The sequence below is a fragment of the Myotis nattereri genome, assembly GCF_964212035.1.
Source record: "Myotis nattereri genome assembly, chromosome: 12".
Lineage (NCBI taxonomy): Eukaryota > Metazoa > Chordata > Mammalia > Chiroptera > Vespertilionidae > Myotis > Myotis nattereri.
In genome coordinates this window covers 28,334,189-28,406,277 of record NC_138087.1, presented here as the reverse complement: position 1 = coordinate 28,406,277, position 72,089 = coordinate 28,334,189, and the positions used below count along the sequence as shown (strand labels likewise).

Below are 72,089 nucleotides of genomic sequence, written 5' to 3'. Positions count from 1 at the left end.
TACAGGCTATGGGCAAACTGCAGTAGTGGGGCAGTGCTGTGTTCTTGTAAATTAATTACCGCAGGATTCCTCATTTCAGGGAAGGGTGTAGGTTTTATGTGCTATCATTTTTTCTTCTCTCACAGACATCGCCAAAGAATCAAAATGGAAAATGGAAAGATGTGAGTATTTTGATCTCAGGTCACACTGAAGAGTCTTTTAACGTGATTTCATAGATTATTGATACCATTCATATAATAGTTTTCCAAAGTATAAAATCAAAATTGTACAACTTGAGTGAGCTGTAAAAAGAATAAGTTGATAGTGATAAACTTAAATTTACAATATTATTGCCTGTACAGTTTAATGTTCATACGCAATCAACTAACAATCTACTGGAACACTCTTCCAGCCCTAAATAGAGAGAATTATATTCTTTGACTCAAATTCTGGTAGCATGTCTTCTCTCCTGAGTGGAGGCAAATAGGATATCCAATTTACATACTTTACTGCCCAGGTCAGTTCTTGACACTCTAGGACAGGGGTGGGCAAACTTTTTGACTCGAGGGCCACAATGGGTTCTTAAACTGGACCGGAGGGCCGGAACAAAAGCATGGATGGAGTGTTTGTGTGAACTAATATAAATTCAAAGTAAACATCATTACATAAAAGGGTACAGTCTTTTTTTTTTTTTTAGTTTTATTCATTTCAAACGGGCCGGATCCGGCCGGTGGGCCGTAGTTTGCCCACGGCTGGTCTAGGAAATAAAAACAAACAAACAAACAAATATCTGACACATGTGCCATCCAAGAAGTTGGTGAGACAGAACTCAGAGATATGAAAGAATTAGAATGCTCTAGAGAAAATATAGAACTAATGATATCAAATATCTTGCCCTCATCTAGGCAGTATTGTTAGTCACATTTTCCCCCCAAACCAACTAAACCCTCATTTACTCTGGGAAGCCATCCCTGAATTTTCTAGCTCATATCTAGCCACATTTTTGTCTTATTTCATATCTTTGGATTTTAAAATGTGTTAACAAATAAGTCGCTTTCCCATCTAGATAGTAAGTCTCTTGGTCAGGAACCATATATGATTTTTCTTACATCTTCAAATCCAGTTGCTTTGTTTTGCACAAAGGATGTGCCACTGAATTTTTACCTAATTATCATAAAAATAATGACAAATTATTACTGAAATATGAATTCACATAATGGAACAACCATAGAGGTAAATATTTATATGAGGTTATTATGTTGCAGGCACAATGGTAACTGTGACTCTGAGTTCCTTAAGCACAAGCATTGGTCTTTTTCATGCTTATTCCTTGTTTTTGTCCTAGCATGATGCCTGGCACAGTAGAAATGACAATGTTTGACTTAGGAAGGGAAGTTGGAAGGACAACATTGAAAGGAGGGAGGAATGAATCTGGGTATTAAAGAATGAACTCAAATATGAAAAAAAGTCAGGAATTCTAGACAAGAAGGACATTATCAGCAAAGGCAGATGGCTAAAGCTGGCAGTGTGGGAGCCTCTGTGTGTGTGACACTACGTGGAAGCTATTCTAACTGCAATGAGAAATTTTCTTTATGATGACTTGGCACATCTGTAGAATAGGTAAGATATTTTTCATGCTGTGGAGATCAGAATAATTTAGAACTCGGGCCAGAAGTAATGGAGCCGTTATAGGATCTTAAGAGGATGAAAAGCATTTTTTTTTTTTTTTTTTTTTTTTAGGAAAACTACTTGGAAACAGCATTATGCAAGGTGGAGGAGAAAGAAAACAGTAAAGAAGGGAAATCAGTTTTGATCCAATTGTGATCATGTAATCATGAGGTGATGAGCCTGATCACCAGATAAAAAATCTTTTTTTTTTTAAAGTCAGTGGGGTTTAATGATTAATTGACTGTAAGAGTAAAAGGGACAGAGACACAGTAAATATCCCCAAACTCCTAAATGTGTGACAGAGGTTGAGCTCATAAGTTGTGGTGCTATAAATTAAAATAAGAAAGTACAGAAAGTAGTTTGTTTAAGGAAAATGACAATTTAATTTTGTACATGATGATTTTACATAGCATGAGGTAGTAGAAAGAACATATTATTATTTTAAAATATTTTTTTATTGATTTCAGAGTGGAAGGGAGAGGGAGAAAGAGATAGAAACATCAATGATGAGAGAGAATCATCCATCGGCTGCCTCTTGCATGCCCCCACTGCGGATTGAGCCCACAACCTGGGCATGTGCCCTGACCAGGAATCTAACCAGTGACCTCTTGGTTCTGGGTTGATGCTCAGCCACTGAGCCACACCCAGCTAGGCTGCAAGAACATATTTTTAATGACAGAATAAGCGTAGCCTCTAGTTCTGTGCAGAGCATGACAAAGGTACTTGGAGGTTCAATATTTATTTTTATTAAATCAATTGACATATCTGGGTATTTATGTTTCCTAAAATATTAAAAGGGCACATAAATTCCTGCTATAATTATCACACTATGTGCATAAAATAAGATGGTGATTGTTAGAACTGTTATTGTCAAATCACAATTGTCAAATCTTTTTGTAAGTTATAAATCAGAGACCAGGGGCAAAGGTATACATTTTTGCCTGATGCATAAAAAAGTAGTTTTTTCCCTCTTTTTAGGCTCTTACAGAAGGTTGCTCTCCAATATTCACTTTCAAAGGAATAAAAAATAATAAAACTATAGAGAACACTGAATTGATTTTCTTGGGGGGAAAAAACAGAAACCCTAGGATAGGCTGAGCTTTCTTCTGTCAACCTATTACCTCTATTTTCCTAACTACAAAATAAGAACAAGACATCCCCTAACCATGTAACGTACCTGTTCTACAAGCTTCAGCAAACATGAGAATAGGGATGCTTAACAGGTAGAAGAGAGAGAAAGTGATGCTGGCCTACAAGGACATATGGCTTTCTAAATTATAGCAGATCTACAAGGAGCTAGAACCAAGAACCAAGGAGAAGGAAGGAGCCTGATCACAGGGAATTTTTATTAAAAGGGGAGGAAGCACTCAATAATGATTAAGTGCATGGACTCTGGAATTAGAGAGAAAAGTGTTCATCTTGAGATAAAACACAGCTCCTAGCTGTGAATTTAGCTAAGCCCACAAATTGTAGCATGGGAACCATAAGAGAATCTACCTTCTCTAATTGTAGAAAGTAAGTACTCAATAAATGCTAGCTAACATTATTTAAAAGGAAACACTGTGAAATCTACTTTAATCAGCATGAGAACAGCACTAATTTCTAGCCTCTAAATATAAGAACAGAAAAAGAAAACACAGGAGGGGGGGCAAGGTAAGGAAGGGGAGGAAAGGTAAGAAAGGAGATGAGACAAGATAGCAGCAAGGATAGGTAAAGAAGGAGAAATGTGATAAAAATGAGAAAATGTGGGAGAAAAGTGACAGGAAACATTGAAAAGAACAGTGGTAAAAGAGAAATAGGAGGAGAACCAAGCTGGCGGCATAGGCTAACGCCGGAGTTTGCTGCCTTGAACACCTACTTCAAAAGTGAAACTAAAAGACGGAACGGACATCACCCAGAACCACAGGAATGCTGGCTGAGTGGAAGTCCTACAACTAGGAGGAAAGAGAAACGCATACGGACACTCAGAGGAGGCACAGTGCTGAAGTCAAATTCTGAGGTGCGGAGTGCACGGAGCGGGCTGGGGGCGGAGGGCGCGGTTGGTGTTTTCAATCGGGAGGGAGTCACAGACTCTGAGCTCCAGATCCGGGGGAGTCTTTAGGGACACAGACTCAGACGGGAGAAGCGGGACTGTCTGGCTTCGGTCAGAGCGAGTGCAGCTTTCTCTCCAAGGTTTGCAGCCATTGCTGGGACTCAGAGAGGCAGAGCCCCTGGGGACAGGACTGAGAGCCGCCATAACTGCTCCCTCCGGTCCACCCTGTTGATCCTGTGCGACCCGCCCCGCCCAAGCCCTGCACAGAGGCATTTGCCGGATAGCCTCAGGCAAAGGCTAGATTAGCACCTCCCTAGAGGACAGAAGTTCTCTCACTGCTGACACAGCTGATTCTCATAGCCACTTGGCCTGGAGGTCAAACCCTCCCTGGTATTAGCTACAACAATCAAGGTTTAACTATAAGACTGCACACAAAGACCACTAGGGGGTGCACCAAGGAAGCATAACAAAATGTGGAGACAAAGAAACAGGACAAAATTGTCAATGGAAGACATAGAGTTCAGAACCACACTTTTAAGGTCTCTCAAGAACTGTTTAGAAGCCCCCGATAAACTTAATGAGATCTACAAGAAAACTAATGAGACCCTCGATGTTATATTGGGGAACCAACTAGAAATTAAGCATACACGGACTGAAATAACGAATATTATACAGACTCCCGACAGCAGACCAGAGGAGCGCAAGAATCAAGTCAATGATTTGAAATGCGAGGAAGCAAAAAACACCCAACCGGAAAAGCAAAATGAAAAAAGAATCCAAAAATGCGAGGATAGTGTAAGGAGCCTCTGGGACAGCTTCAAGCGTACCAACATCAGAATTATAGGGGTGCCAGAAGATGAGAGAGAGCAAGATATTGAAAACCTATTTGAAGAAATAATGACAGAAAACTTCCCTCACCTGGTGAAAGAAATGGACTTACAGGTCCAAGAAGCACAGAGAACCCCAAACAAAAGGAATCCAAAGAGGACCACACCAAGATACATCATAATTAAAATGCCAAGAGCAAAAGATAAAGAGAGAATCTTAAAAACAGCAAGAGAAAGAAACTCAGTTACCTACAAGGGAGTACCCATACGACTGTCAGCTGATTTCTCAACAGAAACTTTGCAGGCCAGAAGGGAGTGGCAAGAAATATTCAAAGTGATGAATACCAAGAACTTACAACCAAGATTACTTTATCCAGCAAAGCTATCATTCAGAATTGAAGGTCAGATAAAGAGCTTCACAGATAAGGAAAAGCTAAAGGAGTTCATCACCACCAAACCAGGATTATATGAAATGCTGAAAGGTATCCTTTAAGAAGAGGAAGAGGAAGAAAAAGGTAAAGATACAAATTATGAACAACAAATATGCATCTATCAACAAGTGAATCTAAGAATCAAGTGAATAAATAATCTGATGAACAGAATGAACTGTTGATTATAATAGAATCAGGGACATAGAAAGGGAATGGACTGACTATTCTTGCGGGGGAAAGGGGTGTGGGAGATGCGGGAAGAGACTGGACAAAAATCGTGCACCTATGGATGAGGACAGTGGGTGGGGAGTGAGGGCGGAGGGTGGGGTGGGAACTGGGAGGAGGGGAGTTATGGGGGGGAAAAAAGAGGAACAAATATAATAATCTGAACAATAAAGATTTAATTAAAAAAAAAAGAGGTGTTCGGGAGGCAGCTGATCGATGTTTCTCTCTCATCAATGTTTCTAACTCTCTATCCCTCTCCCTTCCTCTCTGTAAAAAATCAATAAAATATATTTAAAAAAATAATAATAAAAAATAAAGAGGGAAAAAAAGAGAAATAGGAAAGGATTCTTAAAATTAATACTTATAATTTGAAATTTTCACATATAATTTCTTTTTTATTTAAATAGAAGCAGGACCAAATAAAATACAGTTCTGAATGAAACTGGAAACAAATGTTAATGGAAAGCTTACTTGGGGAGCGGAGGCTAGGGGCAGAAAGGGCCTGGGTGTTGGCCATATGAGAATTGATTAATAGGGTGAAATATGACTTCATCTCATTCTTTCCTATGCCTTCTTTTTTTATATTCCTATAGCTATATAAAAATGCTTGTTTAAATAATGTGCATTGCAAGCCTTCTTAGTCAAATATGGTTTGCCCTTTATACACTATTTTAAATAAAGTACACTTATATAATTAGGAATGGTATATAATACAAAGTAAAGATATTATATTACACCAGGAAACTTAAGTTCTATAAAACAGAGGCCACATTCCAGCAAACTAAAAAATCTTTCTTTATAATCCCTATTCAGACACAATTTAGAATGAGGTAATGCCAGGTTATATGTCAACTAAACCATTCTTTCAATGAATCTCTGACCCAAATGCCTAAAGAATCTGTCTGAAGTTAATGGCATGTTGCAGAAATGAATACACTCTGTGGTCTATTTTTACAGATTACTACAGTTCTCACACAGGAACCAAAAATAATTTAAGTTACATTATGCTTAGAAAATAAATATTAATGAATGATGATGGTTCATTGAGTTAGGACTTAATGCAATTTTCTTGTGAGCTGAGAATATCTTCATACACATTGAGATTTACACATTTAGTGACCAGAGACTTTTGCAAATTTTTAATATGTAAGACATGAACATTCAGAGTTGGCCAAAGGGAAACTGTGTGGTACCTGTGTTATATTTGATGACTCATCACCTCTCAACCCTCTCTACATCCCACACACCCAGAGGTACTGACCCAGGGACTCATAGTTTTGGCTTCATCCTTTTCTATAATATTATCTTGTATCTCAATCCCTCCTTTGCAATTATTTGCTACCCAACATGGCATAACACAAACCAGACTAAAGAGTTCCTGAACATTCATGGATTGAATTTCTGTCTAATATATTTAAAATTGAAAGGTATTGTTCTTTTTATTTTTAAATAAAGTTCAGTGGTAGTGCTGTGAGGAAGATAATTTTTCTAGATCATGTATTAAATATATAGAGAACTCATTATTTTATGTCACATGTAGCCTACTTTTGACTATTTTACTCCATGTTGCATCAGGCAATAATCCTGGCCAATTTCTAGAGTTATCTTCTGCTCCCTACTTGAAGGAGTTATTCCAAAGTCAGACCCAGAGTAGGGAGCCTACTTCATTATGGGAGAAGTAGAACACATATTTGCCATGAGGTAGCCAGAGATCAATGATATTATTGGCACTCTATAGCATTAGGGTTTTAATAGTTATATTAACAAAGCTACTTGAAAATTAAGATATTAAGTTATTAAATGACATTTGCACTTATTAAAACACCCAGGATTCCCCTTAAAAATATTCCACTTAATTTCTTTCTTTAGGGTTAAAAAAACCCCAACTGTTATAAAAGGCATTCATAAACATTTAATAATAAAATGGGAAGCACTAAAAAAGATTTCAAAGCAATGTTCTGAGAACCTTCCCATAATTTTACCACAAAGTGAAAACTTCTTCATTACAGTGGGGCCTTGACTTACGAGTGTCCCGACTAACGAGTTTTTTTGAGATACCAGCTGTCTCTCGGCCGATTTTTTGCATTGAGTTGATAGAATAATTTGATTTAATGAGCTCCTTAACAAGCTCAGTCTCGGAACGAATTAAACTCATAAGTCAAGGCCCCACTGTATTTGATAACTATGCATATATATTTGAAATGAATTTAGGTGACTATTTTATACCTCCATGTATATGTGTTGAATATGTGGGCATGTGTGTGTGTGTGTCTGTGTGTGTGTGTGTGTGTGTATATATATATATATATATATATATATATATATTTGAACATGTTGTGGACACCAGCACTTTTATTTTTTTTTTTAGTTTTTTAAAGATTAAACAACATACTGGCAATATTTCTCATTTTACTGGTAAGTAAGGTACTGTTAGTATTTCTATCATTGGTTGCAGAGTTGTCCAAACTAGGGCTATACACTATACATAATTTATTCACCTAATTGCTTATGACCATTTATATAGCTGCTTTTGCTTGCTTGGTTGTTTTTCTTTGTGATTTGTATTGAACAGATTTATAAATAAATCTCTCCACATATTGCTGATCATCTTTTTAGAGATAAATTTCTAGAAAAGAAATTGCTGAGTCTAATGGCATGCCTGATTTTAAAATGTGATCATTGGTCCTCTAAAAATGTTACCAGTTTACATGCACACCAATAATATATTTAATTCACCCAGGATATAATCACAACTCAGATGTTTTTAAATGTTAGAAAGTAAATAAATAAACAAGTAAATACTTTGCTTTCTGTTTTTTTTCTTGCTAAGGAACTGTAACAACCTACTTACAAGTAATTAAAATGTGTCTTTTTAGAATCCCACTATTCACCCTAAATCATCTCTAGCAAAAACAAACAAACAAAACAGAACTGAGAGAGAAAATGAGGATGAGAGGTGTTTCTGTTGCAAATTTTTACACAGCTGTCAAATGAGATTGGTTGCTATTGTAGCAAGAGTGGCCATACCTGTCTGTGTGAAACTGTGGGGTTTTCACCTGTCAGGAGAGCTCTCCCATTCTCTCCCACACTTGCTCTCCCTCCCCTCTCCCTTTTCTTTCCTCGTTTCCTCCCTCCCTCTCCCTGTCTCCTTCTGAGGCCATATCTTGTGCTATGGCACCTCCAATATTTATGATCACATCTCTCTAATTGACCCCTAAGAATCAGCATTGACTCACACACTCAATTGAAATCTGAAGTGGTTCTGGTAGAACATAATGAAGTTTAAATGACTTCAGCAATGTTCTTAAAACAAACGTCAAAGTGTTTGAACTACCAAAGTATAGCCTAGGATTATAAGCCAAAGGTTACTATGGAATTGAGGGTCAGCTACCACAAAATCAGCTACAACACATGGGTAAGCAATTACACCCTCACTGCCTTTTATTTTCTGAAATGGCAGGGTGCCTTGGGCTCCCCCCACCCCTGTGACTTTGCCATGCCCTTGGCATTTGCCACATCAGACTGGCAAGGGAAGTTTCCCTGGTCAAAAGGTCATGAAACCTTCTGCTGAGCCAAGATTATTGCACAAGCTCTCATACAGCACCCTTTCATGACTGCTTTGCTCCTCCAACTCTTTCATTTCCTTTAGGGCCATCCCCTTATAAACCAAAGAGTTAACCCCCACACCTATTCAGATCTGGGGTCCACTAAGTGCCACATTCAGTCTCAAGTCCTGGCCCTGTGCTAGAGGAGGAAAGGATGATTCATATGAAATCAGAGGTGGAACATGGGAACAGCTTCATAGACTATCCTAATATCCCTTAATGATTCATTATATATAAACCTTCCATGAATGCACTTATTTTTAAAATCCATTTTAATTTTTATCTCTACCTCACGTAGGATATGAATTCTCCCAAAACATCAGAAGCAGTAACTTGCTATTGGCTTCTTAAAAATATAAGTTTGGCCCAGCTGGTGTGGCTCAGTGGTTGAGCATCCACCCATGAACCGAGGTCACCAGTTTGATTCCTGGTCAGGGCACATGCCCAGGTTTCAGACTCGGGGGCATGCAGGAGGTAACCTATCTATGCTTCTATCTCTCTATCTCTCTCCCTTCCTCTCTCTCTCAGAAATATATTTTTTAAATGTTCAGCAGTAGACACCCTTAAATATTCTGAAGGAGGGCTAACACCCATCTGTAAGTAATGGAAACAACGTGAGTTGGGGAGTAAAATATAACTTGAGGCAAATCCCAGCTTCCCCACTTGATGCCAGTGAACACTGGGCCAGTATTTTCATCTTCTGGGGCTTCACATTACTCTTATGAGAGAAAGTTAATATCACTTGTTTCTCTGGGTTGGTATGAGGATTAAATGATACAAAATCTGTGATTTGTGCTGCTCTGATTTAAAAGTGTTTTTCTACTTCAAAAAATGTTCTTGCTGATGCATCAAATGAATATAATAACCAGTAACTATCTGCCTTAATATTTTAAAGACATAATTACAGTATTTATCTTTTATATAAGGTACATAGACTCAAAAATAACTCATTATGGTCACAAAAGTATTCATATTGACTCATACCTCTTTCTGGAAGAAAAATGACATTCATATTCTCTCTCTCTTCTCTCTCTCTCCTTCCCTTCTCCATGCATCCAGCAAGGCTAGTTAATAGCTTAAGAAGGCTAACTTTCAACTGTAGAGTGATACTCTTAACTCAGAAGACTACAATCTGAATTTCTAATTATGGGGACTTGCTGAGTTTTAACTCCCAAATAATGCTAACTCACTCATGTGTGTCTTTACATAGAATCTCTGTGATGTTTATAAAGTTTAAAAAATGCATATAAACTTGTAGTCCTTATTCTCAAGACTACCGAAAAGCACGTCTGCCTTGCCTTCCACAGCTATAACACTCCGGATAATGAGAAGCTAGAAGCCTCAACTATGGAGAAGAACTGAGCTCTTCATAAGACACTGCCAGAAATGGGCACTGAACACGAAGCCATGACCTCCATGGGAATTCTATGGCATGTGCCACATCTCCAGGTCAAACCCTTTTGTGGGAAATCATAGGTCTCTCTGAACTTCTCAGACACCATCCTCTCTGTGCGTGGTCACCCTGCTTTTCTCTGCCCTCACTGGGGCTCTAGTCCAACATGCTTAGCCTCCATGCTGTATAAACTCAAGCACTTCAAATAAAATCTGTGAAGTCTTTTTTATATCAAATCCAAAAGGATGTCTCTAAGCTAGGACATGGAAATAGGAGATTTCTTTAGGCCTTTGATGTTTGTTTTCATATTTACACTATCTATTGTTAGACCCCACCTCATATTTGATTTCAGAAATCATCAAAGGTGTTTGGTAAAATATATCAAAGGTGGATTCTATAAATCATGTCCATAACTATGCCACTGGATTACAGGATAAGAATGCTTCTGTGATCAAAGTTTTCTAGCTTATAAAAGAGCATACTTTAATAAAAAGCTGACAGTTGTTCTCTCTAACCATAGGTGATTATGACTATAGGGGTAAACTAGCCTGTCATTTTTAATACCTTTTTTCCCCGATTAGGAAAAAGCCTGTTATCTATTTCTTTCCTGTGGCTTTAAGCATTCAAGGCTGCATCCGTAGTTTGAAATCAGCCACAGTGGAATAGGTATGCCATGAAAATTGTCAAAAGCGACAAATCAGTTCTTTAAATATTTTCAGAGAGATAGTTATAAGCATTTATCAGCATGCCATTGAAATACAACCTATAGTCTATTTTATAAGCCAAACTGGGATGGCTACGAAGGAACACACCCAGGTTAGCTTCACTGAAGAGGTCTCTTTCCTGGGCCTCACTTTGCACATTTCAGAAGGAATTCAGAGCTCAGCAAAACAAGTAAAAGCAAATAAAGGACTCTTTACACATAACGAAGGCAGAGAGATTTGACAGGGATTGCGAAGAGGGGATAAGGCTGACTTAGATGCTGGTGACCTACTTTTAGTATTGTCTACTAAATCTCACAGGGAAGTGTTTAGCTCTGATTATAAATATTAATTAGATTCCAATCAGAGTACTATTTAAAGGATCTGTGCTCCTTAGGGAGAGGCATTTCAGATGATAGATAGATAGGCAGATAGATAGATAGATAGATAGATAGATAGATAGATAGATAGACAGATAGATGCAGTGATATCTATATGGCATACACGTGCATAAGTAGCTCAGGTATGTAATAAACTAGATGATTCTATGCTGTAAGAGACCCAGCTATAAAACAGGTGAATGAAATCACCCTATAGATAGACAGGATAAAATCTTTGCAGCTTTACTATGAATGGAAAGGATCAACATTCTTTAAGGGTTTTTTTGTTGTTGTTTTTGTTTGTTTTAATATATTTTTTTTATTGATTTCAGAGAAGAAGGGAGAGGAAGAGAGAGATAGAAACATCAATGATGAGAGAGAATCTTTGATGGGCTGTCTCTTGCATACCCCTACTGGGGATCGAGTCCGCAGCCTGGGCATGTGCCCTTGACCGGAATCAAACCCGAAACCCTTCAGTCTGCAGGCTGATGCTCTGTCCACTGAGCCAAACCAGCTAGGGCCAACATTCTTTACTTTTGTATGACATCTTTCTTGTTAAGCACATCATCAGCTAAACAAAAATATTTATAGAAACAGCATCCCTACACATTTAAAATAAAATTCCAAAGAAGCTGATACCCATTCAATAGTTACTTCTTAAAAGTCTTAAGAGTAAGAGTAATTTGATGCAGTAAGCTGCTTGCTATTATTCTGCACTGTGGGGAATGGAGTCTCAGGTTAGAGAATCTGCCCTAGTCCTTGAACTTGGTGCCAGCAAGATCTGGGAATGCTGAAAGCCTTGAATCGGTGCCTGGGAGAAGGGGGAAGGTCTTTTTTCTTTTAACCACAATGCCAGCAGAGTAAGGAGTGGCATTACTCACACCATACAGTCTTGCTGAGTCTACTATTGCTATAAGTCTCATACCAGAACATGTTCTAAGCATGGAATGTGTGAAGCATATACCACACCACTCTGTTTTGGGAGGAATGAGACATTCTTTTAAAACCTGTCATCTTGAGTCCAACAATGTTCCTATTAAATTAGCCACTGGGTTGTGTTGTGTTGTTCGAGTCTTTTGGAATAATAACTAAGAGGCTTCCTTTCCTTCTCTGGAAACACAATTCAACTGGGGAAGAAATTCTGTTTCTTAACGTTCTCCAGAGTTTAATACCCATACTTAGATTCCTTAGTCTAAATAGAAACAAAGGCAAATCTAGTTCACATATAAGGCAGTTAGAAAAGAAAGCACATGTAAGGCAGTCTGGGTCTAAAAAATGTACCACAAACACAAAAGACTATAACTACTTTCATAATTTTATTTTTCAACATATCAGCCTTGGAGAAACACCCTGAGTGTAGGTTGTTGCTGGCAGGTGCCCTTGATTAAGGAAATAAGAACTGATTAGAGGTGGACAAGAAAGGTTGAATCAGGAACGAAGTGCATTTAAGATGGACTCATCTATATATATGAAAGGCTAAGTGTCCATCCTTCCCTCTGACCAGTAGCTATGATGCGCACTGACCCCCAGGGGCCAGATGCTAAACGCAGGAGCTGCCATGATGCGCACTGGCCATTTAAAAATAAACAGCACCACGGACCTGGTACCAACAAACCAACACTCAGCTTCCCCCAAATGGGACACAGGCCCCGCCACTACCCCAGAGCAACACCTCACCAAATCGCAGCCGAAGCTGCCAAGGCCCCATGGTGCAACATGCGGCCCACAGCCCAGCCCAGCTCAGATGTGGTTGCTGTGGGCGCCAGGTAATGACGTCATATACAACACCCGGCTTCCTCTCCCTAGTGACTAGCCTCCTTGCAGTTTCTTCAGTCCAGGAACCTGACTTGCTTTATAGCCAGGTACAAACATTTTACAGTTTAACCAAATGTTTGTGAAGCGTTTTCACGTGCCTCATCTCATTTGATCCTCACAGAGGACCTGGAGTAGGTAGATAGGAGATTCGGGAGAATCCTGATCATGAATTTGGTTGACACTTCTATTATAGGGAAAGGATGAATAGCGATATTAAAATATTTCTTCTAATTAATTTCCTTCCAACGTGCATAAATCCGTGCACCGGGACACTCGTTAAAATATAAAATGGGCCCTAACCGGTTTGGATCAGTGGATAGAGCGTCAGCCTGTGGACTGAAGGGTCCCGGGTTTGATTCCAGTCAAGGGCATGTACCTTGGTTGCGGGCATAGCCCTAGTGGGGGGCGTGCAAGAGGCAGCTGATCGATATTTCTCTCTCATCAATGTTTCTAACTCTCTATCCCTTTCCCTTCCTCTCTGTAAAAAATCAATTAAAAAAAACCCCTATATATCATGGTTGCTCTGGTGCCCTAGCTGGTTTGGCTCACTGGATAGAGCATCAGCCTGCAGACTGAAGGGTCCCAGGTTCGATTCTGGTCAAGGGCATGTGTAGGGAGTGGCTATAGGGTTAAGCCTCGAACTGACCTGTTGGCAAAGCCACAAACAAGTCCCAGCTTAGAGGGCACAGCCCTCTTAGCATAATTAGGCTTGACCTTATGGCTCCCCAGATCTTACCTGGGAAGCTAATGGGCGGTGGGAGATGCAGCAAGTGCTGCCAAAACAAGTGAGACTCACAAGAACATTGTAACTATGGTGACCACTACCTTGTTTACCTCTGGCTATAAAGTAAAGGCTCAGCTTGCCTCTGGATCTCTCTCTGAGGCCTCAGCCAGGCACAGGAAGATCCACCTACCCAGCTTATTCTCTCTGTCTGTCTTTTCTACATCCAAAATACCACGTGTGGGTGCGCATGTACAGAGCAATTGAAACTTCGTGGCCCATGCGCAGAAGTCGGTATTTTGTGGAAGAGCCACACTCAAGGGGCCAAAGAGCCGCATGTGGCTCGCGAGCCGCAGTTTGCCAACCACTGCACTAAGCCATACCAGCTGGATTGATTCTAAAATGTTTTGAAAATTAGCATTTCGGCATTCAAAATGCCTCTTTTTTAAAATATATTTTTATTGATTTCAGGGAGGAAGGGAGAGGGAGAGAGAGAAACATCAATGGTAAGAGGGAATTATTGATCAGCTGCCTCCAGCACACCCCCTACTGGGGATCGAGCCTGCAACCTGGGCATGTGCCCTTGACTGGAATTGAACCCAGAACCCTTGAGTCCTCAGGTTGATGCTCTAGCCACTAAGCAAAACCACCTAGGGCAAACTTTCTCTATTTTAAACAAAATGTCATAAAGCATTAAACTGAGAAAATGTAAAAGTCTTAACATTTGTTTTATATTGTACTGGCACAAAGTATTACTTTCAATATAGGTCATATTTTTTTTTTAAACATTTCTTTTTTTTAATATATTTTATTGATTTTTTACAGAGAGGAAGGGAGAGGGATAGAGAGTTAGAAACATCGATGAGAGAGAAACATCGATCAGCTGCCTCCTGCACATCTCCCACTGGGGACGTGCCCGCAACCCAGGTACATGCCCTTGACCGGAATCGAACCCGGGACCCTTCAGTCCGCAGGCCGACGCTCTATCCACTGAGCCAAACCGGTTTCGGCTATAGGTCATATTTTTAATTTCAGAGGAATTTTCTCTGCTGACCTTTAAAAGGCAAATTTTTTTTTTCTATTTTTGAGTTTTCACCAGTATCAAATACTAATTTTATTGTCTGTGACTCACAGCAAAGGAAGTGTTCCTTTTTTGTAGATTATATTGATGATAATTTGACAATAAACTTTTTAAATTGACCAAGTTCAAGGTAGATATTGTATTTGTAAGTTACTCTTCTCAGCCAACTCTATTATGAACTTTGTAAGGGTTTTATAATTTTTAAAAAAACCTGTTCTTGACTGACATGCAAGCCTTCCATAATTACATGTCACCGTGCAATTCTTACGCAACGGGCCTGTGGTTTTCCAAATTTAGTACAAAGCATGTAGTTTTATCAGTGAGTTGAGATTTAGTCTTGTTCTCCTTTGATTCCATAAATGGTTGTTCTAACTTCAAAAAGGGCCACCTAATTTACAACTATTCTCTATTTTTTTTAAGGGTGAGAAATAACACAAATATTTGACATGCTGACAACAGAACTTCAGCAACTTTCTCCCTGCCATGAAATACGTCACTCAGAAGCCCCGTTTCCTATCCCTAGACTTTCTAGATGAGTCTAGAAACAAACTCTCAGAAATGTCTGCCCATGAAGTTACAAGTGTTGACAAAACCTGAGTGATGGCGCTGGGAATGGAGGGTAGGAAGGACTGATGCCACAAATACTTATTCGTCCCGGAAATAGGAGGGCCATATTTTCAAATATTCCAATGGAACCCTAGAATTAGACTTTACTGTGTTGAAAATGGTATCCTCCACTTGAAGATATTAGCATAAATTCCATGTTGAATCAAACCTATAATCCATAATAACTTCCTTGGTAGAAGTATCTCAGATCAACAGACTGGCATGCTCTTAACTAGTTGAAAATACAAATTATCAAAGACAACTTTTTGACTAGTTATGCTCAATATTTTCCCTCCATAATTAAAGTTAAAAGCATCTCAGCAACTTCCCCCTTTTAAAATCCATAGCTGTCTTCAATAATCACATGCCTTATTCTGGCTATTTAATTCTTCACTTCTGCTTGTAGTGACATACTGTTGCATTAGCTAAGACCATTAATTTTGGTTGTACAGTCTCACTTGATTACTTTTTATTCGTATAAAATTATCAGGAAGGGTTTTAAAGTTATATTTTTGCCTGGGGAAGGTGGGGTGGGGTAGGACACCACCTTTAAAGTCATTATTCTGCCTCTAATATTCGCTAACTGTTGTAAAGGTTGTAGGTGCCAGGCAATTCCGCTGGGAAAACTGAAATCTAATACTCCTATTAGGAACTCCCAACTAAAACAGGGCGCTGAAACTGCTGCCGGCAGCAGGGGTGCGGAAACGTGCTGCTCTTCTTGCCTAGGATATACGGTACAGGGGTACAGGGGTTGGCCCTGGCTCGGTCCACCTGCCAGCGCCGTTTAAAGTTTCTGAGGCTCGCAAGAACACAATGACTTGGATCAAACGTCCTAAATGGCAAGAAGGGTATTTCTACTGCATCCAGGAAGCCCCTAAACTCCTGCGGACTACCTCCTTGCAGGCGTCCATGCACGCGCCCGCCCTCCTCTATCACTGACCAGAGATGATTTCTGAGGATCCCTTGAAAGCCTGGAGCTTTATGGCTGGAAAATGAAACGACGCTGGAGTGTGGCCACATCATTATTTTGTGTCGCGCGGGACCAGATGGGCAGTCAGTGAATGGCGCAGGGATGTGATGGACAGTTTTATAATGTGATTTCCCCCCAGAAAGCTAAAGCCGGCTTCCTTTCCTTCTATTTCCTCTCGGTCTGTAGTACTTGCGTTCTCCCCCCGCTCTGCAATATCAATTAACTCAAGTTCGCCGTGGAGTGGCCAAGAGGGAAGAGGGTGAATTGGTCTCTCTAATCTTGGTCAGAGTCGGAGGAGTGACGGCGACCAGGGGACTGCGGCGGGGACCCGGGGCGCCCCGTGCAGATTGCAGGGTGGATACGCGCAGGCGGTTATGGAGCGGACGGTGCTTCGGACCCGCCGCGGATAGACACCCTGGCGGCTGGAGGGGCCCTCTGACCTCGGGCCGACTTAGCAGCCGCTGCCACCTCGCAGCCGCAGCATTTTCCTGCCATTATCACCGCTCTTGAGAAGTCATGGAAGACGCGACAGTGCCAGACCTCAGAGACATCGAGCTGAAGCTGGGGCGCAAAGTGCCGGAGAGCCTAGTGCGCTCCCTGCGTGGGGAGGAGCCGGTTCCCCTGGAAAGGATCAGGGACCCCTGTGGGGGGAGTAGCGGCGGCGGTGGCGGCTGTAGTAGCAGCAGCAGCTGCTGCAGCCTCCCTCCCTCCTTGTCGTCCTCCTCTTCGTCCTCCCCAACCTCGGGCTCCCCAGGAAGACGGAGCCACTCCAGCACCCTGGAGAGGCTGGAAACCAAGCTGCACCTCCTCAGGCAAGAGATGGTGAGTGCGGTGCGCCAGCGGGGGGCATGGGGCCTCGCCGGCAAAATGCAGAGATGGGAGATGGGAAGGTAGGGCCTGGGAGAGAGGGTGGCCAGGGCTGCAGGGGTGGGTTCCGGTGCGTGGGAAAAGAGGGGGAGAGGAGCGCACAGGGGGTGCAGGTCTGGAGGCAGCCGCTGCAAGGCTTGTTTACCCCGGACTTTGCTCGGTTCACGGTTCGCCAAGAGAGCAGAGCCTGCTCTGTTCTGTGCACTTTGATTGCGAGGACTTGGTGCTCCCTGGCTGCGTCCATTTAGCGGCCAGAGCCCAGTCCCCATTACCGTCCCCCCCCCCCCCCCTCCCCGGTTTGCGCTTACTACCCCGAAGCATCTGGTGCCTGCTGTGAGCCATTCACACTTTAGGTTCCAAAAGGTGGCTCAGGCCATTGCGCTTATTACGGAAACACTTCCGGGTTTGCCGAGAGGTGGCGCCGCGGGGTGCCTGCAGCCTGGCTGCCTGACTTGCTCGCTCACTCCTCTCCCACCTCCATGGCCTCCGCCCCTTGGTGCAGCTGCTGTTCCAAGGCCACTGTTGAGCTGATTCTCCACAGCTGGTTCGGAAAACAATGGCCCATTCGTCCTGTCCTTGATGTTCTCATGAATAGCTTGCTACACTGTTTTGATCCAAGAGAGCAGGTGATCTCCAGGACCAGGGATTTGCTAATAATCACTTCCTACCCTTCCCCCTCAGTCCTCAATCTGCAGTTGTTTTCGGTGCTCTTTGCAAATGTTAGCCCAAGAAAGGGAGGGTGGGAGGAGGACAGGGACAGGGAACACTCCTCATTCCAGATGGATTTAGATAAAGGCACTTGCCATAAGCTCTTGTGCAAGTCACTTCTCTGTGGCCTCGGTGTATTTGTACAATGAAGTAGTTGGAGGAAATGATTCCTTCCCGAATATTTTGAGGAAAATGACAACAAATCAACAGTATTTTCTACCACGTTGGGGAGAAGGACAGTTGCAACAGGGGCCTAATCGAAGGATGGTTGGAAGGATTTTCTACATAAATGATGCTGTCTGCTGGAGCTTCGCATTAAAAAGAAGTAACCAGAGGTGTTTCACTCCTCTCTTTCTGCAGTTGGAACACTCTGGAGGGAATGGATTCCACAGCCTAAATTAATCTTGGCAATCATATGAGCACAAAAAGCCAGTCTTCAAGATCTGTCCCATGTTCAGAATTTTCACCACATGAAGGCTCTAGGAAACACTAAAAACCTCTCTCAAGTTCTTTAAAGCCATTCTATATCTTGTATGTCTCAAGTATTCATTTTCTCCCTACATGGAATGCCCAGATGTTTAAAAAAATATATAGTTATAGCCCTAGCCCCATGCCTCAGTTGGTTGGAGCATCCTCCCGTACACCAAGAGATTGTAGGTTCAATTCCCTGTCAGGGCACATACCTAGGTTGCTACGGGTTTCATCCCCAGTGGGGGCCCCTTTGGGAGGCAATTGATCCATGTTTCTCTCATATCCAGGTTCCCCTCTCTCTTTCTCTGTCCTTCCCTCTCTCTTTAAAAATAAATAAAAACAGCCCTAGCTGGTTTGGCTCAGTGGATAGAGCATCGGCCTGGCCTGTGGACTAAGGAGTCCCGGGTTCGATTCTGGTCAAGGGCACATGCCCGGGTTGCAGGCTCAATCCCCAGTAGGAGGTGTGCAGGCAGAAGCCAATCAATGATTCTCATCATTGATGTTTCTCTCTCTCTCTCTCTCTCCCTCTTTCTTCTCTCTGAAATCAATAAAATATATATTTAAAAATAAATAAAAATATATCCTCAGGTGAGAAGTATATATATATATATATATATATATATATATATACACACACGTGTGTGTGTGTGTGCATGCACGCACATGAATGGGTAGTTGTATGTGTATATATTCATACATCATGTGTAATGCAAATGATTTTATACTATATTTATGTTTCACTGTCCAGATACACAGGTTATACATATTAGTTATTCAACAAGTATTTATTAAGCATTTATTATACCTGTTAAGTAACTGGCTGCTGAAAGTACAAAATGAAAAAGTCAAGGAGCCTCTCTATTAAGGCTCTCCAATTTCTTGTACTCATTTGCCATTTATTATTTTTAGTATATCAAGCCAAATGTGTTCTGTAACTCCGTAGGTTAAAAAAAAAGCATCTGGTTATTAACAACTAAAGACACTACTAAGGAGGAAAATTTCCTCCTATTCTTCTCGGTTCTTTGGCTGGTCTAACAAGTAAATTGACATAAGACAGATTAACAAGGGAAAAACAAATTTGATTTCTTATGTAAGGTAACCCCAATAAAATGTGAGACACAAGGTCAAGTTAGGCAGTTGAGGCTTATTTGAGTCTCTGAGAAAAGTAATGGAATAGGGCCCTAGGGCTTCAAAAGGGACAAAGGTAATTCTCAGGCCAAGAAGAAGAGCAGATGTTGGGAAATTAGATGTTTGCCTGGCTAACAGACGGGTTGTTCAGATAAAAGTTATCTCTGGTAATAGCTCTCTTTCTGAACCAGGCCCCTATCTACATTCTTTTAGGTAGTTAAGGGAGAAGTAAAATTTTTTCCTCCAGCCTGCTGGGTCTTGATTGTCTTCAGCTCAAAATAATCCAAATTCCAAAGTGGTATATATAGAGGTCATGTATTCTGTTCCTCTTCAACACTTTCCAGATATATCTGTTTTTCTTAATGAAAATGTTATAGAGTTAATAAAAATCTATTTCCCCAAACCAGATCTTGCTATGTGCAATGATTATGGTATCTTAATATATAAACTTTAAAAAGCAAATAGAAACAGTAACAGCAGAGGCACATTGCTAAATTGACTATTCATTATACTTTCTATGTGTAGCATCTATGCACTTAGGAGAATTCATGCCAGAACAGATGTCTTGTGTTCCATTTTGTACTCTAATAAAGGTCTCCATTGAGCACATGATAACACTGGCTATGAGACGTGAGAGAGAAGGGACTGAAAACAAGTATATTCCCTGGCCAATGAGAGAGTTTCCCCCCATTCTGCATAACTCTCTGGGTGCTCAGCTTTAGCATAGTTGCAAAGCAACAGATTTGTTTTCATGTAGACTTGGCAGTTTTCTTATAAACACCGAACAGATGCAGTTCTTCCTATCTTCCCCTAGTGTCTCCACGTAGAGAAGCCGAGCATGATCTCTTAATCATGATTTGTATGTCCTTGTCTGTCCTCTACCATGAGCACTGAGTTAACCTTCTTGGTATTATGCATGACCCCATATTTCATGCTCATTATTTTGAGTTGTTCATAGATTTTTCTTCTGGATAGTCTAGAATTATCAGGCTTTGATCTTGCCTTCATAACTCCTTTCTAAGGTACACCTTAGCCATGCACACACCTTTCTAGAGACTTCCAGGAATTAGCCTCCTTTTCCTATTAGAATGGATGTGTATACCATGGACACAATACAGCATAGCCTTGCAGGGAAGTAGTCTTAAATTCTTTGCATACACATGACTTTATCATTGTCTCTCTCATCTCCTTTTATGCTTTTATGAATAATTTCCTTAACTCTTATTAGTTAATGTTATAATCCATGCTCATAGAGGCCTGTGAAATGCACTGTAATGGAAGAAAGTTGAAAAAAGATTGAACAGGGGGGAGAATCTGTTTCTGTGATCAAATTTCTTAATGTCGAAACTCTTATTAACAACATAAATAGCACCATACATAATAGAGGTGTAGGAAGGAAAATATTGCAAAAGAAATTTTTCAGGAATATATTTGATATGACAGGCCAATTCAAGGTAACCATCAGGATGTTTGGGGGAAGGAGAAAATTTTCCCAATGTGTAAAGTATTTTGATTTTTATTTAAAGATGAGGAAATTTGACAATACAATAAAAAATGAAGAGATACACATAGAAAATATATGATAAAATTGGAAATAGATTTCAGACCTCTTGTGCAAATTATGCCCAATAATATTTGTTCACTACTTTTCAGTTCACAGAGTGTTTTAATATCTGTCATATCATTTGTGTAAGACCATACTGGGAAAGGAATTCTTTTCTTTCATATTTTACAAATGTGATCATTGTGGCTTAGAGAAGGTTGAGAAAGCAGGCCAAGGTCACACAGCTAATTAGTGGACAGAATCACAACTTAACTCATATCATCTGAATCCATGCACTGTGTTTTTATGACCATTCTGGTCTGTATCCCAATAATTTCCCTTCAAAATATAGTTTTTATACATCTGTAATATCTTATCACCCCCTAAAATACTAAGAGACCAATCAAAAGAATCCCTCAGGATGCATGCCAGGGGTTGTTTCAGACAGGAGTTCATTCAATAATCAACAAATATTTATTTAGTGCCTACTATGTACCAGGTCTGCCTCAAGACCTTGGGAATATGGAACAAAATATCTACTTTAAAAAAAGCCGGCCATCCAAGGTCTGTTATATTTGAAATTTTCTTCTGACTCTCTATGCAAAGACTCCTTTTGTTGGAGGGGGGTGGCACCAATACATTGTTATGAGTATTATACTTCTTTCAGCGCGTAAAGATCCCTTTTGCAACGTTTTCTTAAAAGTGGGACTTTAAACATTACTTATCAAATAGTATTACTTCAAGTTCTAGACTATCTCAGAATATCCAAATATTTTCCAATAATTATAAACAATCTTGGTCAGAACCTGCATTTGATTTCTTAGTGATTAATTTTATATTGCACTTTTACAATATGTGTAAAGAGTTTTAGTGCTGCTTCAATGCGTCCATTTCATACATCTAGCTTGAGCGTGAAAATTATCTACATCAATTTACTCTGGAAGAAATTTGAAATGCAGGAAATTATAAAAACAATTACTAAAGAATGAGAACCTGGAATTAGATTACAGGGGTGGGCAAACTTTTTGACTCGAGGGCCACAATGGGTTCTTAAACTGGACCGGAGGGCCAGAACAAAAGCATGGATGGAGTGTTTGTGTGAACTAATATAAATTCAAAGTAAATATCATTACATAAAAGGGTACGGTCTTTTTTTTTTTTTTTTTTTTTTAGTTTTATTCATTTCAAACGGGCCGGATCCGGCCCACGGGCCGTAGTTTGCCCACGGCTGAATTAGAAGGAGTCTAATACACCTTCCCACATTTGCCTTCCTACATAATTACTGATTACAGAATCAAAGTAGAGTTTGTAAAGAAGTACGTATTACTTGTAGATGCCATATTCTGGATTTTAGTCAACTCTTTATTATGTTGGGATGGTTATTGCAGTGCCATTATAAAAACTAATTTGAAAATATGGTGTCCTGATTTCCATATTTTTGCCAATTATTTGCATACCGGCTATGTAGTAGTGAGGTAAAAACAATCTCAAGTTAGTTATTTTATCCTACTATTAAAGCATTTAAACACCTCACCCAATTCATCAACTCTTGCTTTAATAAAGTTTTCTAGGGAAATACAGTAGTAGACACAAATGCAGACACATCAAGTGATACTAGAACATAAATCAAAATGTTATCTTTCTGAGGGAAGGTGGGGTGCAAGGGTGGGGAGTGATTAGCAGGGAACTCATATGCATATATGCATAGCCCTTGGACAGACAATCCTGTGGTGAAGGCCTGGGAGGGGCAGGTGTGGGATGGAGGAGGTCAATGGGAAAAACAAAAAAAAAAGGGGGGGGATATCTGTAATACTTTCAACTATAAATTTAAAATAATAATAATAATAGTAAAAAAAAATGTTACTGATACTTTTTCTCACTGATCTTTTTCATGTGTATACCCTGTGTTAAATGGCTTACTTATTTTGTAGTAAAAAGAAAAATTATTGCCCCAACTGGTTTGGCTCAGTGGATAGAGCCTCGGCCTGCAGACTGAAGGGTCCCAGGTTCAATTCCGGTCAAGGGCATGTACCTTGATTGCGGGCACATCCCCAGTAGGAGGCGTGCAGGAGGCAGCTGATCTATGTTTCTAACTCTCTATCTCTCTCCCTTCCTCTCTGTAAAATCAATAAAACTTATTTTTATTGAAAAAAAAAAGAAAAATTATCTTAAATGTCCTCAAAAAGAATTTTACTACACGAACTTCACACTTGCATCAGCAATACTTCAACTAAAGTAGGCAACAAGATTTATATCATGGGTTCTAAAATTTAGTTATTTTTTTAAGTTGGACAAAAACTTAAGGAAATCCCTTTGATATATAATTGAGAAGCCTAAAGTAGAAGGCAGCTTCCTTGATGAGTTCACAAGAGAGCTGATAAGATAAAACGGGAATATAATTTGGCCAGAGAAAGATTACAAACAAATACATCAGCAGGTGTGTTATGCGATGCTGGAGATTAGACATAAATGTTGAGACTAACAGATAAAGCTGAGGAGATTTCTCACAGCAAATGTGCCTTGTACAAGGAATTAAAAGTGCTAATAACTATGTAAATTATAGGCTTAATTAATATTAGGGATAAAGACATAAAAGAGATCAGGAAATCTGATTCCTAACAGTAGTTTCTTCTGTCATGTTGTGCATGGAGTATTATTAAACTTCCTTACTCTAGTAAACAAATCTTGTTGAAACATGTTTCCTTACACAGTGGCTCAAAATTAATGGCAGTGCAGGCAAAGATAGTAATGTTACACAGACAGAATGCCAAGGATTTATACATAACTTGAAAACAGTGACATTTCCAATAAATGGATGAGCCCGAGGAATGCATGTTGAATGATTGGTACACTCATGAGGAACATATTCTGACAAAAAAAGAATCACCTTCCATTTTTATTCAAGTTACACAACCATACAGCCCTGACCTTGAGAGACCACATTTTACGCCAATTTTAAAACTGGTTGTGTTCACTTGGGTGATTGCGTGCATAAAAACACCTTTTTACCTTACACTTTGTAGTGGCGAGTCACAATGAAAAGGCTTTTTCACACACTAAGGCTTTAGCTTTTAAGATACTACTTCTGAAACTGGGATTTATGTCTGGAGTTCTCTGGGGTCCCTAAGAATGTGTTTCTATTGCTTTGAAGGACATTTTTTTGTTCCTCTTTAAAGGTTAATATTCACTACTCATGCGGTGGACCTCTGGTTGGCTGGAACCTTCACCAGCTTTGGAATCAGACACGCTAGGATTCCAGTCACGTCTAGAACAAGACAGGATACAAACCAACAAGGCCCAGCACTCTATCCCTGCAGAGACTTGAGCTCATCTTCCATGGTCCCTCATTCTAGCCTTGGCTCTTTGACTCACTGGTATATGGCACTGCGCAAGTTATAATACCATTTCTGAGCAAGTTAGAATACAATTTCTTTTTCACATAGGGATACAGGCATCTCTACCAAGGCGCCGTATGAACGCAATGAAATCAGAAAATCAGTTATTACATAGGCATTCAAAAACAGTGAGAATGATGACAGTTAACAGCTACTGTATTATGTCAATTACATGGCTGTTCTGTTGACTTTAGACAAGTAGCCCTAGATGGGCAATGCGGCTTTGCGACACATGAAAGCTTAAGGCACCGCTTCTGCCAAACTGACTATCATAGCTTCAACCATGTCACTAGATCTTCCATAGGGACCGCATTTCTATACAAAAGCAAAAAAGAAATGTGGGTAGCCTTTCCCCAGTTCCAGTGCAAGCATAGTATAGTACAGTGATGGCAAACCTTTTGAGCTCGGCGTGTCAGCATTTTGAAAAACCCTAACTTAACTCTGGTGCCGTGTCACATAGAGAAATTTTTTGATATTTGCAACCATAGTAAAACAAAGATTTATATTTTTGATATTTATTTTATATATTGAAATGCCATTTAGCAAAGAAAAATCAACCAAAAAAATGAGTTCGCGTGTCACCTCTGACATGCGTGTCATAGGTTCGCCATCACTGGTACAGTAGCATAGGTTAATGAACCTAATTTCCAGTATCCTAGGTAATCTGCGGAACTGGAGACTACTTAGAATGAGACCTTTCATTCATTCATTCATTCATTCATTGTGAATTTATTTGGGTGGCATAGGTTAATAAAATTGTATAGGTTCCAGGTGTGCAATTATAATACATCATCTATATATTGTATTGTGTTCACCACCCCAAGTCAGGTCTTCCATCACCATATAATGAGATCTTTCTATGTGCCAGGTACTCTGTTAAACATGTTATATGTATCATCTCATTGAAACCTTATAGTTATCGTAACTAAACATAATTTTCACAGTTATCTTATAAAGTACTGAGGCTTATTGTTGATGCTTAAGATTACCAAGATAGTAAGGAGATGAGCTAGGTTGTAGTCAGTATCTGAGCTTTTTTTTTTTAATTTACCTTTATTGTTGAAAGTAATATAGATGTACCCTTTCTTTCCCCATCGACCCCTTCTAGCCTCCCTCCTCCCCACAGGATCTGAACTTTTAACCATGACTGTAGTATTACATTTCATGCTTGAGAGTACTTCTATGCTTTTGTTGACACCCAGAATTAAATGTATATATCTGCTTTTCTTTCAGAATTCAAAATATTAAATAGTTTAAACTGTATCCTTATTTACCACAGCTCTCCCAGGAGGAATAACTAAAGACATGGATGTTTATATGTAGCTGTTTTTTATTATTATGTCTATTTATTATCCAATTTCTATGTATGTTAAAATGGCTATACCAACATGTACCTTTTTTTTTTTTTTTACCAAAGTTAGACATACTTTATCTGTCATAGAAAAAAATTGGTGCTACAAGCCCAACCACTCTTTTAAAAAAATTATCTTTATTGTTAAAAGTACTAGAGAGGTCCTCCTTTACCCCCGCCACTGACGCCCTCCACCCACTGCCACCCTCCACTACAGGCCTTTACTGCGCTAGTCTGTGCCCATGGGTTATATATGTATATGCATATGTTCATTTCATAGATAAGGGAACTGCCTTACAGAGGTTAAGTAACTTGACTAAGTCACTAGAATTGGTTTCTCAGCCATTTATTCAGGCAAGGGCCACTGTGAGCCTGGCTACATGGTGGATCCAAATTACTCACAAATCATACTATATGTGAGTGCCATGAAGTGTGCTCATTTGCTGTGAATGCACGTTTTTACAATAATTTCATCACATATCTACCAATGGATCCATTGGTATTTCTTCAAAAACATTATTGTTTCCTTTTTATGAATTGAAGAGATGCTCTTTCATTATAAAACTTCCAGAAATATAGACATATTGAAAAAGGAAAACAAGCCCTAACCAGTTTGGCTCAGTGGATAGAGCGTCGGCCTGCGGACTGAAGGGTCCCAGGTTCGATTCTGGTCAAGGGCATGTACCTTGGTTGCGGGCACATCCCCAGTGGGGGGTGTGCAGGAGGCAGCTGATCGATGTTTCTCTCTAATCAATATTTCTAACTCTCTATAAAAAATCTTCCTCTCTGTAAAAAATCAATAAAACATATATTAAAAAAGAAAAGAAAAAGGAAAACAAAAGTCCCCCTTCACTTATTCTCAATACTTTAGCTCCCCCATATTATTCTGTACCCCAAAGGAAACTGCTGTTGAAGTTTGGTATGAATCCTCTCAGGCCTTTTTCAATCTCTTCGCATATATCCTATCTAATAAAAGAGAAACATGGTAATTAGCGTACGACCGCTACCCCTCCCATTGGCTAATCAGGGCGATATGCAAATTAACTGCCAGCCACGATGGCGGCCGGCAGCCAGGCAGCTTGAAACTAACATGAGGCTTGCTTGCTTCAGTGACGGAGGACTACAACATTCCCCGCCTGCCTTGCCGGCCTCTGAGCTTGCAGTTTAAGAAACATTGTAACAAATATAGAAGCTAAACAAAACCCCAGAAACCTGCTTTCAGCCGGCCAGGATCTCAGAGCTGGAGTTATACATTGTTTCGATTATAGAACCTAAACAAACCAGATACCTGCTTTCAGCAGCAGAGGCCTCAGCTGGAGCCAGAGCTAAACCTGGCCCAGAATAAAAAAGAAAAATAAGAAAAAAGGGAGCAGTTGGGAGCTTCAATCGGCCTGAAAACAGCCCTCAGCCCCTCATCCAGACTGGCCAGGCACCCCAGTGGGGACCCCCACCCTGAAGGGTGTGTGACCAGCTGCAAACAGCCATCATCCCCTCACCCAGGCTGGCCAGGCACCCCAGTGGGGACCCCCACCCTGATCCAGGACACCCTTCAGGGCAAACCAGCCGGCCCCACCCATGCACCAGGCCTCTATCCTATATAGTGAAAGGGTAATATGCCTCCCAGCACCGGGATCAGCATGATAGGGGGCAGCGCCCAAACCCCGATTGCCCTGTGGCTCTGTGTGTGACAGGGGGCGGGGCCACAACCTCCCTATCCGCCCTGCTCTGTTCGTGACAGGGGAAGGCACCCCAGCCCCCTGATCAGCCCTGCTCTGTGCCTGATAGGGGGAGCTCCCCAACCCCCTGATCTCCCTGCGGCTCTGTGTGTGACAGGGTGCGGCGCCCCAACCCCCTGATCAGCCCTGCTCTGTGTGTGACAGGGGGCAGTGCCCCAACCCCCTGATCAGCCCTGCTCTGTGGGTGGTAGAGGGTGGTGCCCCAACCCATCCCCCCCCCAACGGGCCCTGCTCTGTGTGTGATGGGGTAGAGCCATAACCTCCCCATTGGCCCTACCCTGAGTGTGACAGTGGCGGCACCCCAACCCCCTGATCGGCCCTGCTCTGTGGGTGATAGAGGGCGGCACCCCAACCTCCTCCCCCCCAACAGGCCCTGCTCTGTGTGTGATGGGGTAGAGCTATAACCTCCCCATCAGCCCTGCCCTGAGTGTGACAGTGGTGGTGCCCCAACCCCCTGATCGGCTCTGCTCTGTGGGTGATATGATGTATATACACATACACATATATACATACACATATACATACATATATACATTCACATAATTTTGTTGTTTCAGATTTCATTTTCCTTCATCTGACATGCATTGGATGATTACATTATGCCAGTTGGTACTGTAAACAGTTTCCATGTATATGTTGTTCTGTTCTCACCCCTGAGAACCTAATCTGTTAGGTAATACAAACAGATTCCTGATAGAACTTAAGAAATGTTTATCTAGTTAATTTTTATCCTATTTTATCACTTCTCATATAAACCTCAACCAGTTACTAATTAAAAAACTGCCTTGGTTGGGTCAGGCAGAATGTCCATCGCAGTTAAGCCTATGTTCTAACTGACACATTTTAGTCCTCAAAATGTTAATCCCATCAGTCAGGAGTCGGGCACACTGGACTGTCTTTAGGGGTGATAGTTCAATCCTGACCTCTGATATTTTATGATTAATTTCAGATTTTCAGGGGATAATTTCCCTCATTTCTAAGTTCTAGGGGGCATATCACATTCACATGCATGTCCTTCTCTACTATCAGCATCAGCTTTTCTTGAATAATTTTTAAGGTTTTAAGAAAGATTTGATGGATACCATGGATTCTTTCTATGCAAACTGAAAATGGTCAGAATTACCTGTTTGTAACTAAAATTACGGAATTTTCTCTCTGTATGTTAACTTAGGACTTAACTCTCCAACTTTCCATTATTGAGAAGAGACTGAGCAGTCCCTCCTCACAAGTCACTTCATCACAAGTTGGTGATAAAGTCCAACTTGTAAGGCTGCTCAATTCAGATACCGGTAGTTCCTTTGCTGACAATTTAATGATAAATAGCTCTGATTGGCTTTTCATTGGTGTGGTTAACTTTGTTTCCAAATTTTCTCTTAATTTCATAAAATCTTAAATTATGATGATTAAATTCTTTCATGCAGTCATTGAAACATGCAAACAGTATAAAATGATCTAAAGTGGAAAATACTAGAAAAAGTTCCCCACATCCCTTTACCCCATTTCCCCTCATTAGAGACAACTACTAAGAATAATATTTTATGTATCCTCCTAGAAATTTTCTGAACACATGAAAGCATACCTCTGGTTTCTTACATACTTTAGCTATAATTGTACATATATTTTTGTGACTATACGTGCATGCATAAACTCTTAGGAGCTCATGTTGCAGCTAATTTTCTAGAGTCAGCAAACACTCTGGTATTGATTATAGGTATATATTGCTTCAAAGCATAACTTACAGTGCTGCCACTTCGGATAGATTACTGACAATGTACAGCAGTCAGAGAGAATCACTCTATTTGTATAAAAATATTACAGTTGATGAGGCAAAAAACAGAGTCAATAATCTCTAGAAATAGAAAAGAGCATCATAGGGTGCTCTCTCTCCAGGGGTCACTCCCACACCATTCCCTCCCCCTCTCCTTCCCACATAATCACGTATCTCCTAAACTCTAAGGGACCCCTTGAGACTCGCAACCAGGGGAGAATAGGCAGGGACAGCTAGGTCCCAGGGTGCTCTCCCTCCAGGGAGCACACCCAGCCATTCCCTTCCCCTTCTCCTTTTCCCACAGGTGTGCATTTCCTAAACTCCAAGGAACTGCACGAGACTTGCAACCAGGGGAGCAATGGGCAGAGGCAGTTCATCCCAGGCTAACCCCCCGAAACCTGACTCCAAGGTCCCTTTTTCTCTGACTTCCTGGTGAGCCAAGGCAGCCCAGCCCAGGCTCTCCTGTCACTTCTCTATGCCCTTCCTTGTTTTACTGTCCTACGTATATTTTTTTCAGTCATCAATAAATTCTTGCTTGCTTCTCTACTACTACTACTACTAATAATAATAATCATAACAACAACAAAGAAAAGAGCAACAAAGGCCTTAAGGTAGAAAGAAACTATAGAGGTCATCTAGACCAATTCCCTACTGGCATGCTAGTCAGCTGATTATTTTTTTTTCAACTTCTTCAGTCATGGGTACTTCCCTGGCTCACAAGACAGAACATTCCATGTTCAGACACTTCTATTCATTATAATTGTTAATTGGCAATTCCAGTTATTCATCAAAAAAACAAACTCTACAATCATTCACTATGGGAAAAAATGCTCTAGCATGTGTGTCTACAAGCCATGGATTTATAACCTCAGATGAAAGCTCTCCAGTGTAAAACACAATAAAAGCTCAATGAGTTCCTCCTGGGTTTGTGGGTATATGTGTAAAACAAAGGACTTTTTTGCCTTTCTTGCAAAATGAGAAAAGAATGGCAAGGCCATGTCTTGGCAAGAGTGGAGAGAAACAGGCAGTCTTCTCACAGGCCAGAAGTGTGTATGTTCAAGGTGCCTTTATAGGTAAACTTGACACTGTATTTAAAAAAGGAAAAAAATATTCTTTGACATAGCAATTCTGGTGCCAGGAACATTTAGGATAAATATAGAAATTTACTTACCCTAAGGAAATAATGAATATGCACACAAAAATATAGTCTCTAATTTTGGTATTATTCATGATTAAAAAATAAAAATAATCTAAATGACCAGTAATGGTAGGTAGGTTATTTATGTGCATATGATAGAAATTTGTTTAGCTATTTAAATTAAATTTTAAAATTACTAGAGGCCCGGTGCACAAATTTGTGCATGGGTGGGGTCCCCAGGCCTGGCTGGTGATCAGGGTCATCAGGGCTGTCTCACCCAGTCCCAACTGGGGTTGGGCCAATTGGGTTCTGCCAGCCGGGGGTGACGGACAGGGGGAGGGACTGCAGGAGGTTGGTCGGCCTGCCAGAGTAGGGGGCAGATGGGAGGAGGGACCATAGGAGGTTGGCTGGCCGGCCCCAATCAAGGCAGGTCAGGGCCAGCTGGCCTGGGGGAGGGACCGTGGGAGGTTGGCTGGCCACAGGCAGGAATGAGGGAGGCTGGTCGGCTGTGAAAGGTTGGCTGTGGGAGCGCACTGACCACCAGGGGGAAGCTCCTGCATTGAGTGTCTGTCCCCTGGTGGTCAATATGCATCATAGCGACTGGTCTACCGGTCATTCCAGTCATAAGGGTTGCTTAGACTTTTATATATATAGGTTTATGAACAGCGAAAACAGTTTTGGATATAATATGCTTAGGAAAAAAGGTTGGAGATAAAAATATCCTATAATATTCAGAGTGGTATCATTGGGTGGTGGAGTTATAGGTGATATATGTTTTTGTTTTTCTGTTTAGCTCTTGTTTCATCCAATTCCTCTACACCAAGTATGTCAAATTTGCGGCCCACAGTCCGCATGCAGCCACAACGAATACTCATGATCGACTACTCATTTATGTCAGCCCTTTGTATTCAGCATGTCTCTATCGAAATAAACCTACGTTTCTATGAAAATTAAAGCTTTTTTTTTTTTTGCAGCCCACATAAACTTAGACCTTATTTATTTGCCCCATGTTAGCTGTTGAGTTTGAGATGCTTGCTCTACACTGAGTATATTTTGTATTTTGTTAAGAAAAAAAATGATAGAATTAAAAAAATAAAAAAAATTAAAGAATGTGTGCTTCAGAATAAGGTAGAGTTGAAGTCAAGGAATTATAGCTCTGCCTTTTATCAGCTAAATGCCTTTAAGAGTTTAATATATATAAAATAGCTGGCATTCAGCCTGCTAAACAGAAAGAGCTCATTAAGCAGTAGTTTTTCTGTCCTTCCCATTTGATTAGTAGCTTAACTCTTTGGTGCTAAGAAAAGATGAGATTAGAATTGTTTCTACTGCTCATTTTTCTCTTTCTTCCCTTTATTCCATTTCAAAGAAAAAGGGAGTATGACTACATGTAAAATAGCTTCTTGTCCTACACATACTAAGTCTGAGTTGCTAAGTTCGGCACTGAGTGCCTTTGCATAGAAGTAATACCTGGAATGCTTAGTGCCTAAGTAAGAATTGGCCACTTCAACTTAGGAATGTCCTCTCTGTAGAATAAGGTGCATTAAAAACCAACGGACCCTCATGATTTTAGTCACAGTAGCTGATGCTAAACATAGACAAGTTCACCAAAGGAAGGTAATGAACTTGTCTGCTACTCTCAGAAATATTTACACGCATTCTACAGTCTCTTCACATGAGTGGAGAATATTAGGACTCGGATAGATGTTTATATACATTTTTAGACAGAAAATTAGTTACTGTTTAAAGTGCAGAAAAGGGTAAGAAATAATCAAGAGGGATCTCAAACCACTTTCTAGTCTTCTATCATTTTAAAAGGTGATAATAAAATTGTATTGCAAAGAAATAATACATAAGGAACTAACAAGTATAACTTAATGACTGAGTTCAGTGATTTTAGTCACATTATAAAACTTAATGATTTAATGGTAGACTAGGAATTATTCACCAAAAAAAATCTTTCTGCAGCAAAAGCACATTATTTAAACTACATTTATTTATCTCTAGGGCTAAATATTTCAACGGGGTGGAAGTCTGACAAAATTCTATGAACATAATTTCACTTGTCACTTTCCTATTGTGCAAATTTTAGGCTATATATTTCAACGTGGTGAATAATATTACTATCTTTTTCTCCCTCACTATTATCACCTGGAAGGCAGAGGCTATGACTAATCAATGCTTATCCTATCTAATAAAAGAGAAACATGGTAATTGGCGTACGACCGCTACCCTTCCCATTGGCTAATCAGGGCGATATGCAAATTAACTGCCAGCCAAGATGGCGGCCGGCAGCCAGACAGCTTGAAACTAACATGAGGCTTGCTTGCTTCAGTGACGGAGGACTGCAATGTTCCCCGCCCGCCTTGCTGGCCTCTCAGCCTGCAGTTTAAGAAACATTGTAACAAATATAGACGCTAAACAAAACCCCAGAAACCTGCTTTCAGCCGGCCAGGATCTCAGAGCTGGAGTTGATACAGAGTTTCGATTATAGAACCAAAACAAACCAGATACCTGCTTTCAGGAGCAGAGGCCTAAGAGCTGGAGCCTCAGAGCTAAAGCTGGTCCAGAATAAAAGAAAAAAAGGAGCGGTTGGGAGCTTCCGTCACCCGCCAGCCTGAAAACAGCCCTCAGCCCCTCACCCAGACTGGCCAGGCACCCCAGTGGGGACCCCCACCCTGATCCAGGACACCCTTCAGGGCAAACCAGCCGGCCCCACACGTGCACCAAGCCTCTATCCTATATAGTAAAAAGGTAATATGCCTCCCAGCACTGGGATCAGCGGAGCCGCGAGGCCTCCCGGCACCGGAATAAGCATGACAGGGGGCAGCGCTCAAACCCCCTGATTGCCCTACGGCTCTGTGTGTGACGGGGTGGGGCCACAACCTCCCTATCCGCCCTGCTCTGTTCGTGACAGGGGAAGGTGCCCCAACCTCCTGATCAGCCCTGCTCTGTGTGTGACAGGGGGTGGCGCCACAACCTCCCTATCAACCCTGCCTTGAGTGTGACAGGGGGCGGTGCCCTAACCTCCCAATCCGCCCTGCTCTGTGCATGGTGGGGGGCAGCGCCCCAACTCCCCAATCGGCCCTGCTCTGAGCCCGACCAGGGGCTGCACCTAGGGATTGGGCCTGCCCTCTGCCACCGGGAGCAGGTCTAAGCCAGCAGGTCGTTATCTCCCGAGGGGTCCCAGACTGCGAGAGGGCACAGGCCGGGCTGAGGGACTCCCCTTTCCCCCGCTGAGTGCACAGATTTTTGTGCACCGGGCCTCTAGTCTATATAATAAAAACCCAAGCGACCTGTATGGTGGAACGACCAGAATGACCAGTCACTATGATGCGCACTGACCACCAGGGGGCAGACGCTCAATGCAGGAGCTTCCCCTGGTGGTCAGTACGCTCCCACAGGGGGAATGCTGCTCAACCAAGGAGCAGTGAGCCGGGCGATAAAGAGCAGCGAGCAGGCAGGCGGTAAGGAGCAAGAGGTCCCAGACTACGAGAGGATGCAGGCAAGGCTGAGGGACTCCACTCCCCCAGTGCATGAATTTTGTGCACCAGGCCTCTAGTATTTCCATAATGCCCAGCCATTATTTAGGGATGGAGCAGTGAACATCTAAATTAAAGTACACTTTAGTCCTGCCTCTAAGTGTTGTGTTTGGAATGTGTTAGCAACATTTCCTTTTTGATTGGAACATAGAACCCCAGTCCCTCCCCTGCCTCCCACCAGCCAAACCCAGTCACCTGGAACTTAGGTTGTTGGTTAAAGAAATATTAAAACATCTTTTGAGTGTTTGTTATTGTTCCACTTTACTGAAAGGGGTTTTTAGGGATAAAATAGGCAGGTTTAGGAAGTTTTAGGAATAAAGGGGTCTATGGGGGAGAACCACAGGGCTGCAAAGCTGGGAGCTGCAGAAGGTATACATTCACAGAATAAGGGAGCTGCCAGAAGGTATACATTTCCATAGAATAAGGGAGCTGGGAGCTGCAGAAGGTATTCATTTACAGAATAATGGGAAGGAAGCCACTCATTCAGGGAGGGAAGAGGAAGGCCAAAGGGAATAGAAAAACAATAAGGGAGAAGAAGAGGGGAACCTGGCATGAGGTTTGAGCTCTGGAGCTGCTATAGTGACCAATCAGAGGGGATAGCAAGACACAAAGAACTGTAGCCTTCCTAAACCATAGCAAAAATGGACTTAGTGGGACTCTCTCCCCCTCCCCACATGGGAGTCTGTGCTTGTTTCTCAATAAATTTCCACCTTTTCCTATTCCACCTTTCGTCCGTGGTTTCATTCTTTGAATCCACCTGGACAAGGACCCAGGAATCATCCTGCCCAGAGGAACACCGCGTGCTCCAGTTCAATGTTCGCATTTCATTATTACTTTTAAACAAGAAAAGGAAAGAACTTTTCTGCCTTTTTTGAAGCAATACAGCAGAATTTCTTCCTGGCTGCACGACCTACTCTATCCCCAGATACTGTCAGTCTCAAGAATCACTGCTCTCAGGGGCACTGCCATACCACAGAAATGGAGTTCTTTTTCTTCTCTGATCAGTACACCAATACATGATCATTTATTTTGGAAGCCTAGTGTAGTACCTGGGTAGCATCAGTCATCGGGGCATTAATTATCTGACTCTTCTTGGCACAGGCCACAGTAGGCTTGGGGACGTAGGAGTACCATGTGACCTGGGCACACTGTATCTTATATGTTGGAGGCAGCTAAGCAAACTTCAGTGGAACGTCACATTATCAACGTCCAGGTGGGTAAGCTGCATGGACAGAATGAGAAAGGCTCTGTTTCCTGAGTGTTCATTGTAAGATTCAAAATGGAAAGGAGTTCCAAGGAATCAACCCATTTTTCTGTTTTTTATTTGGAACTAGTCTCAAAAGAGGGGGAAAAGCTACCAAATACTCCAGTATTGCTACTAAACCAGCAACAGTACCGGCTTCCTTCTGGACTGGTTTGTCCCTATGTGAGCTTTTAAACACTCGTTTTCCCAGCGGCATTATTTTACCACCTTCCTAAAGCTGCACTAATGGGCTTTTGCTGCTTTTAATCTTCCTCTTTCTTATGTATGTTACCCACATCCACAGGAGGAGTTCCAAATATGTGGCAGGCATTTTTAAAAACCTTTTATTTTAACATAATGTTAGATTGTACATAAAAGCTACAAAAATAGTACCCCAAATCACTATATACCCCTCATCCAGATTCTCCCACCTGTTAACAATTTACATTGACCTCATTCTCTCTCCTCCCTCCTCCCTCCTCTCTCTCTCTCTCTCTCTCTCTCTCTCTCTCTCTCTCCCCTCCCACCCCCCCCCCCCCACACACACACTTCCTTAATTTTTTTTCACCTTAAAAGGGGCAGACAGGCGGAGCATGCCCACACCTTTCTTCCCTCGCAGGCGTGCATCTTGACTTTTCTCTCCTAAACTCTTAAGGGTCGCCAGGAGACTTGCAACCAGGGGAGCAATGGCAGCAGCAGCTCATCTCAGGCTTAACCCATGAACCTGGTCCCAAGGCCCCCTTTTCTCTGACTTTTCAGTGAGCTGACAGCAGCCCTGCCACGGCTCACTTCTTTCCTATAATGTTTCTAGGGAGCCACTGCCCAGGCTCTCTCCTGCTGCTTCTACCCTAAGCCCTTCCTTGTTTCGCTGTCCCCAGCTTTCATAAACACACTCTCCAAATTAAAGAAAAACGTGGCAGACATGCTATTACTTTACTTCTAAATACCTCAGTGAGTATTTCTCCAACGAGAACAGTTTCGGGGCATAAATGTCCTTCCTCCCTCTTGGAGAATCGCAGTCATAATTAATGACCGCCATCCTTTTCCTGCTGAGTTCAGACCTTCCCTAAGAATATCTTTGAAAGGACACTAGAAGTGGCTACTTCACATCGACCAGACCAGCATTCAGTTAGACAATATAGCAGGGTCTACCTGAAGCATACTAGGGGCAATCGGAAAACGCCCTCAACTTCTCACTTTCCTGTTGACGTAATGCCAGAAATTCTATTCTCACAAAATCATCTTTTCAGCCAGAGCTTATGTTCCCTATGAAAATATGAAGTAGCAGCTGGAAGATTTTGGAGCATAGGTGGTATCCAGTAAATACATATGAATGCCGGATACAGTAACAACACCATTGCCTCCTAATATTTGAACTGTATGGGAACAAGGATTTGAAGAGCCCATTTTGTTAAGTGAGAGAAAAGGTCACAGGAAAAGAATATAATTTTTTAGCATTTTTGTCTAAGAAAAGATGTCTCCTGTGAGTCATTATTTTGCACTATACATCATAGTTTACAAAGCATTTTCACATATGCTATCTTCTTTCCTCAGTCCTAGAGTTAATGATGTTATAATGCTTCAATGATGAATATAACACTTGCTACCTATGTTTCAATGCAATGTCTGTAGTTATATTTGCTAGAACACTGTATTTGCCCAATAAATGTGACTAGTCTTCTGCCTAATGCTATAGTTACTTGACCAAAGAAGTAATGACTCAAGCTATACTATCACTGTCATCATGTGCTAAACTCCTTTGGAGAGTTACATTTAATAGAAATATCCTTACGTTGAATTAACTCTTGAAAAACATCCACTGGTTTTTCCTTTAATCGGGCTATGTTTACACTTTGCCAAGAGCCATGCATGCCCTGACAACTCCGATGAAATGAAATATAATTTTAACTTTCATATTCTACTTCTTGAGTTTATTACTCCATTTTTAAATTTGTGTTTGTGTTTGCTTTTCAATGTAATATTTGCTCCAATTATCCCTTACTTGGAAGTTCTTAAAAATCAGTTTGGGGATGTCAGAATGAGTATGTGAGAAGAAAGTCAGGATAACTAAGAAATTTATGGTCTTCTTTACATGTGGTTTTGTCAGTGGGGAAAAAATGAACTAGAACTTGACAAAGATTATTTTGGTAAATCATGGATTTCATGATGAATGCAGATTATGCATTGTTTTAATAGGGACCAAACTTAAGAATGGGTCATAAAATTTCCCCCCACTCTTGTTGGTTACATTCCCTCCAATGCCATCCTTCAGTAGTAGCCTTGGAAATTATGTACAGTTCATGTCTATAAACATGTATCCTGCTTCAAGGTAATCTTGTACCACAGGGAAATGAAATCTGTACCGTCCCCACCAGTACACTTAATGGAAAATAAAACTATTTTCTTAGATGTTTGTCTGGTATGATATCTTTGGTTTATCACCTAAACAAGTTGTTTTTTATTAGCAAACAAATTTGTTGTCCATGATCTTGATCTATACTTTGGAGTACATTTAAACTGATAAACATTCTTTTTTAAAAAAATATATTTTATTGATTTTTTTACAGAGAGGAAGGGAGAGGGATAGAGAGTTAGAACCATTGATGAGAGAGAAAGGTCGATCAGCTGCCTCCTGCACACCCCCTACTGGGGATGTGCCTGCAACCAAGGTACATGCCCTTGACTGGAATCGAACCTGGGACTCTTCAGTCCACAGGCCGATGCTCTAGCCACTAAGCCAAACTGGTCAGGGCTGATAAACATTCTTTATGTGATGGTAAGCATTTTTTGGATGTATTTGGTTATTCAGTGGCAGTAATTTTTAATTACTCTCCTTTCCAACCATGTTAAACTTTACATTTATAAGTGGAATTAAAAGACTAATTTTATAGAACATGGAAAACTTATTTAGTGAAGCAACTGACTACTTCTGCTCATATGTGGATTCTTATGTGGATTCATACATGATGAAGTCAGGAATTTTGAGAAGATCTTAATGGTTGTCATGTACTATAGTGATGTACACTGTAAACTTACTATAATTATTATCTACACTAATAAAAGAGAAACATGGTAATTGGCGTACGACCGCTACCCTTTTCATTGGCTAATCAGCAAGATATGCAAATTAACTGTCAGCCAAGATGGCGGCCGGCAGCCAGGCAGCTTGAAACTAACATGAGGCTTGCTTGCCTCAGTGATGGAGGATCTTTGGAGGAAACCAACGTTCCCCGCCTGCCGCTGCCGGCCTCTGAGTGGGAAGTTTAAGAAACATTGTAACAAATACCGCCGGACTTCAGCCAGCAGATTTGCAACATTGTAAGCAAAGGCCAGAAACCTACTTTCAGCCGCGGAGGCCTAAGAGCTGGAGCCAAGCCTCAAGGTAAAGCTGGCCCAGAATAAAAAAAAAAAAAAAAGAAAAAAAGGAGCAGTTGGGAACTTCAGTCACTCCCAGCCTGAAAACAGCCCTCAGCCCCTCACCCAGACTGGCCAGGCATCCCAGTGGGGGCCCCCACCCTGATCCAGGACACCCTTCAGGGCAAACCAGCCAGCCCCACCCATGCACCAGGCCTCTATTGTATATAGTAAAAGGGTAATATGCCTCCCGGCACCGGGATCAGCATGACGGGGCAGCGCCCAAACCCCCTGATCGCCCTGCGGCTCTGTGTGTGACAGGGGGCGGGGCCCCAACCCCCTGAGTAGCCCTGCTCTGTGCCTGATAGGGGGGAGCTCCCCAAGCCCCCACCCCCAAGGGCCCTGCTCTGTGTGTGATGGGGTAGAGCCATAACCTCCCCATCGGCCCTGCCCTGAGTGTGACAGTGGCGGCGCCCCAACCCCCTGATCGGCCCTGCTCTGTGGGTGATAGAGGGCGGCGCCCAACCCCCTGATGGGCCCTGCTCTGTGCGTGACAGGTGGTGGCGCCGCAACCTCCCCATCGACCCTGCATTGAGTGTGACAGGGGACGGTGCCCCAACCCCCCAGTTGGCCCTACCCTGAGCGTGACTGAGGGTGGCATCACAACCTCCCAATCTGCCCTGCTTTGTGCATGATGGGGCAGCGCCCCAACTCCCCAATCGGCCCTGCTCTGAGCCCGACCAGGGGCTGCACCTAGGGATTGGGCCTGCCCTCTGCCACCCGAGAGCAGGCCTAAGCCAGCAGGTCGTTATCTCCTTAGGGGTCCCAGACTGCGAGAGGGCACAGGCCGGGCTGAGGGACCCCCCCTCCCCCGAGTGCACACATTTTTGTGCACCGGGCCTCTAGTATTATTATAATAATGAATACTGTAACTTTAAAGAGCAACTAACAAGGCAGTGAAAAAGCTTCCTCAAGCAGTGCTTCTTTCAGCCATGATAGAAAGCAATCTTTTTCATGAACCATAGCTTTACTTGGCATCAGACATGGAAAATCAACATGCTTGGAAGCACATTGCCAGCACAAAATGGAACTGCTCGAACATTTTTATTTGATTAATAAATGAAATGAGCTCTGAATATGATCATTAGCAGTCAAAAAATAAATAACAAGAATGAACTCATAAATGGATGCTACATTCTGTGTTGGAGCCTTTTAAATAATCATAGCACAACCATCTTATCTTATTGGCATTGATTAGCAAGTGGGTTGAAATGATTATTGTTAGACTCTGTAACACTGTTTTATTTAAAACCACTAACCATTAAGTCTCCTAGGAGCACTATCAAATGCTCACAACGCTGAGTTGGAAATCGAGATAGGGAGTGATTTACAGTAGATAAAGACAAGGCCAGGATTTTCTACTTCCCAAATTGGTTGTTTTGAGTGTCATGGAGTGGCCAATATAAATAGAGGAAAAGAATTTGCATTTACACTTTAATTCCAAAAGTTCAGACATCATTACTGGGGATGATCAGCAATTTCGTAACATTAAGGGTTGGGTTATTTTTGTTTTCTGTCAGTCTTAAAACAAACTGATTCTATTTGGATTTCACCCCAAATTCTCAAGGAGTAATATACTTTTTCTTTTTTTTACTTTTACTTTTTTTACATCATTGAGTTACTTTTGTGACGATAGTATCAAATCACTTGAAAAAGTTATCCTCTCCATGAAAATAATCCAATGCCTTTTTGTAAGCAGATTTTGGTGCTACTCATACTATCTAACTCTTCTAAGAACAAATATTACATGATTCACATACTTGGAAATGAGTCTAACTGGAATCTATTTGCCATCTCTTGACTTTACGCATGAGATTCATTTGACCCAGCCAAAAACCTTGGTTGTTCCAATTAAACACTGATGATGCATATCTATAGTAAGTATACATATTTCCAAAGCCTCACCCCCTGCTGGGCCTTAAAGACAGATGGAAACTCTCAGTTGCACACCATTTAACTATGTAAATACCCACCCTGGGTACGGTTCACCACCTCTGCTTCTAGAAATGTTACTATAACAGTAATCAAGTGAATGCAACACATATTTTTAAGCACAAACCACATCCCACTCCGGTATAGGCCTCAGAAGAAATACAGTTGAAAACACAGAGTTCAGATTACTTGCAAACCAATGAGGTTATTCGTAAAACAACAGCAATATTTAACCACCACGCTATTAAAAGTTCTGGTCTAATTCCAAAGGCCCATGATCTGTAATAACGTATAATTTTTATATCAAGCAAATTATATCCATCATAGCCATTCAACACTATGCCTAAGACCTGGCCGTGTACATCTTCATGCACAACGCCAGCCCCACCGAAGTTCCTCAATGTGCCATGCGTACTCTTATTCCTTGACCTTTGTGTAGGGTGTTCTTTTTGCCTGGATATTTCTTCCTTTCCGGGTGCTGTCCCTCACACCTCATCCAGTCAACCCTGACTTTTATCCTCCAAGTCATACCACGGATAACATTGTGCTATATATTTTTTTCTCATTTTTTACTTTTTATATCCCTCTCTAGAACATAAGTTCTTGCACAGCTAAAACCATGTCCAATATATTTCATCTCTATACATTTAGCAGAGTATAACAGCTCAGTACTGGAGAAGTAAATTAGTAACGCTGTCTAGAAAGTGCCCTGCCAAGAACTGGTTTTGTAGGAGGGTAACCATAGGTAGAGGGAAAATTAGCCTGGGCAAATTTGGGGTAGAATAAGCACTTGTTAGTTAGGAATCTGTAATGAGAATGATGGAGGCAGGTGAGAAGGTTATGTGGGAATTAGTGTAATGAGGTAGGAAAGGTAAAACATTCACAATTAATAGAGAATTCTCAGCTTGAATATGGTTGGATAAGCAATAAGGACCAATTGTAGTTGTTATTTGAGGAAGTTGTGTAATAAAAGCTGTTATATTTTTGCATACTTACTCATTTTTTTCCTTAAGATTTTCTTCTTGAGAACTAAACAGTTCCATGTGTTTTTTATTATGGGATCCTTAAAGAATGCTGTACTTTTGAAATACTCATAAACAAGAAAGCATACTGCTGATTACTAAGGAATGAAAGTATGCAATAAAATAAAAAATGACAAAAATATTTTTGGAACATGGAAAGAGAAGGTTATACTTGTACAAGATATAAATATTCCAAAATGTTTGTTTTCTTCCTACCAGATATAATTCCACGATTCCATAGGTTTTATAATTACACAATAAATTAATGTAAGTTGCCTGTATTAGAAAGTTGATATTTTCTAAACAAAAATATTTAATAATGTAATGTTTTAATCATTCAACTGGCATTGAATGATCAGCTATTTATATAAATTTCCATGTTTATGATTGTGTGATTTATCTTGTAATTAAGGTTTTTTCTCATTAAAATGTAATATACACTCCTGATAGTTATTTTAGAAAGTACATAAGTAGAAGTGGGAGGCAAAAATAATGAATATATTACCCAAGGCCATTATTATATAATTTTTGTCTTATTATATTCAATTATTTTTCTTCTGTAATTTTCCTTTGCAGTGTTGAAATCCTAATATATGCCTTATATATTTCTTTTCTGTGGAGCCTATATTTTTGCTTGGAATTGTATCATAAACCTTTTCCTATGTGATTTTCCTAAACCTAATTATTATTGCCTGAGTAAGATTCCATTTTTTGTGCACTTCTCTGATACTGGATATTTAAATTGTTCCTTATATTTCTGTTGTGATGATACAACAGTTCAGGTTATTTCCTTAACAATTCCTAAGCTGAGGGAATAAATGTCATTCCTTTTGCAACATGATTTTCTAATTAATTTTTTTGGTCAGACTGAATATTCGAGTAAGTTTTTGTTAAGGGGATCATGAATACTGTCTCTTGGGCTCTTGCATAGGGAAAGGAAGCATGTAGGCCATGGGGCTCAGAGCCAGGGAGGTCTAGGTCTGAATCCTGGCTCCATCACTCCATGGTTGTAGGACACTGGCAAATTACAGATCCTCTCTGAGTTGCAATTTAATAAAATATACTATTGGAGTTTTTATGAAGATTAGGTGAAAAAAATATGAAGTACTTGTTGTAGTGCCTGGAACTAATGCTTTATTAAAGGCTAGTTATTACTGTTTACGCTGTTATTAATGTTGGAATTTTTTGCTATCACTATGGAAGTTAACCTGGATTAGTTAAAATTTTCTATGTGGGATTACAAACACAACAATTAAAACAGCAAATGCCTCCACTATCGCTAAAATGCATTGTTACCAGGACTGTTCCTCTATCTGCCATCAACCCTGGGGCTTTACCTATGAGAACTATGGCCATTTCCTAGAATTCAATACACCACCCTCCAGGTGTTCTTTACCTACTTCCTGAGCAGTTAATTCTGATCACTGCAAAACCAGCCTAGAAAGACGTTATTGTTATTACCGAAAATTGAAATGGCAACCACACTGATTAATTTATAAAAGCAGCACGTACAGAGTGTTAGGAGAGACCAATGCCAAGTTTTAGGCAATTGCAGAAGTTTCATTTCTTTTTTTTAATATGTTTTTATTAATTTTTAGAGAGAGAGGAAGAGAGAGACAGAAACATCAATGAGAGAGGGACATCTTCATTGGGTGCCTCCTGCACGCAGCACGCTTACTGGGGATGAAGTCGCAACCTGGGCATGTGCCCTGACCTGGAATCGAACCAGTAACCTCTTGGTTCCTGAGTTGACACTCAACCCCCGAGCCACACCAGCTGGGAAGAAGTTACATTTTTGAATCAAGAGACAGATAATAGGGAAAGAAAAATGGCCATTCTATTACTTTTAGAGACACCCAAATACAATACTGCTTACACTTTATAAGCTGCATCCACCAAGATTTTAATTAGTAGAAAATAACCTGGAATTCTAGGTAAAGTTTGAGCTTTAATTGCAGTAACTTTGTCTTCTTTTTCTGTATTATAATTTAGGATAAACTTTTAAGTTTTAACTTTAGAATATTCTTTAAGGATTTTATTTGGGTAGGAGTCATATATTTTCTTTAATGGAGATATTAAATCAACCCAAATAAAGCCTTATTTAGGTAATTCATACCCAAGGGAAAACATGATCTGGCATCATCTTTGCTAATTATATGGCAAGCAGTTATATCCAGTAAAACCCAGCAATTACTTAGTATAATTTTTTATCATCTGAGTTTATGAATTGCATTTATGGAAGGAATTCCAAATAGAAAATGAAACATTCCTTAAAAAAAAAGAATAGTTATTTAGGTGCTAGTTCACTTGGAAGCATTCCATCTTAGGGTATTTCTGTAATGTTTTATGGGTATTGAGTCAAAGTTTTATTATAAGCATCATTCTTATGTTTAATTTATAATAAAAAGCATGTGTAATTATAACATAAAATTTTAAATGCTTCATAGATGAAATTTCAATGTAATGTTAGGAGAAGTCATCATCTGAGCAAAAATAGTGAAACCCTTGGTAATGTTATGAATCTGGGTGTCTGGGCATGTCCTGATGCATTCATCATGTACCATCTGCTCCAATAATTCTTGCCATCAGCTGCCATAGCTTGTCAGTGGGTACTGTAGATTCCTATCTATATATCTACCTTTAGAAGGATGGATTTTTCTGCATGGCTGTGACATGAAACATACTAGCAAACTACAAGTCCTGTATTTTCACAGGACATTTAAAAGCTATAGGAAAATTAGGACGCAGTTAAGTCTGCATTGCCTTGATTGTTTTCTTCTCCATGCTTTCCACCTGATGCGATAGGAACTGAGAAAAGTGAACCACCCTATTCCCACTAGTTCTTTTTAAATGTGGTGACCCATCTGTTGCCATATGCCAGGCATCTGCTTTTATCATCCTCATTTGTGATCCTTCAGAGATAGAAGTGATAAATTAACATTGAATTTATTCTAATTTTTGCTGCTACTGCAAACCATTTAATCTGGCAGCAGTGATTTTCAGATGTAAGGAAATGCAAGAGGATAAGAATAGAAACAACGATGTATTCCCAGCTACATTTTTTGAATAGGTGAACAACTTTTAGATAATTGTAGTATCTCCATAACTCCATTTTGCAAACTTTTCATTTAATTTATTCGGGTGACATTGGTTAATAAAACGATGTAAGTTTCAGGTGTACAATTCTATAATACATCACCTGTATATTGTCTTCCTCCATCACCATTTCTCCTCCCTATATCTACTCTTTTATCTCCCTCCACCCTTTCCCTCAAGTTTTTCCCTTCACCTTTGTCACCTAGCCCCACAACTTCCCTCCCCTCTGAAAGCTGTCCGTCTGTTCTCTGTATCAATGAGTCTATTTCTATTTTGTTTATTTTGTTCATTTAATTCCAGATGAGTGAAATCTTACGGTATCTGTATTTCTCTAACTGGCTTATTTTCACTTAGCATAATACTCTCTAGGTCTATTGGCTGTAAGATTTCCTTCTTTTTTTATGAATAATCCATTGTGTAAATGTACCACTGCTTTTCTGTCCCCTCATCTACTGATGGTTACTTGGGCATAGCTCCATTTCTTTAACAGCAAAATGTGAGGAGTGATTCTTGATTGTAAAATATGTTGAGATTACATCAAAGTACATTAAATCAAAGTGGTATCATATCGAGTGGGCAAAAATAGGTTTACAGTTGTGAGTACATGAGTTTATTACTTATTAAGTATTGTTTATTTTCCTTATGAGCAACTGTAAATCTACTTTTGCCCTAGAGTTGTTAATGAATACTTTACGCAGGCCAGTGCCTGTTTAATCCAAGTTGTAGAATTGTATCTTTTTATTTTTTTAAATATGTTTTTTTATTAATTTCAGATAGGAAGGGAGAGGGAGAGAGAGATAGAAACATCAATGATAAGAATCTTTGATCAGCTGTCTCCTGCACACCCCCTACTGGAGATCCAGCCCACAACCCAGGCATGTGCCATTGACTGGAATCGAACCTCAAACTCTTCAGTCCACAGGCCAACACTCTATGCAAACCAGCTAGGGCTAGAATTGTATTTTTTTAAAAAGATGATTCATTTTTAACCAATCCTAAATTGTCAACAGAAAGTTGATAGAATATTAAAGGCTAATACCACACTGATCATACCACAATATAGATTAGAAAATTGATGTAGAGAAAAAAATAAATAATATTAAAACCTATGAAGCTAATTAGGGGAAGAATTGCATGGTATTTCTGGTTTTAAATATCCAAACCCATACTTTTTTTCTAGGGTACCGATCTGTTTGGGATACCATTTTCCTAGACTGTTTTTATTTTGGACTTCATAAGAATACTAGAGGCCTGATGCACAAAATTTGTGCAAGGGTCTCGGCCCTCACAGCCGCGGCTTCGTCTGGAAGGTTGTCTGGAAGGTCGATCTGCTATTTGGTCTAATTAGCATATTAGCTCTTTATTATATAGGATTGCAAAGAAATGCCCAAACATACTGAGTCAAAAAGAAAAACAAACAAAACCAAAATATATATTATAATATATATATGTGTGTGTGTGCGTGTGTGTATATATATATATATATATATATATATATATATATATATATTGTTTTATTTGATTTTACGGGAAGCACTTAGGTAAACTATTTCTATATGATTATAATAAATTATATTATGATAGAAAACAATATCAAATTATGAGTAGGCATAATCGATGTATGAGCAAGAATCTGTTAAGATCATCTGACTGTCTTATATCTTTGTAATTTTCACAATGGGAAAAAAAAACCAGTGCCTGTGTGGTAGTTTCTCTTGACAAGCTCAAACAGAAGATAAAATTTAGTTTTGACTAGCCATAGAGCTAATTTTGATACCTAAGGTATAAAAGCAACTGAAAATATTTAGGGTTTTACATAATGATAATTATGTAATTCTTATTATTGGTACAAAAATATTTTCCTAACGAGTATAAGCTGAGAAAGTGATCTCCTAATTACTATAATAATCATACTGCAATTCCACATAGCACCTTTCATTCAAGACCATCTATTACTAATTGTTATAATTATAAATAATCATCACACGCTATGGATGTAGCTGCATCTCTCTGAAGGTAGCATCAGGATATTATTTTAATGGTAGTTAAGTATATTAAAGATGGCAAAAGCTGTTCAGAAACTTGCTCATGAAGTGAATTAGGAGTATCTAGAAGTATTTCTTAGAAATATGTATCCTGTTCCTTAGCATGGAGCACCAGATCTTTTTTTTTTTTTTTCTCCTAAAGGGAAATCTGGGATTCTCTAATCATCCATCTTTTTAAGAAACTTTTACTACATTATCTTCATTAAACTGCTATTAGAATACAGCTTACAAAGGAACGTTTGTTTTAAGAACATTTTTAAATGGACTCAACTAAAACAAAGTGTGCTTAGCAATTAGGTGAGGAACAATTAATATGACTGCATTTGAAAGGCAAGAAACAAACTTCTTTTGTGTCCATTAAAAGCACAAAACAGGAAAAATACACAGACCTTCAGAGAAACTTAAGTATGTTCCTAAATTGGGAGAACAAGTCAAAACCCAAGAGGAAGAACATATTTGTCATGAGAATTTTAAGAACAATGAGATGGGGTTTATGGGCAGGAAATGGGAGATCAGAATAAGAATTTGGAGTCAAGACCTCTGCCTTTCTATGTCAGATACTTGAAAAGCGCTTCACCCCATCTTTGCTTCTGATGGAAAATAGCCTCGCTTCCCATATACAGATGGACTCTGAATTCTCAGCAGATTCTCCCCAAGACTGAATCTACCACTTTGGATTCTGGAAAATGAAACAATAGCTTACTCACACTTTAGCAAAATTATTTTTGGAAGAGGTAGCATCTGCTCCAGAAAGCAATGGCCTCATGTCAATCTAAGCTGCAGTCCTTGTCTAATTTCCTTAGACAGTCAAGTTATTTTTTTCTTTAACATCATTTATTGTTGCAATTAATAAATGTTTGCCCAAACAGGTCTGAGATCCTAATGAAACCCCCATACGCTCTTTTAGGTCAACTCCAAGTCAGTAACCCAGATCACAGCAGTAAGGTAGTACTCTCATAAAGAGCTTCTGTTTAAGACAATGCGCTGAGCTGTTCTATGGGATGGACCATCACATCATTGCTGAGTGATCCTTGCTCAACACTTCAGACATGGCATGCCTCCAGATTACCTTCCCACATTACCCTCAGTCTCTCTAGCTGGCTTGCCACTTCCTGAGCATGACATGAACTTTTACTGTATGTATGTATGTATGTATGTATGTATGTATTGAACTTTCACCTCTTTAGGCCTTCACTTACTTTCCTCATTGCAGCTTCAAATAATCAGGTCTTTCTTTGCATAAGCCACCCCATACCCACCTCTCTCTATCCAGATCCATTTTTCAAAATTATTCAACTGCCATATATTCTTTTCCCAAAGAACATTAACCCATACTTATCCTCTGCTACATTACCATGTACATATGTACCTGTTTTTTCCTCTCTCATCCATTTCTTCACTCAACATATGTTTACTGATTTGCCATGTACCAATAATCCTAGTTAGGAACTAAGATTGATGACCTGGCTAATGTGGCCCAGTGGTTGAATATCAACCCATGAAGCATGAGGTCACAGTTTGATTCCAAGTCAGGTCACAATCCCTAGTAGCGGGTGTGCAGGAGGCAGCCAATTACTGATTCCCTCTCATCATTGATGTTTTGATCCCTCTCTCCCTCTCCCTTCCTCTCTCTGAAATGAATACAAACATATTAAAACATACACACACACACACAAACAACACGAAAGAAACTAGAATTGATGGAGAGGATAGACCCACTGCATTAGAGGAGTTAATTCATGCTTAACACTTTTTTGTCAGTTGTCTTTATTCAGTTGTTACCTATGTGCTTGTTTCTCCCATATCTTTAAAATTTCTCTATCTTGAAAATTCCCTTGTTCACATGTAAACCCTTTCTAATATAGTCATCTCTCAGAATCAAACTCTAAGATCATTTTAACTATGCTCCATTAGACACATACATAAATCTCATTTTTTGTGCAAATTGTAGGCTGATCATACACTGTTAATGTGCTATATCCAGGAATCAAGACATTTTAGGGCTGGAAGGAATTTTAAAGATGATCTCCAGTATTCTCATCTAACAGACAGAAAAACAGAGGCTTGGGAAGATTAGGTTGATAACTTGTTACAAGTCACTGGTTGTTAGTAATGGAACCAAGACCAGAACCAAAATTTTATTTTCCTTGCTAGTCTCACTAAACTACATCATCATTTGGTAGTTGGGTCACAGGCATCATTGGAGTAAATAAATAAATAAATCAGCCATCACCTCTGTTTTAAATTTCTTTGATTATCATTTCTCCTGGAAATAGATCAATATAGATATAAACATAACAAAATACATCACATTTAAAGGAGAGCAAACTCTCACATATCTAGGTAAAATCATCTACATTAATTAGAGTAAAATTTTAGGAGCATACTAAAGAAAAAAAATGAATGTAATATTTTAGGCAATCAGTATTTTATTTTAATGTCTATAATACATTTTATTTAAAATAAATCAAACAATAATTTTTAAATGGTATCATGCAAAGGAATAGTTTAAACACTTTCATTTCTAAAAGACTAAAGAGAGTAGCACATAAATTTAGTCCTTGACAATCTTCAAGTGCCAGAGATATCATTAAGTTATTTGTGGAAAATAAAATGTGGACAGCTCAGTAAGCTTATGAACACTCAGTTATCACAATTCTTGGTATGTGCTCAGTCACAGATAATCAGAGAGATAAATCCACTGGAAATAACAAATCCATTCCTTCCTCATAGAATTCACCTTGGTTCACACTGAGAAGACAGTTTATTCTTATTTGAAATATTAAATTTAGGGCATTAAATGTTCTCTTATGCAATACAGGTAAAATAAAGAAGATAAGAAGTGATTAAAGATTTTTAAAAAAAATTAGAACTAGGGACAGATACTGAACAGGAACTTTTGTTGCAACACTTTTAAGTTTCTTTACATCACCTGCGCTATCTGGACTGCTCTGGGCCCAAATGCCTTTGTGCCAGATCTAACAGATTTCTGTCTGTGGCTACCTTTTTCAAAACAACAACAACAAAATAACAGTCAAAAACATGACTCATACAAATAACTCACCTATAGGCTAAATATTTATTTAATTCTTTAGTGAGGTGAACCATCAGGATGGAAAAGATGGATGAAGGAAGGAATAGAGGAGCAGAGAACAAATAGTCCATTGGAAAGATATGCTGAGGAAATAAGCTCACCAGGAAGCACAGTTTGTTTTTTTTTATACCTGCAAGTCTGGGAACCCACAGCGACAGAATATCTAAATCCAGCGTGGCTGTTTTTGTAAAAATTTTTATTGGAACACAGGCACGCCCAATCATTTACCAAGACTGCTATCTACCAGTCATCCAAGGCATTTGCCCAGGGGCCTTGCAGAGACCTCAAAGAATAGTTTGGGGGTAAAAGACATCTTAAATGATTTTCAACCTGAATTTAGGGTTTTTTCTTCGGAAGGCAAAATTAAAAGGGTTTAAGTGTTATTTGAGTAGATTTAATTATTTGATTAAAGCACTCTCAGATGTGTCTGAAAACAAGGAATAGCTATAGTTTGGAGTAAGATTACAACATAATTTTAAATAACCTCCTTTTTTTCCTTTCTCTCTCTCTCTCTCTCTCTCTCTCTCTCTCTCTCTCTCTCAGCTAGGAAAAAGCACTGAAACTTTCAGGTTAGATACTACGGAATCTCTATCTGAGCAGATAACAGAAAATAATAACTTTTTACTATCTCTCCACAAGAGCAAACTAAATTCTTCTAAGCCAATTTTTCATTCCAACAGAGGACAAAGAAGAGAAAAATAGTTCTAGCTTTGCATTAATACATTTATTGACAAGCTCCTTTGAAAACTTCTCCTAATAAGTCCATCTAAACTGAGCAAATTTTACCAACATTTTTATATATTTTATTACTTTCAGAATTATTATTTGTAGATATTAGGATTCAAGGCAAACAGATTTTATGTTTGTTTGTTTTGTATATTCAGTTTTCTACATCAAGTCAAGTTCTGTCCTTCACTATGTTCTTTCACATTCTGAACAATTTGCCTGGCCGGTGTGGTTCAGTGGTTGAGCATCGACCTATGAACCAGGAGGTCATGGTTCAATTTGCGGTCAGGGGGGGATGTGCAGGAGACAGCTGATCAATGAGTCTCTCCCATCATCGATGTTGCTATTTCTCTTCCTCTCTGAAATAATTTTCATTAAGAATAAAAAACTTTCCTTTTTGATATACTTTTGTCATATTTTTGTCACAGTTCTTTACCATGATTATTCCCAGTGTAGTCTCAACTGCATGACTAAGCTATCATTTTTTTAATCAAATTTACTAATCTTTCAGAGAGAAACTGTAGAATAATCAAAGTCTGTCATATACATGTTAGCATTTTAGCAGTCCAGCAAAGCTTATATACTACATTATAAGACCTCCACAGCCAAAAGCATATTTTTCACACCTTTGTAGATGGCAAAATTAATATGTTCATTAAAATGACCCAAAGATATAGTCACTTTATTACTATAAAATAAAAGCAAAGATATCAGCCCTAGTCAGTTTGGCTCAGTGGCTAGAGTCTTCAGCCCAAGCACTGAAGGGTCCCTAGTTCAGTTCCAATCAAGGGCATGTACCTCAGTTGCAGGCTTGATCTCAGTCCCTGGACGGGTCTGGGAGGCAACCAATCGATGTGTCTCTCTCACATTGATGTTTCTCTCTCTCTCTGTTTCTCTCCTTTCCCTTCCATGCTTTTTAAAAACCAATGGGAAAATATCCTCAGGTGAGGATTAACAACAACAAACAAAGATATCAATAACAATTGGTGACCAGTGTTTCAATAGTCTGTCCTCCTTAGAAATTATACACATACCCATATGTTTTTGTTTACTAACTTGATATTACTCTAAGTTCTAAATTAATAAATACCTTGCAAATTATGTTTAACCTGGTACAGTACAGAAAATTATTACAGTTGAATTAAAAAGACTAAGAAAGAATTATAAATACATATATTTTAGAATACATATTTGCCTATTTTCTTAATCTTACATAATATATGGAAGTCACATTAGTTTATCAGTAACCCAGTATAATAAATTTAGGAAGTTAAAATTAACTAGTCTCCTTATTAGGTAATAAATCCAAATCTCAAACAATTAAATTATGTTTATTCCCCATATTGAAGAAATCAAGAAAAAGACACTTAGCTATTTATAACCTAAAATTATGAAAACAATTCATCTCTAAAGATTCACTTTGATTCTTCTACAAAAATGCTTCTGAGTTAGTATTGTCTGTAAGGAAGTTTTATTGTTTTTGCTTTAAAAGGTCAGTGCATTCAGTGTATTAGAGTTCTTTTTTTTTTTTTCTTGCTTAAAATTCTGGTAATATTAAATTTTTGCAAGTATTTGTTAGCCTCTATAATTAGATTTTTTTTTTCTTAAGAGACTGTCTAATTTAATTCATTAATGTACTCTAGATGTAGAAAAATATTTCATTTTCTAATCATAAGCAGTAAAAGGTTTTTTCGATTAAATGCTCCACCATCAACAGGACTTGAAACTTCAATTCTACCACCTCAGGCACAGGGCACTAGAAAACAGAGCACACATGCTCAAAGGGTTGTTCTCCTACTCCGTGGAAATAGAATATTTTCTACATGGATTTGAGGGCACCAATGGACAAACAATATAGACCAACTAGCATATTTTTTGTTGGTCAAGAATCTGAAACAACAGCAGCCAAACAAACCAGAACAAAAAGAACCAGACCAGAAGAAAACTGAAAGTCAGAAAAGGTCAAGTTCTATTTCTGTTGATGAGTCACTCCAGAAGTCTCTTTGTGGGCAACTCTGCTTAACTAGTCCCAGCAGGTAAGCAAAGTCTAATGTTCAAAAAGATGAAAACATGACTCTCTTACAAATCCAGAGGGAGCACATGTCGCAGATTTACTTAGCTCATTTAATGAGAGAACCAGCAGGATGGTGTGGACGTGAGAAACGTCCAAACACGTAGAGAATTTTATATTAGAGTTTACATGAGCAAAAAATGACAATAATTGCTGGGAAGCAAGATCTCAAATGCTCCAGGGAATGACAGTTTTGAAATTAACAAGGAAGATTACTTTCTCCAAGCAAGGTGGGGATTAGATTACTGGATAGTTAACAAGATTATGTGCTCTTTTGAGGGTGGTTATGCTTATTTCAAAGGTGTGGTTAACCTAGATGCACTCAAAAAAATGTACAGGTCTTGCTTAAGGCCAAGATAAACCTGCTAAAGAAGTTGTATGCCTAGGGCATGACTGCCAAGCATGACCTTCCCAGTTAGGCGTTTGTGATCAGGTCACCCTGTGAGATTACTTTCTGGTGATGAAGTGGCTGGTTCAAAAGGGAATTAGAGGAAAGGTTGATATATTTTCTGAAAAAGACATATGAAATCATTCTGTTAAGTTAGAGTTTCTCTGAGCAAATGTTTAATGTCCAGCAGGATAGTAAAATCATAACCTTTGAGATTATTTTTTAGCTAGACAAAAGTCATTTTCATGTCATCCGGACACAAATCTATAAGCCAAGTTCTAACTTGATAAATCTGGGCCAAATTAATAGTAAATAGCAGGTCACATAAGAGTAATCCCATAGATAATTAAAATAATGCTTTGCTGGGCCTCTAAGGCCCTCAAAGAGATATTCAAATTATTTACATATCTTCAAGGCCATTGCTTCTCTCTTTGGTTGTGTCCAGTCTACTGACATATTCATTTACATTACAGTGTTTTTTACTTAGAGCATTTCCTTTTGAGTCTTTGGATTTCCATCTTCCTGCTTTTTTTTTTTTAACCACCTATTCTTGCATATTGCCCATGCAAGAACATATTTTTATTAGATCCCTTAGCATATTAGCATAACTATTTTAAATTTTCAGTCTAATAATTCCAAAATCTGTGCCGTATCTGAGTCTATCATTTCTCTTTTGGGTATTAAACCACCTTTTTTTTTTGGAAGAAGAAAGGTTAGCCTGTGGAAGATGCAGATGGCCCCTCAATGAACATGTTTTTGTCTTCATCAATAAATATTTACCTATTTGTTCTATGTTTTACTTTTTTTCAAATTATAAAACAATGTATTAATAGAGTAGCATTCCATCAATAGAGTGGTCCATTAGCCGTTACCCAAAATTATCCACAAGTAAAAAGATCTCAGGCACTTGCTACTCAAAGTGTGGTCCATTTACCCAAAGCTTTGGTGTATTCCTCATTCATGCTGCATAACATTCTAAACCTTGGCAAGGTAAACAGCAAACGTTATCTGACAGCTTCTGTGGGTAAGAGTTTGGGCACAGATTCACGGAGTGCCTCCGGCTCAGAGTTTCTTAGCATGAAGTCTGCAATCACCCTGTCTGTTTGGGCTGCAGTCACCTTAAGGCTGGATTCAGGGAGGACCTGCTTCCACACTCACTCCCACCACCTGTAGCAGTTGGCAGCCTAGCTTCTGGCTTAGCTGTTGTCCAGTGATAGTAGTTCCTTATCATGTAAATCTCACAAGAGACCAGCCCACAGCCTGGCAGGTGGCTCTCATTAGAGCAAGTAATATGCCCAGGCAGAAACCACAGTCTTTTGGTTACCTTTTCTCAGGGGTGACAGCCCATCATTTCACCATATTCTGTTCCTCAGAAACCAGCTGATCGGCCAGTTCGCAAACAAGGGCAGGGAACTCTGCAGAGATGTAGATACACCGGGGGAATAGGGGGGTCTTGGCAGATATCTGAGAGGTTGCTATCTCTACTGGCATCAGCTGGGAGCTTGTTAGAAATGCAGGATGACAGAATGGTGAAGAGAATCTGAATTTGAACAAGATTCCACAGTGATCTGTATGCATATTAAAGGTTGAGAAGAGCTGTTCTAGAGCGCAAGGCCCATGCACCTTATCCTGTTGCACAGAATATCTCCTCACCTAATTTTACTCAGTTAATATTACTTTCTAATGAGTGCAAAGATAAGTCTTCCTTGCAGTGCAGCAGTTCCCTACTCAACACATCGGACAAAACTATGGCTGCAGATAGCAGGTTAGAAATAGAATTCAGAGAATGAGGAAGAAAAGGGGGCATAAGGACTGACAAACAGATCTAATCTGAAAATCAATAAATCACTAAAAAAAAAATTACTGAAAGAGACGATTACATATTTGGGTGGGAAGGATGTCTGGAATCATGAAAAAAAGGGACTCTGATGCTATTTCCTCAGCACCCTTAAGTGCACTGCTGAGTAACTATGCATTAGAAATATTCTGTTTATACTTGATTCTGCATGGTTCTATTTACCTAGAGAAGTGTGTAGCATATTTTATTAGAAATATATCCAGCAAAAATTATAATATCAAAGCACAAATGCTTGACTTTCAGATCTATTATTCCTTTACTAAGTACATTTTATACCTCAGTGATGCTTAAAAAATAATCTATATTCAATATTTGAAATCTTTTCATAAAATATACTAATAACTTTTACCTGGCCAATGTGGCTCAGTGGTTGAGCATCGACCTATGCACCAAAGAGGTCACCAGTTCTATTCCCTGTCAGGGCACATGCCCAGGTTGTAGGCTCCATCCCCAGTAAGGGGTGCGCAGGAGGCAGCCAATCGATGTTGATGTTTCTCTCTCATTGATGCTTCTATCTCTCCTCCCTTCCTTTCTCTCTAAAATCAATAAAAACATTTTTAAAAAAACACTGATAACTTTGGTGTAAACATTTTACATTTTCCTCAAATTCTAGTTATTGGAAAAGATAAATTACATTGGCCTTTTAATCCTTTATAGCAGCGGTTCTCAACCTCTGGGTCGTGACCCCTTTGGGGGTTGAATGACCCTTTCACAGGGGTCGCCTAAGACCATCAGAAAACACATATATAATTACATATTGGTTTTGCGATTAATCACTATGCTTTAATTATGTTCAGTTTGTAACAATGAAAATATATCCTGCATATCAGATATTTACATTGCGATTCATAACAGTAGCAAAATTACAGTTATGAAGTAGCAACGAAAATAATTTTATGGTTGGGGGTTACCACAACATGAGGAACTGTATTACAGGGTCGCGGCATTAGGAAGGTTGAGAACCACTGCTTTATAGGAAAATAAATGCCCTAAGGGAGAAATGAAAGCCTCTGATCTACTTACCAAAAAATGTAGTAGGTTAGGTTAAGTCTTTATTCTGCACCTTCAGTCAGATACTAGAGCCAACTCCTATTGGCCTGTGTGACCTGTTTGCTAAATTTTCAGTTTTATGAACTAGTTTTTAGTCACAGTCACTCTTACACCTTAAAGTGTGTATTGATATAAACCTACAAATGAATAAGTTATATGAAAAGTAAGGTAATAAGTACTCAAAACACATTACTTGGTCATTATTTACTACATTTTACTATTAGTTATTTTCTGAGGTTATTTAAAACATTTATTATTCCTATTGGGTGAAATACTATCTAATGCTGAACCACTGAGAGTCTCTTACCAACCCTATGCCTAGTTATACCACATTGGTAGACTGAAGCTGACCATGGTAGGAGTACTGACAGCGCAGAAACTGGAAGACACTATCAATCAGAACTTGACCTTTATTTTGTGGCCATAAAACAGTGATGGGGAAAATGTGAATACTGCAGATTAAACGGAAAAGGGGGCCGAGTCTTTAGCTATTACATATCAACAGCACACGCAGAAAGGGAACTATTCCTCACATATTCAAAACCCATGATCCAATTTAGCAAAGTAGCTCACACCACTGACCAACCAGCAAGGTGCAGACATAACGAGTGCCGAGGCACATATAACAGGTTTCAATTTAGCACCTATAATTTGTACTGGTGTGAAAAATAGTTTAACAGTAGATCACGTATGAGATTTAATGACAGAATTATTGAGAAAAGAGCTCGTGGATTAGGAGCAATTCCATTTGTTGAATTGTGGCTGAACCGCAACCACAGGTTCAGTTTAGCAAAAATGAACAAACGCATTCTCTGAGACTCAATTAGTTACATGAAATTCACAAGAAAAGGCGCTACATATTTTAGTGTTATTTGTAAAGTGTGTGCTTCACATCTTTTATGCTGGTACAATTTCTATTACGTGTGTGTGTGTGTGTGTGTGTGTGTGTAGTTTCCCAGGGAGCCAGTTGTTAAGCATCTACCACCTCATCTTCCCTTCCCTCCCACTGTAAGCACAGCTACTACATATCGCAGAGGAGCACTTTACATATCCCAGTCTTCCATGTAAAAATACCATTTTAAGTTCTAAATTAGAAAAATGCACATGGTACAAACGTGGGGAGTCAGTGTTTCTGTTACATCATTCCAAAGAATTTCAACCCAGGTGATCACACTCTGCATGTATGTATTGAAAGCACTCAGGAAGCCAATCTCACTGCCTTAGGATATGGGAAAGGAACTGACTTCACAGGCATCTAAGTATCCAATGGACTAAAACCTGAGGGAGCAAGGCTGAAAACTCCTATCCAACCAGCAGAAACTGTCCAGACCTCAGGAGCCGGCCTGGTGGCTGGAATTTATGTTTAAGACTCGGGAGGGTCACATGGGCCCCTTTCACATAAGCCAGATGCAGCTTTTGAATGTAGCAAAACAACATCCATCAGTCAACTGTGCTGCTGATAGTGTTTTTATGTATGTCATTCCGTCTTTGGGGAAATAACTCTTCTATAAGGTCTTGGGAAAAGAGTGAACTGTTTTAGTTATTGTTCAGTTCCCCAAATAAACAACATAAATGGAGGGAGACAAAGACTGATACAAAAATGGAATCCTCTGTTGCCCAATTAGAAACAAATTGTGTTGTCAGTTTTTAACTGACTGAAAAAACGGAGGGAAAACTCTGGTGGAACCGCACAGACTTGTGGGTGGCTTGTCCCCTGAAGCATTCATTCCAAAGCAAAGGCTGTGGGTGGGAACGCACAGTCTTCTAGACTGCACGGACACCAGCATCCTTGCGGATCCTCTGCGAAAAGAGTTAGCGGAGTGCTTCACACACAAAGCTGTTCATAAAATGCTGGAAATGTGAAGGGTGGGCAGGCAGAAAAGCCTGTGATCCTCAAATGGAGGATGTGGTGAATTTGGAGAGGGAGCAGATTTGGACACAAGAAGGTTATGCAAAGTGAACATGCAGATAAACTGGGATGAACTGCTGGAAAAACAATATTCCGAGCATATTTGAAACAGCTCTTTCCTTTAGTGCATACAGATGCTTTTGATTATGTTTGTATATTTAGAAATAAATATGGCTAGAAAAGAGCTTCCCCCAACTACACATCCGAAAACAATGTTGATTGGTTTCCTCTGATTTAAAACCAGGATTAGAGCATCATGTTAAAAAGCAAATCTAATCTGGCTTCCTTTCCGCTTGTTCATTATTATGAACCTGCTTGAAAAGTAGTCTTTCTCCCTTCTAATTCAGATGACAGCCTGCTGGACGTTTGGGATTTAGGTCATGGATACTGTGGCTTTTACAGTAGGAATGCATAACTAAGAGATGGCTTGCTTTTATCTGATTAATCCATTCTCATAAATAAAAGGGGGAAAACAGTGAAAGAGAGCTTTGAGAGATATATGAGAACATGGTGCTAACCCAGCCTGTAGTCTGACAAGATAGAGTAATGCCCTTATCTGGAAGACACGATTCTGCAGTTCAAGTGCACACTGCAGTCAATACACAGGCATGCTAAAGAGGATATGCATGTTTATCTTGGAGCAGAACACAATATGATTTTTATTTCAACCCAAATGGTAAGAGCTAAAATGTCTATCACTGCATTCACATAGAGCTTAAACTTCTGGCCTTAGCCATGAGTTTTTACCAGCTAAGTCTTTTGCTGGAGATACTGAGCAGCAAAAGCGGTGAACCTTGTCTCCTCTGTAGTTTGCGGAGTTTTCTCATAGCAGAAACAATTTAGGGAGCAAATGGCCACAGGAAAGGCAAAGAATGGGAGACAACATCAGGGTGGAGGGAGATACTGAGATGATCTATCCTACAGAATCTTCTTATCAAATAACATCTTAATACCAAAAGCAGACACAAATGACAGCTGGGTCCCTCAGCCGAATTAAATCTTCTTTACTGGGCAGAAATCAGTCTTTGTTCACAGACTGTTTTACCACATCCACCGAGTCCAGTGGCTCACTGCAGCTCAGACAACACCCAGGATGTGGTTTTCAGGCCTATGTGCCAGGCCACTTTGCCCAAAGGTCACGTAGGTCGACCGAGGCAGTGGCAGGTTCCTCATTTACCACCACAAAAGAAGTTGGCTAGTTTGTCAACTCCCTCATTCACTGAAAACGTGACCGCGTTCTCTCTTTCTGGGATTCCATTGAGCCAATTCATAACCTTTGGATTCTTTCAGTATTAAAATGAGAGTCTGAAAGAAAACATAGATCTGGAAAAGTTTATCATTAAGAATATTTGCTCTTTCAAGATCCTTCATTTCAAGTTCTGCCACAGATCCCTTTCACCTCCTGTTTAAAAGTGATATGAAATGTCAGCATTCATTCCATCTAAAGTGCAGCAACTAAGGGCCAGAGTGGGAGAGAGGGAGCAGGGAGAGAGGAAGGGGCAGCCACTTTGCGGGATCAATTCGCGCAAACCTTTTCTTGGTCAATGTCCTATGTGTGTGTTTGCTCCCTTTGTGTAACTCATTGCATCAAGTGTTTGCAGAACACCTGTGCTGTGCTCGTACCCATTATTGCCTCCGAACAAACACAGTACTGTTTGGAGTGTGATTCACACCTAGAAGTCCACTTCCTTTCGGAGGTACTAGCTCATAATCTGCACATTGAAGACAGGAATAACCCTGCACCAGTTCCTCGGCGTCCCAATCCTGTGAATGGAGAGGCGTGGGATTGCACGCTGGCAGCGTTTCAATACTGAAGTGCTCTTTCCAGAAGCTGCCTCTGACCGTGACATGATTTACTTAAATAAAAAAAAATTTATTTTCTTCTAGAAGCAAACATGTCACTGGCCCACAGCAGAACCCAAGGGTTCTGACAGATGGTCCAATCTGACAAAATCATTCAGCCCCTGAATGAACACTAAGCGAGCACCTACTATGTGCCAAGACTCTTGTACGTCCTGAGCACAGAGCAGTGAAGAGGACACTCAGTCCTGTGCACTCACTCGGTGGTACCTCCCTGCCAATGGGGGAGACAGAAAACAAGTGGACAAATAAGAAGCAGAATGATTTCAACGAGTGATAAATATGAAGGGAGCAGAAAGCCCAGAAATGTGGTGTGGGGGTTGTATATCATGTCCCTTCTCCAAAGTAGGGACACAGATTCAGATTATAAGGAGGGCCTCCCACCTCTCGCCATTCTGAGTAAGGTTACGGGACCTTAGAAGACCTCAGGTGAAAGAACTGCATGGTCTCTTGCCAACATAGCCTCTCTCTCTCTCTTCTACTCTCTTCTTAATCGACGGTCAGACTTCATAAGGACTGACATGAATAATGGTGAGAAAAGGCGGGGCAGCTACTGGAGGCTGCAGTGACACTGTGACTGAGTTCTGCGGTGGACTGCTCATACTCCCAGGGTCGTCAGCAGTAGCACAGCCACACCTCGGTTCCAGGAGAAAGCAGTGAGTGTGAAGCAAGCTGCCTGCAGCTCCAGGAAATGGATGGGCAGCGTGTGAACCGGCTGGCCCAGGGCTCCCACAGTGGGAAGCTGTTTACTCTCTCACCAAGGACAGAGAGTGAGACACAGTCGATCTGTGATCATGATCAGCCAGATCAGCGCGTTCTAACTGACCCGCTTTCGTCAGTTTTTTTTCCCCCAACTGTGGTTCAATGGCCTGTGAATGTTTGCTTTCAGAAGAAAAGAATTTTTTTATTTAAATAAATCATGTCACGGTCAAAGGAAGCTTTTGTTGCTTCATAGTCGACTCCCCTCTTATTCATATTGTGCAATGAATTTTTTTTTTAATTGTATTTGATGCAGCCACTGTGCAGCTCAGGCAAAATTTGCTGAAATATTATCTTAAGTGTGTTTTAACCCTTGAGTGACACTGTTTTCTGGGAATGTGTATTATTATGTTTTGAGATCCCCAAATTATGACTATTTGTAAAAGAAAAAAAATCAATCATTGCTTACAACATACCTAAAAGAGATGGAAGAAAGAGGAGACACGGCTTCTTTCTTAAAGGCACTTTAAATTTAGTCAAGACACAGCTCAAAGACACAATCATAGGTAGCAGTGTATGACCGTACAAAATTAAGCTACACTGTGAGAGGTAACTAATAGGACTTCAGAGGAGGCTGGAATTAGCAAGTAGGGTTGATGGAAGAGGTGGACTGGAAATAATGAATCAAACATTGAATTAATTAAACATTGGAGGATGGAGTAGATTTAGGGAGCAAGACAGTAAAAGTATTTCAAGTGAGGGGAATAGCAGGGACACACCCAGAGCTGAGCCTAGGCTGGGAGACTTGCCTGGGACAGGGTGGGAATGTGAACAGATGCAGCTGTGCTCATTTGGGAAATGGTGTCATTCACAGTGTGTTGCACCAGCATTTATACTGCACCAGCAATGGGCACAGCGGGTTTTATCAGCTACAGTTGCCTGACTGGAGACATTTGCAAGACGTTGGCTCATCCTGATTTTCTATGCTCCTCAGTGGACTAAGGCAAATTGTTGCTGATTTGTAAATATTTGTCGTATTACAGTATTGTGATGGCTCATGGGGTGTATGGGTGAATTGGAACATAAAAACTGCCAGAAAGTCTCCTTCCCCAACAGGTCACTGCAAAGTCATTGAGATGACTCCACAAATAGAAAAGCTAATATATGATGATATAATGATTCCTTAATTTCTACACATTTCCCCTCTTAGACCTACTAAGTGTACATCCTTCTGTCTGTGAACACCTCAGTGAAATGATTTCACTGGTTACCTCCCACAGAATTTGTTCTCAGTGCTCTCTCGGAAAAGAGAAGGAAATCACCCAATCACTTTATTGAATATCCTATCAAAATGAAGGGTTTTTAAATTGTACTTTGTGCTTTTAATATTTATACATCTATATTTTATCCTGTGATCTTAGATCTTTGAAGTCCCTGGTAGAAATTCCATCTCTCCTAATGTTTGTTCACCACATTCACTAAATGCAAAGTTTGCCTTCAGTTATGGATTAACTCCTAACCAGGAAATATTTTTTTACAAAAATGAATGCATAGATTTGAAGACAATAGGCTCCTTTCTCCCTTATGGCTTGAGTCACTTGTGACTGAGTGCCTTTGAAAATTCTAGAAACCTGTAAGTTTGAATTAGCCATGGATGTTAAAGAGAATTAGCAAAGCCCAGACTCTTGGGTTAAAAGATTCCGACTGAAAAAAAAAAACAAAAACAAAAAACAGGAATCCATTTCAAACCATAAGGAATGTGACTAGGACCCCTGGTGGCCGAATGTGTCCCTGCCTCCCAGTCCAGGCCCTGGAGTCTTCATAGGAGCCCCGTCTCTCCAGCTCCAAGAACAAAGGGAACGATGAGAGTTCGTGCAGCCCCCCTTTTCCCACCTTCCCCAGAACCACCGCACACCTGATGCTAGCAAGCGTTCCGCTGAAGTGTAAGACCCACAAAGGAATTATGTTTTGTGGCTTTAAAGACAGATTTCTCCAAGGTACCTTAGATCTATCAGAAGAAATACACACTGAGAAGGCACTTAGGGGAGTTTTAGAACCTTCTCAGAATTCCATATCCCAATTTTGATCGGGGCTGCCCCTGACATATTTGAAGCAAATAAATCTACAGAAACTATCTGTACACTGCATCTTGTAAAGTATATCAGCCTAGTATAATGGTACCCTTTTGGATTCCAGGAATATTACAGCAATTTGGTTCCTCTTAGAAATAAGGCATTATTGAGTACTATATATGTTCATAAATCATAAAGAGAACAGACCTCTTCTGTACTCTCAAAGCTTTTCTGTTTCTCCATCTGTAAAATGGGGATAAAAATAATATACCTGTGGTATAGAATTACTGTAACGAGTGTTGAGCTTCTATAATGATGCCTGGCATGTTATCACTCAAAAAGATAGAAGCTGCAACAAGGATTATGATAATTCCTAATTTCTACACATTTCTCCTCTCCCTATCTCTTAGCATCCACACACATATCCTCAAGTAAACTTGGATAAACTATTAATTGGGCCAAAGAGAGCATACGTGTTTTAGCTGGAACCTGATATTCAGTATGAAATTTCCAGGCATCTTGGTCAGGGTCAGGGATGCAGTGGGAGTTTCATTGTCTCTTTTGGAGCCTGATGCGTCCGGTAGGAAGCGAGTTCCTTGATTATGACTCCCGCCATGGGTCAGCTGTTTTCAAAAACATCCTGAGATCGAGTGAATTTAGTCTACGAGTTTAAAATCACGGGCTGAAGAAGAAAGAATCCAAATGCATATTGGGTCTTTCACGAACGTAGACTCACTGGAAGGTCTTTCCTCTCTCCCTCTTCTCTGCAGGTTAATCTCAGAGCCACAGATGCCAGGCTCATGCGCCAGCTGCTTGTGATCAACGAGAGCATTGAGTCCATCAAGTGGATGATTGAAGAGAAAGCCACCATCACCAGCCGAGGCAGCAGTCTCAGTGGCAGCCTGTGCAGCTTACTGGAGAGTCAGAGCACCTCCCTCCATGGCAGCTACAATAGCCTACACGATGGCAGCGACGGGCTGGATGGCATCTCCGTGGGGAGCTATCTGGACACCTTGGCAGATGATGTGCCAGGCCATCACACCCCATCAGACTTGGACCAGTTCAGTGACAGCTCCGTAACGGAGGACTCCCAAGCACTGCGCAAGCATCCCAAATTGGATTCTGAATACTACTGCTTTGGCTGATGACCCAGGTTTTTTGCATGGGATTAGTGTGCAATTAACTTGTATTTATCTCTCTTCTCTGCTGCTATATTTTTGGTGTGATTTTTTTTTTACATGATAACCTTTAAAAAAAAAAAGAAGCATATTTTGAAACTGCTTGATGATATTTCTGTTGCTCCTAATATTTCTAATCTGGATTCATCTATTTTTCTCTTTTACATCTCTATTTTTATTTATTACAATGATTTTTTTTCCTCTCCCTTCTTTTCCAGTGGCACAAAGAAAGAAGGGGGAAAGAATAAGCAATAATTATGTTTTTGCTTTTGTTTTCAGAGCAAGGGGTCAGGGATTACATCAAAAACTTTGCTAAATTTTGCAATAAACCAAAGTCTGATAACAGCTAATTTTGTTGCTTGCATTCCTAAATGATTCAAAGTGTCACTGTCTAGAAGATACTGAGGTTTATTACTGTTTATAGAGTAGATTGAACAAAATGTCTGGGACCAAGTTAGGTATTATTTCCAGTCCACAACTTTCTAGCATAAAGATCAACAAAACTGTTAGTCATGTATTTTTATGGCAAGCATTTGGAAGACTCAACGATATGAAATCTATTCAGTTCAACTTTGTGTTTATAGTCTTGATCAGCACTTTCTCATCAGTGATTCCTTTATTTATTTTTTTATTTTTATTTTTTTTAATCCTCACCCAAAGATATTTTCCCATTGATTTTTAGAGAGAGTGGAAGAGAGAGGGAAAGACAGAGAGAAATATCAATGTGAGAGAAACACATCAATTGGTTGCCTCCTGCATGAGCCCTGACCAGGGCCCAGGCCAGGGAGGAGCCTGAAACGGAGGTACGTGCCCTTGACCAGAATCAACCTGGGACCCTTTGGTCCGCAGGCTGACGCTCTATCTACTGAGCCAAACTGGCTAGGGCTTCTTATCAGTGATGCTAACTGAAACGGTAGACTATGTTGTGTGGTAATATTTGATTCTCCCAAATTTCAAAGATAATTGAGATGAGATATGATGGTGATTAGAGGTTAAGCCTCAGGGGTGAGGAACATCCGGCCCGCAGGCCATATAATGCCCATGAAATCATTTGGTCTGGCCCTGCTAAGGCATTAGGGGTGAGTTAATTAAATGTTTAATCAAATATATCAGCTAATTCTTAAGTTGATAACTTTGTGTGTCCTTCGAATCATGTTATAAATACCCAAATGGCCTTTGGTTGAAAAATGATTCCCCACCCCTGGGTTTGGGGGTCCTAAATTTAATTGTATTTTGAGATTTTCTTAACATTCACTTATATGCATTTTGCAATTGCAATCAGATATATAAAAACTTAGAGAATACATATGAATGGATGGATAGCTATATTACATGCAAAGCAGAATCACTATTCACTTATATGATATCATTTCATCCTGCGGTGGATAAATAATCTCTTAATTTTGATGTGATTTTATTAATCCTCCACATTTCCTTTACCTTAATGATTCCTAGTGAGTTAATCTGTTGAGATGGCAAACTGTATTTTGTAATGATACATGTTTCTGCACAAAATATTTTACAATATGAATCAAAAAGTATTCCTATTTAAACTAAAAAATGTCCATATTCAAGACATGGTTTCCCCAAAATGTCCTTTGTTACTGTGTACCTATAACACACTTGTCAAATGTATTGTTTGTTTCCAGGACATATATTATTCAATTTACGATTAAAAGCTATAGGGTCTATCTTCTACACTGGTCCTTTTTCATAAACTTCTTGATATAATGTTCATCACAACAATTTCATAATGTGGGGATTGTCTCCCTTCTATGTTTGAGAAACTAAGATATACAGAAGGTAGGTAAATGGGCCAAACCACCCAGTCAGTGTCAGAACTGGGATTTGACTTTGGGTATGTCTTATTCCTAACAATAACACTCAGCAGACTCTTCTGTGCCTATTGAACTTAAATAATAAAGTACAAATGAGAAAGTAAATATAAGCCGATGACAACAAGAAAAAAGTAACGAATCATTTCCCTTCCAATCACTGGGACCTGCATTTTCCAATTCTGAGCTTCCAAACCCTTTGTTGAAATCACATGTCCAGAGTCAGGTTTGTGCCTATAGGCGAATCAGGCTGTTGACCATATGCCAACTGTTCCTCGTGTACTTCACTCTTTCTACTTTCTTTTACATTCCCTTAATGAAAGCTGGTTGGTTGGCTATTTTGTTTGGATTTAATCTGAAGTTAAAGCAAGCAATTTTTAGCACACATGACCTAGTTGAGAAAACATTCTTAGAAATATGACTGATAAATTTCAAACAGAGGGTAATGAAATATGTAACCCTATGTCTGCACCACTGCAAGGAGAATGTCCCCAATAAGAAGGATATGGGCAGAGAGCGAGACTATATGAAGAGCAAATTCTAACCCCTTCAAAACCCAGCATTTGCCTAGATCAAGCCAGACACACAGAAGATGATTTGCATCCTCGGATCACAGTTTCAGATGGTAAATTCAATCTGGCAAATTTCCTTTCCACCCTCCTTTTTCCAATCTGCTTCCCCTGCTTTTGTCTATCCCATACCTTCTATAAGTCCCCCTTCTGTAGAAAGGAAATGAAAAAGCATAGGAGTATACTATGAAAGAAGTATGTGGAATAGTTTTCATTTATACATTATATTTTAAAGAATCCGTGATAAACCTTGGCAGAGTATGTAAAGATAAAAATTTTTTGGCTCTATGAGTTCCAATGTTTTATGTGCTTTACAGTTATGCCTACTTTTTTCAAAAGATACCAAATATGGACTCAGTGATTTTGACATATGGAGTTACATATAAGCCACCAATGTTTTGATAGTTGAGTTTACTAAGAGGAGGGGAATGTATACAACACTAATTAATTACTAACATATTCATTGGTCTCAAGAGAACAAATGCATTTTCTGCTAAAGAATCCCCATAACTAATGCCTGACCTGCAGCATTTGATGTTCGCGCTCTGTCAGCACCACAAGGAAATGGGGTAGAAACGTTTAAGCAATGGTGCCTTTCAAACTATTCTGTGTTCTCCCAGGAAAATAGAATTTTTCTCCGTTACATTAATCTCTCCATTTTTATAGACTTGTTTGTCTTATGAGGGAGATAATTGAAGGTAAGGAATTTAGACAGCTTAAAGCTAGTACATTGTGAGAGTTCTGCAAAGAAATGAACTCTAGATGACTAATGCAGAAGTCTTGACTGAACTTCAAAGAAACTCCAATATTTATACTACCAGTCAGCCCCAAATTCCATAGCATAGTTTTAAGTATTTGTCAAAGTTAAGAAATGCAGTGAGGAGTCTTTGCTGTTTGGCGGATTATAAAGGCCCTTGGGGTTCCATGAATAACTTCAATCAGGCATCTGAATCCCTAACTCATCAGAACACAAGCGTCCATGATGCCAAAGTAAGTCGTTATTTTGGGGCACTCATTTTACTGGCATCTCAGCAGCAGCGAACACATTTGATCACTTTCATTTATTTATTTTTAATTTATTGCTTTTAAAGAGAGAGTAGAAGAGGGAAGGAGGGAAGGAGGAAAGGAGGGAGGGAGGAAGGGAGGGAGGGAGGGAGGAAGGGGTTTGCTGTTCCACTTACTTATGCATTCATTGGTTGGTTCTTGTATGTGCTCTGATCAAGAATCAAACCTGCAACTTTGGCAAATCAGGATTTGTTATGGTCTGTAGTCTTCCCCAGTTCAAAACATGATGCCTCCACTCACAAATGCTCAGCCCAAATCCTTGCAGTCATTTTAACTGCCATCTCTCACACCACAACCAATCCTTCATGCAAATCACATGAGTTCTACTTTAGAAAAAAATTCAGAGCCATAGCTGGTGTGAGTGGTTAGAGTGTTGGCCCTTGCACTGAAGGCTCTAAGGTTCGATTCCCAATCAGGGGCTCGAAAATGAGTTGCAGGTTGCATCCTGGCTCTGATTGGGGCACATGCAGGAGGCAACCAATCAATGTCTCTCTCTCTCTCTCCCTCTTCCCCTCCCTTCCTCCCTCCCTTCAGCCCACCCCTTCCCTTCCACTCTCTTTGGAAAGCAATGGAAATATCCTCAGGTGAGAATTTAAAAAAAGTTTTGGAATGAGCCACAAATTCATATTACCACTGTTACCACTCTGCCAAGTCAGCATCATTTCTCCCTGGGACCACTGCAATAGCCCTGTCTTGTCTCCTTGCTTCCACCTTTACCTTCCGGCAGGTAGTAGTCAACATAGCAACCAGAATCATCTTTTAAAAGACAAGTCAGATTTTTGCCAGCCTGTGCTGCAACTATGTAATGTACTTCCATCTCCCTCTCAGTGTAATCCAACTCTTCACAACAGATTACAAAATACTACGCAACCCGTCCTTTCTACCTGTCTGACCTCTTCTTAGACCATTCTTTCACCTCTCATTCTGAACCTCATTGGCATCCTCACTATTTCCTTAAAAATCTCAAAACCCCTGCATGTTCCCACCTCAGAATCTGTTCATTTACCATTTTCTCTTAATGAAATTTCTTCTCCCAAATATTTATGTCTTGATTCCTCTGTTCTGTTTGGTCTCCAGTCAAATGGCACCTTGTTTGAAAGGACTTCTCACATAGCACACCCGGCAAATTCTGCACTTACCCCGGATGATGTTTCTTCATGTCATCCATCACTTAATACTATTGTGTGTGTATATACTCTCTGCTTCCCTACACTCGAATGTAAGGTCTGTGAGGATGAGAACTGTGTTTTGTTCACTGCTGTATCTCGTAGAAGAGTGTCTGTCATGTAGCAAATGCCAAATACATGTTATTTTTTACTAAAACAATTATTTAACATTTACTGGGTACCTTCCAGGTACCAGGCAATGACTACACCAGGTCTTGGGGATACAGAAAGAAGGGAGGCATAAACTTCACTTTTAAATACCTCATTTGTATAGTATGTTTCTTTGGTAGGAAAGATAATGCTCCACCTGCACCTCCCCAAAGATGCCCATGTCCTAATTCCTGGGATCTGAGACTACATGGCAAAAGGAACTTTGCAGACGCGACTAAGTTAAGGGTCTTGAGATGGGAAGGTGACGCTGGATTATCCAAGGGCGTCCAATGTAATTACAAGGATCCTTACAAGAGAGAGGCAGTGGTGTGAGGGAGAGAGGTGTGACCATGTCATACTTTTGGCTGCGAGAGAAGAGCCACGAGTCAAGAAATGCAAGAAGCTTCCAGTCGCTAAAAAGGAAAGACACAGGCATTCCCTAGAGCCCTGTTGACACCCGATTTTAGGTGAGTGAGACCCACTGTGGACTTCTGAAGTCTAAAATGGGTCTGACTCAGCTAAACTCAGCTGTCAACAGGGTTGTTTTCAGCCCCTCAGTTTGTAGTGATTCGTTAATGTGGCAAACTAATACCGATTTTGGGAACTGGAAGAAGGATGCTGCTTTAACAAATACCTAAACATGTGGACATGGCTTTGGAATTCAGTAAGGAGCAAATACAGAATGAATTTTGAGGAGCATGACAGCAAAAGCCTAGCTTGCTTTGAACAGACTATTGGTAGAAATATGGATTTGAATGCCTCTGCTAATCAAGAGCCAGGAGGAAGCAAGAAGCACAGAAGAGATCTACGCTGTCTTAGAGACACTTAAATCATCATAAGCTGATGATTGGTAGGAAAGATAGTAAAAGCACCGCTGCTAAGGGCTCAGAAGCAAATGAAAAACACATTATTGGAAACTGGAAGAAAGAGAAGTCGCGTTATGTAGTAGCAGAGAGTTTAGCAGAACTGTGTCCCTTAGTTATATGAAAGGCGTAACTTGTAACTAATTAACTTGATATTTTTCTGAGGAGATTCCCAAGCAAAGTGGTTAAAGATGTGGCTTGGTTTCTCCCGGCTTCTTCCAGGAAAATGCAAGAGGAAAGATGTGAGGAGGAGGGAAGAACCTAATCCAAAAGGAAGCAGGGCTTGATGAAATGGGATATTCTTGGCTACCAGATCGCAAAAGACACTAAAATCAGGAGCATCATTTTCAAGAAAAAGTGTTCTGGATACAAAGCCAAGGGTGTGGCTGGATGACCTTTGTCTAATGTCTCCGAAGGCTCAGAGGGTCTGAGTATTCAGTCACAGAGATGTCTCTTTAAAGAGGATAGGCATGTGATTCATGGATCCCCCCAGCCTTGTCAGCAGAACACAAAATTAAAGATATGATTCTCTAAGAAAGGCCCAGGGTGGAGCTGCTTTTCTAATGGGGTGGATTCCTGTGGCATGCCAAGGAAACTCACAAGGGTCTTGAAATTCTTATACTAGCAGAAACATTGCCGGCTTGGACCAGAAGGGAGAGATCAAAATGAAAAAAGGCGATAGAACCCACCAAAACCCCACAGTTAGGAGCCAGGCTGGTAAAACTAATCAGCATCAAATACATGCTACTTCTGATGAAAACTGGAGGATGACTAGAAGGTTGGATCCTCAACCTCAGAGGGAAAAGTCAGAAATCCAGAAGACAGAGCTGAAAACCACAGAGGATTAGTCCCAGGCTTTTAAACCGAACATTGATGCCTCAGCTGCATTTTAAAGCTGCTTGGGAATGTTGGTGCTTTTTTTTTCTTTCCTTCCTTTTCTCCCTTTTTGAATAGAGAGCTCTCTAACTGGTACCCCACGCCTGTCTTACCATTGTATTTTGGGAGCAAATAACTTGTTTCTTGAGTTTCATAGTTTTTCAAACGAAGAGGAATTCTCCCTCAGAATGGATTAAACCCAGAGTCTCACCCATACTTGATTTAGATGAAGAAATGTAGGCCTTTTGAGATGATGAAATTTAAATGAGGTTTTAAACTCAATAAAGTTGAGGCTTTATTGAATTGAGACATTTGGAAATTTTGGAATGGGGTGAATGCAATTTGCATACGAGATGGGCATGCATTGTGGGGGTACAGGGAGTGAACTACGATATGCAGTGTAATGACATCCCTAAGGTGTCTCCATCCTGTGAATGTCCCCTTGTGTTACCTTACAAATACAGTGCCTGACATGTGTCCTCCTCTGCTTTAGTCTATGCTTTATCGCCAAGGAGGAAAATATGTACCTGAACAAGAAGGAGTTCTGGGCTAAATTATGAGAGGCTAGATTAAGATTTGGCCAACTGCCCACACTTTTACAAATAATGTTTTAAGAAAACTCCTGTGGGACCAAACTCCCATTCCTCTGACTTCATGAATAAACATGATGAATCATATAAATATTCCTGGGCTTCTCGCAGCAAAAGTGACACCAGTATCAGTCTCTACTCTGGGAGGAAGTCCTGAAAGTATATCTTCCCGAGAAGCACGCGCTTAGGAGGGCGAGTTGGACCATGTTACACGGCAGATCAGCTGTGTGCCCGTAATCTCCCAGCACAGTGGTTAAGTGGGAGAGCAGCCATTCTTAAAAGCTAGGTATTTTAGCCTTAGCTGGTTTGGCTTAGTGGACAGAGTGTCGGCCTGTGGACTCAAGGGGCCTGGGCTCCATTCCGGTCAAGGGCACCTGCTCGGGTTGCAGGCTCAATCCCCAGTGGGAGGCGTGCAGGATGCAGGTGATCAATGATTCTCTCTCATCACTGATGTTTCTGTCTCTCTCTCCCTCTCCCTTCCTCTCTGAAATCAATAAAAAATATATTTAATTTAAAAAAACTAGTTATTTTAATTTCCGTAAGATAATTTTCATTTGCTTATTTCTTTAATGATTCATAATTCATTCGGAGTTACTGTATCTTGAAGTGTTTACTATTTGATGGCCATTTGTTTGAAGACCTGTTAAGGTTCAAGTACATACTGACAAAAAAGGATATTATAAAGGTACTTACAATTATTGGTTCAATAAAACGCATTTGTAGCTAGTAACACTTGCCTCCTTTTCTCTTTATTTTCAATGCTACCTCAACCACAGACAAAAATAAAAATTGTTATAAAATATTTTTATTTATGTCGAAAAAACATGTTTCCTGCCCATATGTAGCTTATAATATAAAGGAAAACAAAGAAAGGCAATTACAAAATAGTATGATAGATGCTAAATAAGGACCATGGTCCAATATGCAAAGAGGTATTGGTAAATTCATGGAAAAATCACTAAATTATATCCTTGAAATATATCAAAAGTATACCTCAGGGAGATTTATTTTATTCACTTTCATTAAGACAAACATAATAAAATCATTTCTGCATAAATCTTAATCACCACCATTAAATTGTGTTTTAATCCTGGGCCATTTTCTAAGAGAACTATTTAAATTAATGCTAATAAATTGATGGTTTAGAGTTTGTCAACAGATTCCATGCTAACATAGCACTCATTTGTTACTTGTTCCAAGAAGATGAATTTATTAAACAGAATCAGTATAAATACAAAAG

At 40.0% G+C, this 72,089-nt stretch overlaps 1 protein-coding gene across 1 annotated transcript; it reads left to right on the top strand.

Moving 5' to 3' along the window:
• The first annotated feature begins 16,243 nt into the window (after positions 1-16,243).
• Positions 16,244-65,662, top strand: LURAP1L (leucine rich adaptor protein 1 like). The gene is made up of 2 exons (XM_081103222.1): positions 16,244-17,256; positions 63,328-65,662. Exons 1-2 carry the CDS (start codon positions 16,951-16,953, stop codon positions 63,700-63,702), a joined length of 681 nt encoding a protein of 226 aa, XP_080959348.1. The 5' UTR covers positions 16,244-16,950; the 3' UTR covers positions 63,703-65,662.
• The last annotated feature ends 6,427 nt before the right edge of the window (positions 65,663-72,089 follow it).

Excerpts from the sequence above, each read along its gene's own strand:
- LURAP1L (XM_081103222.1), top strand. The coding sequence starts at position 16,951 with ATGGAAGACGCGACAGTGCCAGACCTCAGAGACATCGAGCTGAAGCTG. Across the intron at positions 17,257-63,327 it reads ACCTCCTCAGGCAAGAGATG|GTTAATCTCAGAGCCACAGA; the intron begins GTGAGTGCGGTG and ends TCTTCTCTGCAG.